The sequence below is a fragment of the Octopus bimaculoides genome, chromosome 28, assembly GCF_046866305.1.
Source record: "Octopus bimaculoides isolate indiv1 chromosome 28, ASM4686630v1, whole genome shotgun sequence".
In the NCBI taxonomy this organism is placed as follows: domain Eukaryota; kingdom Metazoa; phylum Mollusca; class Cephalopoda; order Octopoda; family Octopodidae; genus Octopus; species Octopus bimaculoides.
In genome coordinates this window covers 16,862,390-16,923,337 of record NC_142955.1, presented here as the reverse complement: position 1 = coordinate 16,923,337, position 60,948 = coordinate 16,862,390, and the positions used below count along the sequence as shown (strand labels likewise).

The following is a 60,948-nucleotide window of genomic DNA, read 5'->3' as shown; positions in this document are numbered from 1 at the left end:
CATAATAATATTTATGGCAAAATATGCCTTCATTTCATTTAAGCTTGTGGGAAACCACAAACTATCTTTTTTTTACACTTTGTTTACTTTCAACGTAACGGTTTGTTTCTGCCGTAACCAATTCAAATAGGTACATCGGAAAAAGGTAAAAAGAAATAGTCCAAAGCTTTGTTCTCCTGGGAAAGACTGTGACTTGGTCCAGTTTCTTCAGAAAAACCACTGAAAGAAACAGTTTTTAATTTTTCACTCCATTCAGGTGCCAATTCATTTTTTTTTTATCGCTGTCGTCAGAGTTCTTGGATTCACTGCTTTCATTTTTGGAAAATGAAACATCAGATTCATTATCAAATACCACATGCTTCTTTTTTTTTTTTTTTTTTCAGTTACAGAGTTAGATTTATCAAGGTCTTCAGTGGAAATTCTGACTTGCTGCTTGACAGAATGAAATTCGTATCCATTTTTTATCAGAATTACAAATTTTCAAAACACAACAGGAAGAAATTTGGAAAAAAAAATCTCCCAAAATTCACAGAATTAAAATAACACGATCGTTGTACAAAATTGTAGCTCAATTGTTTACACAAGTTAATCACGTGTTTTCATATGAACCAAAAGCAACGACAATTTGAATTAAAAAAAAAAAAAAAACAATGGAATAAATAAAGCGTAAAACAAGCTTAAAAAAGTTGGTCTAAATGATTTATTTGCAGTAAAACAGACATTGTCAGCATTTTTATGAATTAAATAATGTTGAATGAAAAAAATTATTGTGTCAGTAGTCAGTCATAATTAGGAATTATGATTAATTTAGACACAAAGAAGAAGAAAGGAAAACCTTGATATAGACGGAAGACAAGTGAAGTAAAGAAATGACTGCTGCATTTGGGTGGGTGTGTATATGTATGTATTTATGTGTAGGTGGGCGTGTAAATATGTATATGTAAGTATGCATGAATATTTACATCCATATATATATAGAGAGAGTGATGTATAAAACATATATACACACAGATCTATGAGAAGTGGTAAAGACAAATGATATCAGTCTGGTGTGCGTGTGCTTGATTGTGGGTGTGTATGTATGTATCTATGTATCTGTCTCTCTATCCATTCTTCTCCCTATCTATTTCTCTCTATTTGCCTGTCTATATAGCTTTATCTCTCTGCATCTGCCTGTCTCTCTTTCGCTCTGTATATACATACAGGAGAGTATTATTGTTTATAAGAAAATAATAATAATGTGTTTTGAATGGTACAACAATGGGATCTTTTTTAAAACGGGGGCCACATTTTTCATTAACGAAGCACTTTGAAACTTGGAACACTGGTTGAATGTGTCATATAAAACATCTTTTTCTCTTAGTCTTCTTAAAAAAAAAAAGAAATCCATAAGTTTTTCCATGTTAAAGTTGTTGTATTTCTGTAATTTCAACCAATCACTGACGTCCATTCAGCCGATATACATTAAGTGCCGACTACATAAACAAACGATTCTGAAACAATTCTATTGGGGTTAGGGTTAGGGTAAAACAGCAAATTTAAAAAGAAAAAAGCAAATAAAACGAAGAAAAAAAAAAAGAAAATGAAAAAAGCAAATAAAACGAAGCTATGGCTTAATCAGCCAAAGGAGTAAATGTAAACAACTGAATACTTGTCAGTGATTGGTTGAAATTATCGAAATAAGACAATTTTTTACATGAAATAAATTCGAATACAAAAATATTTTTCTGTTCTATAACACAAAATAGATAAGTATACGAAGTTTGAAAGTCTTTCCGTACCAAAAACACTACGTAAAACATTAATGAAAAATGTGGCCCCCATTTTAAAATAGATCCCAACAATGCACCATGATAATAACAATGGAGTATAATAACCGTTTATAATTTAATCATCCATAGTATTTCGGAATATAAAAATTCCTTCAACAGATATCCCTAGGGATTGATTGAGTCACAGTTACAATCGATTTTCCAACGGTTGGAATAAAGCCGTTGGAAAAGCGATTGTAGCAGTGACTTGATCAATTCCTAGGGATATCAGAAGGAATTTTTATATTCCGAAATATTATATCAGTTATTATAGTGCATTGTTGTACCATTCAAAACATCATCATTATTATCATTATATACATACATATACATATATATATATATATATATATGTATGTATCTGTTTCTCTCACTATCCATTCTTCTCCTATCTATGTATCTCTCTCTCTCTCTCTCTCTCTCTATATATATATATATATATATATACACACACACACACGTCTTGTGTTTCTCTTTCTCTCCCTATTTTTCTGTCTTAATCTACAACAACCACCCCGACTCTGTACTAGCGTCTGGGGTTTGGTTGTTTATGGAAGTGCAATGTAAACAAGGCCAAATCGATGGAGTGTTTCAGCCTCCCATTCTACCACTGAGACCTCAAGACACATACACATGCAAGCAATCCAACACATATACCCACTTAATTCAGTTGTGGAAAGAGACATCTGTCCTATTTGTGCAGATGTGAGCTATGGACACATAAACGGTGCAGCAATATCAAAGGAAGGTTAACTGGCAAGGTAGTTTTTGTGTGTGGCAGATGCACTGGGGCAATAAACACTGAAGATGTACAGAAAACATTCCATCACATGCCAGGGGAAGAAACTAGGAGTAGTTAATAGCTTCTGCTACCTAGGCGACGAAGTCTGTTGTGGGGGTGGTTACGCTGAGAGTGTAGCGACTAGAATAAGAATGGACTGGGCAGAGTTCAGGGAGCTCCTACGTTTGCTGGCAACTAAGGGCCTCTTGCTCAGAGTGAAAGGTATGTGTAGGCTTGAAAGAAATGAAGCTAGTATGATCCACTGGATGCGTAATGTCTGTGCATACACGACTGAGTGTAAGCTTCCTGAGAGAAAAGTTTGGGCATAATAAACATCAGATGTGGTGTGGAAGAGGTAGACCCAGGAAGACATGAGATGAGGTGGTGAAGCATGGTCTTCAAACATTGGGCCTCACAGGGGCAATGACAGGAGACGGGTACTGGTTCCCATGCCAGTGGCAAATAAAAAGCACCATCCGAACATGATCATTGCCAGACCCTCCATACTGGCTCCCATGCCAGTGGCACGTAAAAGCACCCACTACACTCTCAGAGTGGTTGGCATTAGGAAGGGCATCCGGCTGTAGAAACTCTGCCAGATGAGATTGGGTCCTGGTGCAGCTGCTGGCTCTCCAGACGTCAGTGAAACCTTCCGACCCATGCCAGCATGGAAAATAGACATTAATCAATGATGATGATGATAGATAGACGGATGATGTATGAGTGTGTGGTGCAATGTGACCATATGACATTGAGTCTCGGGGAAGCGAGGACAAGGAACCGAGACTTTTGGTGATTTTCTGTGCTTGAGAAGATATGTCAAGCTAAGTGAGGTTGTGGTCATGGCCAGTGCCAGGGACACGGGAAAGGCACCTGTGCCAGTGAAATGTGCAAAGCACCCATACTGGTGACATGTGCTGGAAGCATGTACATGCACTACACTCTGAGGAGTGGTTCATGTTAGGAAGGACATCCAGCCTGACTTGCTCCCCATGCCATTGACACACAGAAAACACCATCCGAACGTGGTCAATGCCAGTGGCACCTAAAAACCACCACCAACCCCCTGAATGTGGTCTATGCTAGTGCCACGTAACTGGCTCCTGTGCTGGTGGCATGTAAAAATCACCCACTACACACTCGGAGTGGTTGGCATCAAGAAGGGCATACAGCTGTAGTAACCTTGCCAGATCAGGTATGAGCCTGGTACAGCCTCGTGGCTTGCCAGTCCTTAGTCAAACTGTCCGACCCATTCCAGCATGGGAAACGGACGTTAAACGATGATCGTGATGGTTGCTATTATTATTATTATTATTATTGTGATCAACTGGCAGAATCATATATTTGTATTATTCTGTGCTTTTTATTTATGTATTCTTTATATGTTAAAAGCCATGGTAACATACATCATCAAATGCTTAGAAGCACGGCATTATGTAAAGTTGTTGACTCAAATTTCTTGTTCTCTAATCAATATTTTTTATCTGTCTCAATCTCATTATTTTCCTGAAACTTTAATATTTTCACAAAGCTAAATGTTTTCCTTATATTTCATTACAGGTTCACTTTGGAAATCCAAAGAGGAAATAATTTAAGAAAACTTATCCTTCAGAAAAGAGCTTTAAGGGACTCAACTACAAAAAGGGACGGAGGAGTTGAGAATCAAAAGTGTAGATATGAGAGCGATGACAGTTCAGGGAAAGAAATGTCAGAGAAACGAGCTCAGTCAACAACAGAACAGAAAAGACAAAGAATTCCATGAAAAGAGGGGAAATAATGGGAGGACAAACTCCTATTTTATACAAGATTCAATACATATGAAAAGAAAATTAATTTGTTGATAAATTCTCGGAAATACATACTTTTTAAAAATGTATTGGCATTGATGAAGATATGCTTCTACAAGATTTTACAAAGAGAATACAAATTTTAATGAAAGACATTAACCAGAAGATTTCGGCCTCTTTGGTCACTTGTCACCAGAGAAGCAAAGATTGATGAATCTAAAGAGTTTGATAAAAGCACAGTAATATCCTATATAATATCACCACCTCATTCCATGTCTTTACGCATCCAGTGGATCATACTAGCTTCATTTCTTTCAAGCCTACACATACCTTTCACTCTGAGCAAGAGGCCCTTAGTTGCCAGCAAACGTAGGAGCTCCCTGAACTCTGCCCAGTCCATTCTTATTCTAGTCGCTACACTCTCAGTGTAACCACCCCCACAACAGACTTGGTCGCAGAAGCTATTAACTACATCTAGTTTCTTCCCCTGGCATGTGATGGAATGTTTTCTGTACATCTTCAGTGTTTATTGCCCCAGTGCATCTGCCACACACAAAAACTACTTTCATAGTTAACCTTCCTTTGATATTGCTGCACCTTGTCATAAAGGAGAGAATGATAGCATATTCCTGCCATTGTATGACAATATATTGTGTAACAAGAGACGGTGACAGAAATATGATGTACATTGTCTATCTTCTGTCACCAGTTTCACCAGAATCGGTCAAAACATGGTTCTAGCAGTCCTCCCCTTCCAAAACATCATTCTATTAATTAGTTCCACAGTTTCAAGATTAAAAGGATACAGTTGAGATTACATATGGTAGGTTACTTGGAAGATTCTACACATATAGGTATAGAAATGTTTGGTAAGACTGTTTACCAAATTACTTGGGAAGATAAAACAGTTAGGTATCAATTCATTAGCAAAGAAACACCAACAGGTATTGCAGTAGGTTTTCAGAATAGACTTTCGGTTAAGACATGTTTCTAGCAAGCCTCCCCTTCTGAAAAATCATTCTATTATTTAGTCCCACAAGTATCAAGATTATCATTGAGGCACCAAATATAACAATAAAATTTCGGCTTCTTTGGTTACTTGTCACCAGAGAAACAAAGATCGAAGAATCTGCAGAATATTTTAACAAAATCACAGTAATATTCAATATTGTAGTAATAAAGGAGGAAATGATAGCATATTCCTGCCATTGTATGACAATATGTTGTGTAACAAGAGACGGTGTCAGAAATATGATGTTCATTGTCTATCTTCTGTCACCGATTGCACCAGAATCGGTTAAGACTTGTTTCTAGCAAGCCTCCCCTTCCAAAAAATCATTCTATTAATTAGTTCCACAGTTTCAAGATTAAAAGGATACAGTTGAGATTACATATGGTAGGTTACTTGGAAGATTCTACACGTATAGGTATAGAAATGTTTGGTAAGACTGTTTACCAAATTACTTGGGAAGATAATACAGTTAGGTATCAATTCATTAGCAAAGAAACACCAACAGGTATTGCTGTAGGTTTTCAGAATAGACTTTCGGTTAAGACATGTTTCTAGTAAGCCTCCTCTTCTGAAAAATCTTTCTATTAATTAGTTCCACAGTTTCAAGATTAAAAGGATACAGTTGAGATTACATATGGTAGGTTATTTGGAAGATTCTACACGTATAGGTATAGAAATGTTTGGTAAGACTGTTTACCAAATTACTTGGGAAGATAATACAGTTAGGTATCAATTCATTAGCAAAGAAACACCAACAGGTATTGCTGTAGGTTTTCAGAATAGACTTTCGGTTAAGACATGTTTCTAGTAAGCCTCCTCTTCTGAAAAATCTTTCTATTAATTAGTTCCACAGTTTCAAGATTAAAAGGATACAGTTGAGATTACATATGGTAGGTTATTTGGAAGATTCTACACGTATAGGTATAGAAATGTTTGGTAAGATTGTTTACCAAATTACTTGGGAAGATAATACAGTTAGGTATCAATTCATTAGCAAAGAAACACCAACAGGTATTGCTGTAGGTTTTCAGAATAGACTTTCGGTTAAGACATGTTTCTAGCAAGCCTCCCCTGCTGAAAAATCATTCTATTAATTAGTCCCACAAGTTTCAAGATTACCATTGAGGCACCAAATATAACAATAAAATTTCGGCTTCTTTGGTTACTTGTCACCAGAGAAACAAAGATCGAAGAATCTACAGAAGATTTTAACAAAATCACAGTAATATTCAATATTGTAGTAATAAAGGAGGGAATGATAGCATATTCCTGCCATTGTATGACAATATATTGTGTAGCAAGAGACAGTGTCAGAAATATGATGTTCATTGTCTATCTTCTGTCACCGATTGCACCAGAATCGGTTAAGACTTGTTTCTAGCAAGCCTCCCCTTCCAAAAAATCATTCTATTAATTAGTTCCACGGTTTCAAGATTAAAAGGATACAGTTGAGATTACATATAGTTGGTTACTTGGAAGATTCTACACGTATAGGTATAGAAATGTTTGGTAAGACTGTTTACCAAATTAATTGGGAAGATAATACAGTTGGGTATCAATTCATTAGCAAAGAAACACCAACAGGTATTGCTGTAGGTTTTCAGAATAGACTTTCGGTTAAGACATGGTTCTAGCAAGCCTCCCCTTCTGAAAAATCATTCTATTATTTAGTCCCACAGTTTCAAGATTAAAAGGATACAGTTGGAATTACATATGGTATGTTACTTGGAAGGTTCTACACGTATAGGTATAGAAATGTTTGGTAAGACTGTTTACCAAATTAATTGGGAGAATAATAGTTAGGTATCAATTCATTAGCAAAGAAACACCAACAGGTATTGCTGTAGGTTTTCAGAATAGACTTTCGGTTAAGACATGTTTCTAGCAAGCCTCCCCTTCTGAAAAATCATTCTATTATTTAGTCCCACAAGTTTCAAGATTACCATTGAGGCACCAAATATAACAATAAAATTTCGGCTTCTTTGGTTACTTGTCACCAGAGAAACAAAGATCAAAGAATCTGCAGAATATTTTAACAAAATCACAGTAATATTCAATATTGTAGTAATAAAGGAGGGAATGATAGCATATTCCTGCCATTGTATGACAATATATTGTGTAGCAAGAGACAGTGTCAGAAATATGATGTTCATTGTCTATCTTCTGTCACCGATTTCACCAGAATCAGTTAAGATTCTATTAATTAGTTCCACAGTTTCAAGATTAAAAGGATACAATTGGGATTACATATGGCAGGTTACTTGGAAGATTCTACACGTATAGGTATAGAAATGTTTGGTAAGACTGTTTACCAAATTAATTGGGAGGATAATACAGTTAGGTATCAATTCATTACCAAACAAACACCAACAGGTATTGCTGTAGGTTTTCAGAATAGACTTTCGGTTAAGACATGGTTCTAGCAAGTCTCCCCATCCAAAAAATCATTCTATGAATTAGTTCCACAGTTTCAAGATTAAAAGGATACAGTTGAGATTACATATGGTAGGTTACTTGGAAGATTCTACACATATAGGTATAGAAATGTTTAGTAAGACTGTTTACCAAATTACTTGGGAAGATAAAACAGTTAGGTATCAATTCATTAGCAAAGAAACACCAACAGGTATTGCAGTAGGTTTTCAGAATAGACTTTCGGTTAAGACATGTTTCTAGCAAGCCTCCCCTTCTGAAAAATCATTCTATTATTTAGTCCCACAAGTTTCAAGATTATCATTGAGGCACCAAATATAACAATAAAATTTCGGCTTCTTTGGTTACTTGTCACCAGAGAAACAAAGATCGAAGAATCTGCAGAATATTTTAACAAAATCACAGTAATATTCAATATTGTAGTAATAAAGGAGGAAATGATAGCATATTCCTGCCATTGTATGACAATATGTTGTGTAACAAGAGACGGTGTCAGAAATATGATGTTCATTGTCTATCTTCTGTCACCGATTGCACCAGAATCGGTTAAGACTTGTTTCTAGCAAGCCTCCCCTTCCAAAAAATCATTCTATTAATTAGTTCCACAGTTTCAAGATTAAAAGGATACAGTTGAGATTACATATGGTAGGTTACTTGGAAGATTCTACACGTATAGGTATAGAAATGTTTGGTAAGACTGTTTACCAAATTACTTGGGAAGATAATACAGTTAGGTATCAATTCATTAGCAAAGAAACACCAACAGGTATTGCTGTAGGTTTTCAGAATAGACTTTCGGTTAAGACATGGTTCTAGCAAGCCTCCCCTTCTGAAAAATCATTCTATTATTTAGTCCCACAGTTTCAAGATTAAAAGTTATTGCAGGTAGAGAGCCATTCTTTGCACCACCCAAGTAAAATCTCTCTGGACCAAAGCTATTCCTTTGTCCTCCAGAGACATATTATTCATAGGGTTTCAGCTAAAGGTGGTATGACAAAGAGGGACATTGGCTCTATTTCTGTTGGTAAAGGTACCATTTATTGTGGCAAACCTCATGCCATTGGAATAAATAAAGACTTTTGGCCCAAACTGTCATATAACCACCAGCTACATACCCCCAATTTGAAAGACTATATTTATATTGACGATTACTACAACATTAGAAATATTCTACATATGTCCACATGTTCTATATTAATAATTTACTAGAACAAGAAAGCTTTGTTTTTCATTGATACTGGAGAAATAATTAGCCAAGAGTTTTCTTGTTTTTGTTGTAAAATAAACACAAACAAATTCCTAGTATTTTATTGTGAAAGGCAAGAATTTCAGTATATCACCTGTCCCAAACTAAAAAAAGGCCCTTTAATACAGGTCTAAAATGATTACATGAAAATGTCATTAGCTGTGACCACCATTTAAAACAAAAACGAGGTCTGTATCCCATTGATAAAGGAAGATAAAGTTGACATTATATTGGGTTGTCCGGAAAGTTTGTGCCGATTTATAGCAGCTTACCTTTCGACTTATTTTAGAACATAGTTGAGTCCATAAAATAGGATTTGACGACACCTTCATTTAGAGCACAGTTTAAGCTACTAGAACAAGAAAGCTTTGTTTTTCATTGATACTGGAGAAATAATTAGCCAAGAGTTTTCTTGTTTTTGTTGTAAAATAAACACAAACAAATTCCTAGTATTTTATTGTGAAAGGCAAGAATTTCAGTATATCACCTGTCCCAAACTAAAAAAAGGCCCTTTAATACAGGTCTAAAATGATTACATGAAAATGTCATTAGCTGTGACCACCATTTAAAACAAAAACGAGGTCTGTATCCCATTGATAAAGGAAGATAAAGTTGACATTATATTGGGTTGTCCGGAAAGTTTGTGCCGATTTATAGCAGCTTACCTATCGACTTATTTTAGAACATAGTTGAGTCCATAAAATAGGATTTGACGACACCTTCATTTAGAGCACAGTTTAAGCTATCTTTTCGTGGTAGAAGGTTTATGCTCCTATAACCTGTGTTGATTCTGTAACCCTTTAGAATGGAAGATAAGAAAATTCATTTTTAGCACTTGATGCTTTTCTTTTTCTGTAAAGGGAAAAATGTCTCACAAGCAACCAAAGAAATATGCGCAGTTTACGGTGATGTTTCTTTATCCAAAAGAGCTGTATGGGAGTGGTTTGCAAGGTTCCAAGCTGGAGATTGTAGCCTTATTGATAAAGAGCGATCAGGCAGGCCATCCACTACAGATGATGACCAAATCAAGTCATTAATTGAGAATAACCCACATTGCACAACCCGAGAATTGGCAGAAAGCCTCAACCTATCAAAATCTGTCGTTCATAAGCACCTGGTAAAGCTTGGGTACACAAATCGCTACGATGTTTGGGTACCACATGAGTTGAGTGAGAAGAACCTTTGGATCGCATTTCCATCTCTGATTCGCTTTATAAACGGAATGAAAACGCACCTTTTTTTAAAGCAAATTGTGACAGGGGATGAGAAATGGATTATCTACCGAAATGTTCAGAGAAAGCAATTTTGGAATAAGCGACATGAGCCACCCCAAAAGCAGATCTTCACCCTAAAAAAGTCTTGCTTTGTGTCTGGCGGGATTGGAAAAGAATTCTGTACTATGAGCTTCTCCCAAGTAACCAGACAATTAATTCTGAGAAATACTGCACACAACTAGACGAGTTAAAAGCAGCAATTCAAGAGAAATGTCCAGAATTGGCCAACAGGAAGGGTGTTGTTTTCCAACATGATAATGCAAGACCGCAAGTTTCTTTAGGAACCAGACAAAAATTGCTGTTGTTTACACATGGAAAGTCCTTATATTAGAAAAGTTGTCATTGGCGAAGGGACAGTTGGTGGTGTCCGACATCAACCATGGTTACTTGTTATGCATTCCTAATGAAGGAGACATTGTGTCTAGATTATCTCTGCCGTCTACAGCTACGGATATGTCACATTATCCCTACAAAAACAATTAAGGGTCATTAGAAACCTATCAAAGACAGTTAAAAGTATGTCATTAAGCCAGCCTTATGTACGGGTGTGTAAGATGGGTAACAGTCAAATAGTTTGTTATTGTGATAAACCATCACATTTAGATATTTTAGCCATTAAATATTACAATCAAGTTGAAATAATTCATAGAATTAATATCCCTTTTGTAGTGAAATTATTATCAATAGACAAGAAAACACAAAAGCTACTAATTGTTACTAGGGGAAAAGCTTTCCAGTACAACACTAGAATAGGTTGTGGTGGTCATGGCAGTCATCATATGGTCCCCAGTGTTTTAGTGTCCCCCCAATCTCTACAGTGGTACTATTGACCAAACGTTTGTGTATCCTAAACGATCATAATTTGTTGGTTAATGATCATGTTACAAATAATCAACTTAATTATTATATCGACCTGGTAGATGTGTTTTCCAGAAACATTTCTGTCAGTGAAATGTTGTCTTCTTTATATCTACAGGATCTGACAGTTTCCGATAAAGGCAGACGTATTCCTCTCCCTCAACATTTGGGAGACAAAAGACCAGCAGAGATTAATCGTTTGGTTATAACTGAAAATAATCTGATTGCAGGATGCGACAAGGAGAATAGAAACATTAAGATATTCAGATTGGATGGTCAACTTTTGGATTATATCAAAGTGAATGTTTATGGATGTATTAAAATGTGTCGATGTCAGTCAAACACATTGGTCATTACGACTGGGGATTCCTCTGGTAATAAATCCCAATTGCTGACATTAAAAGTGGAATTTCCATTGTCGTTGGTAATTTACCAGACGAGAAATGAATATGAATGTGTGGCTTCTTCATCAAACAATCAAATGGTTTTTAGTAAATGGGGAGGTAGAAGTCATTTGTATTTTGTTGACATTGATGAAATACATTCGAGTGTGAATGAAATAAAACAATAGACATACCTGAAACATTATTAACGAGAGACAAATATGGAACTAATTATGATGACATCAAGGATATTAAGGTTACTGCTGACAATGTCATCATTGTCTTCAACAAAAGATTCATCATTTTCTTCAACAGTGACTTAATATTTACATTCAGTCACACACTACATGGAGTATTCTTCTGGTGATGATGACAAGATGGCAATTGATGACAGTTTTTTGTACTTTATGGTGAGTGGGAGAAATATTTCAGTACATTTGAATATAAACACATTGTGTTTCACCCAGACTGGAGAATAGAACAGAGTATTTTTAACTAAAAGAATTTATAAAGATGGAGTACATTTCTACAGTATAAACTGTAAAGGACCAAGGTTTGTTGGAAGCCCCAGGTGGGGACAGAATGAATTGTATGTTGAAGGGTTGTTTATGGTGAATCGAGAAAAGTTCCCGGTTGCTCGTTTACAAACAAACGAATGTCCTGTTCAAGTAAAAGATTTTGATATTTCTGATGAAGGAAAGACAGTTGTGTGTGAAAAAGCCAATAATGGAAATGTTAAAATATTTGATGAAGACGGGGAGCTGCTATGTCACAGAAATGTGACAAGTTTAGTTGGTGGTGTGTGTTTTACACAAGGAAAACACATAATGGCCACGGTTCCTAAAAGAAAAGAAATATTTCAACTGAATGGAAAAGATTTGCAGAAATCTCAAGCTTGGACAAGTCTCATCCCTTATGGTGTAATATGGAGAAAAGTGGGGGGTATTTACTGGTGTCAACATATTGAATTGATTGAATGTCATTGCATAAAGATTGATGGGCACCAAGTGAACATTCTGGAATCTGTGTTGTTATTAAATCTTGATTCTAGCCTTTGTTTCCCTTCCATTACATCTGAGATGAACAAGGACACATTCAGTAATGAATTAATTAATAAATTGAAATACACTGGAGGAGATGGAGGAAGAAGAGTTAAGAGAATATGAGTGTGTTGATGCTTCGAGAAAGTGTCACATTAATTAGAACAACAACAGGGGACATACTTCGACATAAACAACAACAACCACCACCACTGGACATTTGTCGGCGGACAGATGAATGTTTCATTATCACTTTTGGTAGAGAAATGATGGTCTTCAACAGGGATCTCTGTTGTTTAAAAACCATCAGAACTGAAAATACTACAAGATTTATAAATATGACAATCAACTTGTGTGTGGTGGTCATTATATTAGAGACCTAACTCAAGAAGAGAGAGACAAGAAATACGAAAGAATATGGCGCAACAAGGATTGCTACATTTGCAAAGACCTCGACAACTTTGTCTCTTACATGGATGTGGCTGATTTCGAAGATGGGAAATGTAAAGATGAAGTGTGTCGTGGAGAAAAGGAAGGTTTGAAGGTGATGTGGGAGTCACATCTTTTGGTGATGTTGCTTTGATGTGGGAGAAGGAGAAGCTGGTTGCAAGGAGGCAAGATTTGTGTGTTGTGGAATGGTTCAGGGAAAAGTCTTTGGTGAGGAGGATAAGAATGGAAGAAAGAATAATGTATTTTGGTCTGGATTATTATTTTGCAAGACCTCATCTAACCACAATTGGTGAATGTGTTTATATAACAGATATAGAAAACAGTATTTATGAAATATCTGGATATATTGAAAAGGAAACATCTGAAGATATTATAATCCGGGGATTAAAAGATAATCCAAAATATTCACTCCTTCAGAGTCAGGATAATGAAATCTGTGAAGTTCTTGGTTTGGATGTTTCAGAAAATTCTTTGATGGTTTTTGGAATTATTCTTGGACGTTACATTCTTTCATTATGACAAATAAATATTTTCAGAGATATTAAACTTGAGTCTTGTTATTATTATTATTATTATTATTATTATTATTGTAAATGGAGTCGCCTAGGAATTGAACCTGCATCACATACATTGCATTCTGCACACTGACAATCATTATTGTAATATTCCTCAACACGCTGTCTTTGTGAGTGTATATATATATATATATATATATATACAGACAAACACATTTACATATGTATGTATAGAAATGAGGCTATACACAAATATGAAATCACTTTTGAATATATAAACATATATCCATAAAGGTGCTCCAGCATGGCTGCTTTCAAATGACTGAAACAAGTAAAAGAATATGTAACAGTTCTGGGATAATTTAGCACTTATAATAAAATGTGTATATATATATATATATATATATATATATATATATATATATATAGTTTTAGGGAAAAGAACCAGGGTTCATGAACTCATCGATGAAAATACATACACACGTATGTATTCATATATGTATGCTTGAGTATATATATAAGTATGTAAGAATATGTTTGTGCTTCTTTAAATCACTATTTCGAGAGAATGATTTACCACAGATATCACAGTGATATGGTTTTTCTCCAGTATGAATATATTTGTGTGTAGTTAATGTAGTGGTTTCAAAGAATGATTCAGCAGATACCACAGTGATATTGTCTCTCTCCCGCATGGGTATGTTTATGTGCAGTTAAGACACTATTAATTGAAAATGATTTACCACAGACATCACAATGATACGGTTTCTCTCCTGTATGAATACGTTTGTGTTTAGTTATGGCATTACTTTGAAAGAATGATTTACCACAGATATCACAATGATATGGTTTCTCTCCTGTATGAATACGTTTGTGTTTAGTTATGGCATTACTTTGAAAGAATGATTTACCACAGATATCACAATGATATGGTTTCTCTCCTGTATGAATACGTTTGTGTTTAGTTATGGCATTACTTTGAAAGAATGATTTACCACAGATATCACAATGATATGGTTTCTCACCAGTATGAATACGCTTGTGTCTAGATAAGTGACTACTTGTAAAGAATGCTTTACCACAGATACCACACTGATGTGGTTTCTTTCCTGTATGAGTACGTTTGTGCATAATTAGGTTAATTTCTTTAAAAGACAGACTTTGCACAAACATCAGTCTTTTATCCTATTGAGAAGAAATCAATTATATAATTTTCTTACTCTCTTCCAATACTTCTCTTAAATCTCAGTTTATACATTTTTCTTCCTTTTGTTCTTGTACTTTATATCTTACAAACACTTTTACTGCTGTATTTCTGTCCAGTGTTACCTTTCTTTAGCAACACTAACATAAATTTATCCAACTTTAATCAGTTCACAGGCACCTCTTCTTGATACTCCAGTTGGTGATGTTCACAAATTTTGCTAATAATATTATTTCAGAGTAAATGTTTCACAGGGATTCTACACAGATTTGTAGAAACAATCTGATACATCTGTTTCATATAATATTTTCCTTCAGTCTTTAAAACAGGAGAGATATTGGGGGTTTGCCATCCGTTACTTCAATGTCATCTGATGTTCTGAAATTATAGAGAAACAACAGTGTAAGATACAGAGACTATCTAAAATATACAGATTAGTTTCTATTAAGATAATCTGTAGAAATAAACATTTACCTCAACAACTGAGCTGTATATCTCACAGCTACATAAAGAAGTGCTAATCTCTAAAAGTAGATGGAACATGTAGAAGTGGGACACCCAGAAAGACATGGCATGAAGTGCTGAAGAACCATTCAAGTGAAATGAGAAAGAATGAGATTTCTGATAACTTGCTCAACTCAAGATCTGCACTCCATTACAGAAGTATTAAGACGGTGAGCTGGCAGAAACATTAGCACGCCGGGCGAAATGCTTAGCGGTATTTCGTCTGCCGTTACATTCTGAGTTCAAATTCCGCCAAGGTCGACTTTGCAGTTCATCCTTTCGGGGTCGATAAATTAAGTACCAGTTACGTACTGGGATTGATGTAATCGACTTAATCCCTTTGTCTGTCCTTGTTTGCCCCCTCTATGTTTAGCCCCTTGTGGGCAATAAAAAGAAAAGAAAAGAAAAAAAAGTATTAAGACATGTCCCTGTGGTGCTGAAAAACACTTGTGGCCATTCCTCATAAAAGCAGCTGCACAGTGCCATATAAAGCACCCTGTGCACTCTGTGAAGTGGTTGGCACTAGGAAGGGCATACAGCAGAAACCACACCAAATCAGACTAGGGTCTACTGCAGCTCCCCAAGTTGCCAGCCCTGGTCAAACCATCCAACTAATTCCAGCATGGACAATAGACATTAAAAGATGATGAACTTAACATTTTAATTTCTTAAAATTTACAGCATAGAATCTCGTGTGAAGCTTACATATTTATAAACTACACTGACGTCTTCACAACGGGTAACAGCTTTCAAATAAAACTACAGCGTAGTGGACACTAACATTAGTATTTGTCCAGAAATAGAAGTTGACATTGTTGTTTAATGCACAGTTACATCCATGTTGCAGCCCAGTGCTCGAAAACTGGTCAACAGGATCTGCACAAGATTTTCATAATTTTATGGTTTCCTGTTTCTCAGGAAATCAGATACAACTCCAACAAAAGCATTCAATGCCAGGTGGCCCATCAAACACTCCAACCTTACTTTTCTCAGAAGACAGAGTTGGAAACTTTCTGCTTTAGTATTTGAAGCAGTCACTGGCTCAGTGTTTCAACACGTATTTTGCACACTATATAGGACGCCAAAGCTTTGTCTTGTCATCCGGTTTCATGCTGAAGTAATTAAGGAAGTACAGTAAGCTTTCTTCACAAAATCTGTGATTTTGTTTCACTGCCTAATCCAGAAATAAGCAGAAGACCTCGGGACTGTTTTTACATTTTCTTCTCTCACAACTGGCCATATTTCTGAAATACAAAACATGCTCAAGCCAGTTGTCAGCTGGGAAAGCATTTTCAGAATCGTCAACAGTTATAAAGTAAGCAAATGCAGATTTGTAATGGCAAGGCTCCATAAAGAGCATACATACCATGAAGTTCTTTTTACAGTTTTTTGACCATGCTTAATGAAAAGTGACCTTGACCCATGTAACCTTACAATCAAAACATTAAGGGCACATTCAAAATACCAATTTTCATAAGAGACAGTTAAAAGTTCAATAAAACACATCTCATCTAGTTTGCAATGATAGTCACACAAAATTAAGCAAAACATGGGCATATCTGCAGATAAATTGCGTAAAGATAAGACACATGGTGTCAAGGACCACAAAAATATGTTGTTTCTTAACATCTAATTGTATAAAGGACATTCCTGTCATTGAAGTTGGTTAGGCTGAAAATACTGAAAGTTGCTCCACTTTGATACCCTATATTTACTAAGGATACTGAAAACCTAACTTTTGTTTTCCCTTTTGTAGTTGCATTAATTTTAACCCTTTTGTTACTGTATTTATTTTAAGATGCTCTGTGTTTCTTTCAATTACTTTAAATATAACAAAGAATTTAGTAAACTAACTTAGTTATCATTCAGCTCGTGTTAGGAACATAAACTGTGACTAAGGTTTGGTGGAAGATTTTAATTCAAAACTTATGAAAACAAGACATTTGTATTCAGAGCCAGAGATGGTTTCAGCCGGGTTGGTAACGAAAGGGTTAAACGACATGGAAAAACTATGTTTCCAACGTTATGTCAAGCTCCATATGTGGGTTCACATTTGATGAAGTCAAAGCCACCCTTAGAAATGGTGACAATGCCAGAAATGTTGAGAAATGCACACCCCTGTTTATGAAAAATCTTGACATGATAGAGCAAAATGGATTTCATTTTTGAAATCAGCAACCCCGAATTAGTAAGAAAGATCTTTCCAACATCATACAACAAAAACCCTGTTCCCTAGCGTAATGGGTCTAAGTGTGTATGTGAGAGAGAGTGAATACGTGAAAATTGAAAAACACGCTACTATGCACACACATAGACGTGTTTTTATTTATATTTATGTACACACAATGAGGTGCCATGATTTGGTTTCCATTTCCTTCACCCATTTCAAAATGAATGCCAGGTTCATTTGTTGGCACTCTGTCGCTTACGACGTCGAGGGTTCCAGTTGATCCGATCAACGGAACAGCCTGCTCGTGAAATTAACGTGCAAGTGGCTGAGCACTCCACAGACACGTGTACCCTTAACGTAGTTCTCGGGGGATATTCAGCGTGACACAGTGTGTGACAAGGCTGACCCCTTTGAATTACAGGCACAACAGAAACAGGAAGTAAGAGTGAGAGAAAGTTGTGGTGAAAGAGTACAGCAGGGTTCACCACCATCCCCTGCCGGAGCCTCGTGGAGCTTTTAGGTGTTTTCGCTCAATAAACACTTACAACGCCCGGTCTGGGAATCGAAACCGCGAGTCCGCTGCCCTAACCAGTGGGCCATTGCGCCTCCACGGTCAGGTTCAACAGGTCATGAAAATAAATAAAGTTGAGGTGTATAAATTATCCATAAACCCCATTCAATTATACTTTTATTTTTTGTCAACGAATTTCTACAAAATCCTTATCTACATCATCTGAAAAGTATTTCTATAAATTTCTATTTAAAATTATATATTTTGTAAAAAATTTTGAGGAAACAAATTGCTAGTAGGATGGGCATACATTGGTCGATATTCGAAGGGCATTCCTTTGTTACAAGCTGCAAACTTCTCAAAAGTCACATGTTCTTGTTTTGAAATGAGAGCAGGAAATTGAAAGATGTATGTACATGTATATGAAAAGGGCGTGGTGTGTGTGTGTGTGAGAGAGAGAGAGAGAGAGAGAGAGTGAAGTTGTGTGCTGTCATGTGTGTATTTTTTTTTTTTACATTAAAGCACTTGACCCGGTGACAAAAAAAAAAAAAAACAGCCTAATAGGTGTAAAACAACTTGCTGGGAACGAATATGAAGAAAAAAATGCGGGCTCGTGAACGGGGGGGGGGGAAACTCGGAACATTCACATCGTCAGTCCATGGCCTCTAAACTATAGTGTTTGACCCGAGCTCAAATACAAATAATAATTAGTGTAATAAGGTGTAAAACTTGCTGTGAATATATATATATATGTGTGTGTGTGTGTGTATGTATATATGTATAAATTGAAACAGTAAGGTAAAAAATTGGGTATTAATTAATATCAATTTAATACCATAGAACTAGTACATTGAAAGAATCAGATTATATATGTGTGTGGGTGTATGTATGTATGTGTATATATATATATATATATGTGTGTGTGTGTGTGTATTCTTGATGTTCTTTCAGACTAAGTTGTTTTACAACTTTTACAAAGAATCACGGTAAATTTTCAGATTAACACCCGCGCGATTTTCGCTAGGGTGTTATGGTTAGGGTTTTAGGATTAGAGTTAGGGTTAGGGACGGAATTCCCTAACCCTAACCCTAAAATCCTAACCGTAACACCCTAATGAAAATCGTGCGGGTGTTAATCTGAAAATTTACCAGTCACAAAGAATCGTGGCGCTAAAAACCGAACCGGTTACAGTATTAAAACCACTGAATATATTCATTGCTTAATACTTACGGATATGTTTCATAAAGGATAGACTTGTTATAAATGTGTGTATATGGTAGTTGAGAAATCAATTATAAGTACGGATTATTAGTATTATAAAGTTTGCGACAGCTGGATACTGAAAAATTCCCATTTACCCACAAGACACCACAGGAAGTAATTTAATATGCATGTGTTTCTTCAAACTATCCAAGGTCGCTGACTCTTCTTAAATCCCTTTCATTTTAATATGTTGCAGCTAATTTCTTCGAAGGTCAAATAAAAAAATTAAAAAATTTCGGGACTGGGGTTATACATTAGTTAGATCGTATAAAAATCCGATATAATGAAATCGAAATAAATTAAAAATGAAATACGCTTTTATTCTTTAACTTGTTTCAGTCATTTGACTGCGGCCATGCTGGAGCACCGCTTTTAGTCGAGCAAATCGACCCCAGGACTTATTCTTTGTAAGCCTAGTACTTATTCTATCGGTCGGTTATGCCGAACCGCTAAGTTACGGAGACGTAAACACACCAGCATCGGTCGTCAAGTGATGTTGGGCGGGACAAACACACATATATATATATACATATACATATAAACGACGGTCTTCTTTCAGTTTCCATCTACCAAATCCACTCACAAGGCTTTGGTCGACCCTGCAGCCTTCGTTTTTGGCATTGAAGTGTCTGTCCAAAGTTGATCTCGCCACCAAAACTGGGGATGCAGAGCCCACTCCCAGCACCTCTTCTAACGCCTTAACTAGAGACCCTTCTATTTTAGCCTGCTCTAGATATAACTGTTTGCTAAATCTAATAGACTCAAGTCGAATGGTTCTTTTGAGGTCAATCCACCACCGGTTATACAACATGGTACCGGTGAGTGCCCTCATGACTAACTCCTTAATCTGGTTACAGTATGTTTCGCAAGCCAATAGGGTCTTGTTCAACTTCCAGTAACCAGATCCCTGTCTTTGAACTTTATCTATATGTACCCTACACGTCACTAATTTGTGATCCTTTTAGGGTGTATAAGTAAACTGTGGACAGCTAAAGGAGGATCTGTCTCTAGTATTCACTATTATCCCGTCTATAAAAGATCTGACAGATCCGTTGTTATTACTCCAAGTCCACATTGGAACGCTCAGATCCTCGAGTCTGAATCGATCTGCCAGCCAAAATCGCTTCAGCAGCTCAATGAGGCGTGAGTTACTTCTCCTACAGGTTGAGCCAACATTATCTAGGTGCACAGTAAAGTCTCCTAACATTATTATCGTTTTTAATGTCACAAGAAAATCCTGCAAGCGTCGATAGAACTAATTCCATTAATCGGTTGCGCAAGGCGCGTAAATGCCGATCAGCCTGAAGGTCTTACCACTGAAAGTCAGATCCAGAACGACCGAATCTTCTTCTGGGTCTACAAAGATTGCACGTGTTTGCAGAGCCAAGCTTTTTCGTATCAAAACCACAACGCCACCCCCCTCCTCCTACCCGACATGATTTTCTCATAGTCTTTCAAGGGGTGTGAGAAGGCTTACAGCTTGGTCTCTGTAGCAACATAACATCAACTTTATGTGACCTGAGGTCGTCAAGGAAACAGGTTTGCTCCCACTTCGAAGTCAGGCCATGCACATTCAGACAGTCTACGCGTAGTGCAGCCATGTCAAAAATCAAGAACAGAAGGAAAATTTCCTACCTTAATCCAGAGGGATCGTTCTCAGTTCCAATGAAGCTTAGACCACCCCCTTCGTCTCTTCTACGGTGGGTTCCTTCGGCAGGGTATTTTTGCAATACTGTTTGGGTTTCTGGTGTTACTCGTCCGAAAAATGTTGCACTTTAAGTAGGGCTTGATTATCCTCATCATGGTGTTGTTAGTGTTTTTAATTACTACAGTGGTCCTCTCCTTTAAATCATGTGCGACTTCTATTTTTTCCAAGTCCAGTAATTTTTTCTTCTCATCCTTTTTCCTTTCCTCCGGGTTGTTTTTCTTCTTTTCCTTAGTTTTCGGAGCCGCCTCTTTACTTGGGGACTCCGTTACTTTTTTAGGCCTTTTACGCGACACCGTTTCGAAATTTGTTTCCTCTACTGCTGGTGTTGCTTCGGCCAGTTTGTTTTCAGGTTCTAGTTCGGTGGTCGCCCTCTGTGTAATAACTTCCGTGGCCGGGGGCGCCGCCTCCTATGTATTTGAAAATTGGTTATGAAACACATGTAGTCGTTTTATTATCATTATCTTATGATATTTACTTTGTATTATATCATACTCATTTATTGTGCTTTTAATTATTAATTTTTCTATATGTGACAGTGAATTTTCATCGATGAGTTCATGAACCTTGATTCTTTTCCCTAAAACTATATATATAATATTTTATACTGTGAAACTTAATTTAATTTTAATTTCTAATAAATGTAATTTAATTGAGTTTTTACCTGTAAATTAGGATTTTTATCCCTAATATTATTATTATTATGTTAGATATATATATGTTACATATATGTATGTGTGTGTGTGTTCTTGATATTCGTTCAGAGAAGTTGTTTTACATCTATTACACTATTTTTCTTTTGTTCCTTGGCTCCGGTGAGGCGTCTCGGAACATTCACCATGTGAATGTTCCGAGTCCTCTATACACCCCACCGTTTGCAAGCGTGCATTTTTTTTTTTTTCTGAGCTCGGGTCAAACACTTTGGTTTGACCGATAAAAATAGGCTTTTAGTCTTTGTACCTGACCGTTCTTCTGAAACTCTTCTACCACTTATTAAAAAATTTATCAAACCAGGGATGACTATATATTCTGATTGTTGGAGTGCGTACGACAATGGGATTACTGAAATAGATGTGACACCAAAATACACCCTGGAAGAACGTAAAACGATGTTTTAAGATTAAGTTGGGGAAGATTCAACATAAAAAATTATTTACTTCGTTTACATGTTTTGCGCATTCGCGCTAGATAGTCATTCTAGGATCGACTAGTCATGACTAGCTAGTGCAGATGCGCGCAGCGGGACCACTCTTCTTGAATAGTACTCAGCACACATACATTCACAGTGAATTTGGCGTTGTTCTGTTTACTTTCAGCACAAAAAAACAAACAGGTTTGCTGACAAAATTTTTTGTTTATTTGTGCATACAGTACATAATTCCAGAATTTTGTTTTTCTCGCACACGCTATTATTTCTAAAAACACTTTTGTCGTTTTCTTTTCTTTTTTCTGCGCTGACAGAAAATGAGTTTATCCAATTTTCCTTCTTTCACTGGTGACGTCACGCTTTGGTTCGCACAGTTGGAGGCGTAGTTTGGAGGTACATGCTGTGCCTTCCCAGCAGCAGCTAAATCTTCTCCTGTGTAGCACTAAATCCACAGAGTCTAAGTTTATGCAACTAATGCAGGACTAGGAGACAGGACACCGTCTCAGTTTTCACAATATCTCCCCGAGTAATTCCAAAATACTCATTTTTAACTGTGGCAAACCATTCATTTACTGGCTTTTGAAGAAGGTACCATATGAGTGAGCTTGTCAGATGCTTCCTCCATGTTGAGAGATGATATGTACAGTGGTTTACTTCTGAAATTGCCAAACTATAAACAGAGTACTAATAGTACTTCTCTACTAAATGAAACCAAACTGCATCTCATCAAGGCTAAGTCTCTTTCTAATTAACTGGACTGACTCTTTCAATGACTTTCATAGCCTGGTCCAATAATCTGAAATCTCTGCATTTACTTCTAAGACATCTCCTTTACCCTCGAAACATTTTCATTATGATGCTGCTACACATATCACTGGCACATTTTTCCTGGACCTTATTAATTATATGGTGACAAGGCTGTATCTTAATATGCTACATATCTGAAGCATTTTAGATGTAATTCCTGAGAACCAAGGGGCTTTCAGTCTTCATATTCTTAAATGTCACAAACAAGACTCCCTAGACCCTCTCTCATGTTCAGTTCTGGAAGGCTCTCTCAGTCATGTTCCACATTTAGTGGCCTTTCAAACAGAAAGAAATTTTTGAAACACTTTAGTGATATTTTCCATAGCACAAAACACAGGAATATTAAAAATATATACCAAACAAGAAACTACCCTTTTCCTTTCTCTCCAGTATGAATATGTTTGTGTTTAGTTAAGTCATTACATTTAGAGAATGTTTTACCACAGATATTACAACGATATGGCCCCTCTCCTGTATGAACATGTTTGTGGCTAGATAAGTGACACCTCTTAGAGAAAGATTTACCACAGATATCACAATCATATGGTTTCTCTCCTGTATGAATGTGTTTATGTATAGTTAAGGCAGGGCTATGAGAGAATGATTTACCACAGACATCACAATGATATGGTTTCTCTCCTGTATGAATACGTTTGTGCACGTTAACATAACCACTATCCGAGAATGATTTGCCACAGATATCGCACTGATATGTTTTCCCTCCTGTATGAATATATTTGTGTCTAGATACGTGACCACTGTAAGAGAATGATTTACCACAGATATCACAGTGATATGGTTTTTCTCCTGTATGAGTACGTTTGTGCACATGAACATAACCACTATCAGAGAATGATTTACCACAGATATTGCACTGATATATTTTCTGTCCTGTATGAATACGTTTGTGTCTAGATAAGCTACAATTTTGAGAGAATGATTTACCACAGATATCACAAGGATATGGTTTCTCTCCTGTATGAATACGTTTGTGTCTACATAACTGACTACTGTTAGAGAATGATTTACCACAGATATCACAATGATATGGTTTCTCTCCTGTGTGAATATATTTGTGTACAGTTAAGTTACTATTTTGAGAGAATGATTTACCACAGATATCACAAGGATATGGTTTCTCTCCTGTATGAATACGTTTGTGTCTAGTTAATGTACTACTTACAGAGAACGATATATCACAAATATCACAATGATATGGCTTCTCTCCCATATGAATACGTTTATGCATAATTAGGTTATATTCTTTAAAAGAAGGACTTTCTACAGATATCAGTAATATGACCCTATCTCTTTTATCATGTGTTGAGAGGAAATTAATTCCATAATTTTCTCACTCTCTTCTATTACTTTCTCTCTCAAATCCCAGTTTATATATTTTTCTTCCTTTTGTTCTTGTACTTTATATCTTACAAACACTTTTACTGCTCTATTTCTATCCAGTGTTACCCTTTTTTAGCAACACTTGCATAAATTTATCTAACTTTAATTAGTACATGGGCACCTCTTCTTGACACTCCAGTGACTGATGTTCACAAATTTTGTGAATAATATTATTTCAGAGCAAATGTTTCACAGGAATTCTACCAGAGATTCATAGAAAGAATCTAATACATCGTTTTCATATAAAAATTTCCCTCAGCTTTTAAAACATGGTAGATATTGAGGTCTCTTCTGTTATGTCAGCATCATTTGATGTTCTGAAATTATAGAGAAACAACAGTGTAAGATGTAGAGGCTACTGAAGAAATACAGATTCATTTCTATTGAGATAATCTGTAGAAATAAACATTTATCTTAACAACTGAGCTGGATGCCGACAGCTCCATAAAGAATGGCCAATCTTTAAATGTAGATTGAAGATGTGGAAGTGGAACATCCAGGAAGACAGGGTATAAAGTTCTGAAGAACCTTTCAGGTGAGATGATAAAGGGACAAAATTCCTGGCGACTTGCTCTACTCAAGATCTGCAGTCCATAACAAGAGTGTTAAGACATATCCCTCTGGAGGCAAAAAGCACTTGTGGCCATTCCCCGTAGAAGCAGCCATAGTTACAATTTATGTTCCTAACACCAGCTTAATGATAAATAAGTTATTTAACTAAATTCTTTGTTATATTTAAAATTAATTGAAAGGAACACAGAGCATCTCCAAATAAATACGGTAACAAAAAGGGTTAAAGGAAATAATTATATTTATTCTGATAAAAACTCTAATTTGGTACAGATTGATCCAGCACTTGACCATGCATAGAAGAAACACACACACACAGTGAATTTTATAGATATAGATGAAAACAATGACCTTTGCAGGAAAACGGAAGTTATTGATGCACGAAATGAGATGCGTGAATAGTTATTCAAGATCTCTTAATTTGTTTTGTTACAGATGTTGATCAAGATATGATGGAAATAAATCATCATTTTTGGAAATTTTGATATACTACTGTAATTACCTCGGGTTTCTATGGCAAAATACACTTTTTTAAGGACAATTTACTGTCATAGGATATAGATTTTTCATTTAGAAACAGATTTTTTACAGGAATAAAAAATTAAAACAAAACTATAAAAGATCAAACTCCCTCCCCACCCATCTTCTACTGCTTAATCCCACCTAACCATTTTCTTTCTTTCTTTGCTTCATTGGTGAAGTAGTTCCATTTTATTATCTCTGCTGATGACCTTGCTCTCATAGCTGAATCACTACCAGAACTAGAGAAGAAATTTCTGAAATTGAAGGGCCTTAGTCAATGTTGCAAAATCCAGAGTCCTAGTAAGTAGGAAGGCAAACAAATCACAAACTCCTTCAGGTGGATGGCCCTGCTCAATCTGTAGAAAACATTGAAACTCCATTAGATGTACCCAGGGTAAGGTACGCATGGTAATCTTCCAGTTTCAGGAGGTAAAAAAAGTAAATAAAATACAAGGGAAATAACTTAACGTCTTACTAGTATTATCCGTGCTACTCTGAAATGTTTTTTTTTTTTAGCTGTTTATAAATAAAATCACACGTGATTGAAGTTACCTGTTTATATATAAATCACACACGAGATTGAATATCATTGTACCGGCTGCACAACAACTTATGGTAATCTTCCAGTATAGGGAAATAACGGTCAAACTAAAGCGTTTGACCCGAGCTCAAAAAAAAAAAAATAAATAAGTGTAAAACTTGCTGTCAACGAATATGAAGAATGCGCGCTCGCGAACGGATGGGGTGGGGGAGAGTACGGATAATACTAGTAAGACGTTAAGTCATTTCCCTTGTATTCTTATTTACTTTTTTTACCTCCCGAAACTGGAAGATTACCAGTCCGCATTTCTAAAAAAAAAAAAATTTCCGGAAAATATTTTTAAATGAGGAAATGGGGGGGGGGGCGAAATATTGAAAATTTTTTTTCAGAATCGGAATCTCCATAGCCTAAAACGTGGGATTCCGTAAAAAAAAAAAAATAAGGGGTGGGGGGAAGGTTCAGATTACATATAGTCCATCTGGACCGAGGTTAGTTTTCGAAAGTTGAAAAAATATTTGAAGGATTCCCCACAAGAGCCTCATGGAGTGATACAGAAATTTTCAAGGCTTAACGGTTTTATGATAAATACATAGAGAGAGAGAGAGAGATAGGCAGACAGACAGAAGGATGGATGGAGCGATAGACAGACAAATAGATGGATCATTCCACTCGGCACATGGGAGGGGTGTATCGTTATTCCTAATATCCCACAACAGTTGCGGAGTCCATTCTTTTCCAACGAATAACATTGCTTTCACTATTCGACGTGGCAAAAACCGAACGTCTACGGAATTAAAAAACATTAAATGATTTCATAGTAGAATACTTACGGAAATGTTTCGTAAAGGATAGTGTTGTTATATATGTGTGTATCTGGTAGTTGAGAAAGACATTATAAGAATTATAAATGTATTTATAAGATTAAGAGTAATTAACGCAGAGGACATTTAACCGGATATCAACCCGAAGTGGGAAGTTCGCTCAGTGCGCATGCGTGGTTCCTCTTTGTGGTCGCTTAGTGTAATTATCTCTCTTTATGTATCTGTAAAACTGCTGTTGATGTCTGTTTATCCGTGCAGAGGGAGAACTTTATAATTACAACCGATTTTCAGATTTTTTACTGTCTTTTTAAGATGGCATATTTTGCGTATGAAAAAAACAAACAAACTAGATTCGTACTGGAATAAAAGAAGTTTCGACTTACACAAGAGCATGCAGAAATATGATTTATTGTCAAATTTGCTTCTATATGAAACAAAAAACTCACCAATCAAAAAGTGTAAATTTATTTATACATTAAAAGATATATAACAGTTGTTGATAACAGCTTCCCAACACTATGTCTACATTGTTGAGATAACTTACATCTGTGATATTTTAATATAAATAATGTCTTATAGATTTTGAAATTATTTTGCAAGAAAATTCATCTTACACCAATATTGTTATATTTGTGAGGAGTCATAATTAATATTGGTTATTAACGCACTCACCAGTTGTTTGTGTATATTTCACACCAGTGTACAGCCGTCTCAATTATATCATGAAAAATATTTTTTGAACATAGGCTTCGGAAATTACAACCCCTGAATTTTACCAACATTTTGTAGAATATTCATAATGTTGTATTTAGAGTATTATTGGAAATGAGAAAAGTTCATTTTCATTAAAAAAAAAATTATTGAGAAACAATTAAAAAACCTCTTCTCAGAGATGACTGACAATATTACAGAACAATTCTTGTGTTAGCAATAAATATAGAAACTGTATAAAGACATTGTAGGATTTCATCTAACAGTAATGGGATATGTTTTTGTGTGTGTCCCCATGTGTATGTGAGATTGTCCATGTGGTCACCTGAAAGGGAATTATGCAGTTTACAAACATTCTCTTGTTCTCAATTCTACTTTGGTTCTACTCCTAATTTCAAGAAGAAATATGTTGCACAACACCATTTTCTAAGACTTCCTTTAGCAACTGTTTCACTTGCTGAACATCTCTTCCATTTGAAGCCTCAAATCATTCCCTATGCCTTCGAATGGTCCATATTGAGATTTTCAAATTCTTATGAAGGTGCTTTAAAGAAATGTCAGTCATGTAACATATGAAGTTTTAGAAATTGTTAAGGCTGACCAACATTCTTTACTTAATTCCAACAGATTATGGTAAACTGTCGTCCTTCAAACTCCTTTCTTTTCTCCAAATATACCAAGTGTAAAGATAAAAATTAAAATATATCTTTCACTCTTTTATTATTAGTTAGCTACAAACCACTTAGAACTATAATTACTACAGCAAAATGAATTTCATTTTAGGTTCAAGGAAGCTTTAACTGAGCATGCGTATTTGATATCAAGTTCACATATATATTCAAGTATAAGATGTATTTGAGGCCCTATTTCGTAATCTTATAAAACTGCTCACATCTGACAAAAACCAAATACATCTAAATAAAATCTTGTTCTTTTAAGATTGTTCTATGAATCCATCTTCACTCCCAAATTACAGGCTTTGTACCCATCTCAGAAAGGATCATTTTTATGTCTGGCTGACTAATATAATATTTGAAAGTCACCAAATCATCTCCTCACTCCAAGCCTTTCATGTCATGTGAAATATATACAAATACATATAAATACACACACATATATATAAACAGCAGTGACATATTGTTTATAAGCATATATCCACACACGGTATATACATACACAGAAATAAACACACAACACTCAGATATATTATATATGTATAGTTTTATGCACAATGTATATATATTCTTTTTTGCTGTCACAGATTTTGAACCTTCAAAATTAACTGAAAATGTTCAAAGTTCGTATTTCGATGTACTTTTTCACACAAAATCTAAGTCTGAGATTTACTTATTCTGGAAAAACTTCGTAAAACGGGATTTGTATATGATTTGTGATAAAATGCAAGTAAACATAAGACAAAGTTTTACCCAAATTGAGAGCAATGCATGAGAGATAATACATATATAGAGAGAGTGGTAGCTAGCAAAGACAGATAGACTGATGGTGATAGTGGGAGAGTAGATGTAAATGTTAAGTTACTTCTCATAGCAAATTGTATTTCTTTTTATTATTTATGGACGATTTTCTCTTTGGGATGCAGATTTCGAAAGTGAAATTCGTTTTTTCTTGAAAACGTAAACGTTTCAGAGCTTTTCAGGTCTAAACACACCATAGACTGAAAAACAAAAGGAGCTAACAAGAGTAAGCTGTCAGAAATAATTCATATAAAAGATACATTTATATGATGCCTTTCAGAAATTTTACACATCTGCGATTTGGCAAATATATACATTGGTACATTTGGTATTCAGGCTAAATTTCATATGACAATGATATGGTTACTCTCCCGTATGAATATATTTGTGTCTAGATAAGTGACTACTGTCAGAGAATGATTTACCACAGATATCACAATGATATGGTTTCTCTCCTGTATGAATACGTTTGTGTCCAGTTAAGTGAATACTTTGCGAGAATGATTTACCACAGATATCACAGCGATACGGTTTTTCTGCTGTATGAATAGATTTGTGTCTACTTAATGCACCATTTTGAGAGAATGATTTACCACAGATACCACAGTGATATGGTTTCTCTCCTGTATGAATACGTTTATGTGCAGTTAAGATACTATTGAGAGAGAAAGATTGACCACAGACATCACAATGATATGGTTTCTCTCCTGTATGAATACGTTTATGTGAAGTAACTTGAGTGCTTCTGGAGAATGATTTACCACAGATATCACAGTGATATGGCTTCTCTCCTGTATGGATATCTTTGTGAGCAGTTAAGTTACTATTTTGAGAGAATGATTTACCACAGATATCACAATGATATGGCTTCTCTCCTGTATGAATAGATTTGTGTCTAATTAATGTACTACTTTCAGAGAATGATTTGCCACACATATCACAGTGATATGGTTTCTCTCCTGTATGAATACGCTTATGTGCAGTTAAAATACTGTTAAGAGAGAATGATTGACCACAGACATCACAAGGATATGGTTTCTCTCCTGTATGAACACGTTTGTGTGTAGTAACATGAATGCTTCTTGAGAATGATTTACCACAGATATCACAATGATATGGCTTCTCTCCTGTATGGATATGTACGTGTTTTGTTAAGTTACTATTTTGAGAGAATGATTTACCACATATATCACAGTGGTATGGTTTCTGTCCCGTATGAATATGATTGTGTCTAGATAAGTTACTATTTTGAGAGAATGATTTACCACAGATATCACAATGATATGGCTTCTCTCCTGTATGAGTACGTTTGTGCATAATTAGGTTACTTTCTTTAAAAGAGAGACTTTGTACAGATATCACAGTCAAATGATCTCATCTCTTTTATCTTTTTATATGTTCAGAAGAAATCAATTCTACAATTTTCTCACTCTCTACCATTACTTTGCCTCTCAAATCCCAGTTTATATATTGTTTTCCTTTTGTTTTTATACTTTATTTCTGACAAATACTTCTGCTGATGTATTCCTGTCCAGTGTTACCTTTCTTTAGCAAAACTTACATAAATTTATCCAACTTCAATCAGCACACAGGCTCCTCTTCTTGACACTCCAGTCAGTGATGTTCAGAAATTTGGCTAATAATATTATTCCAGAGTAAATGTTTCACAGAAATTCTTCCACAGATTTGTAAAAAAACAATCTGATACATCTGTTTTGTATAATATTTTCGTTTAGTCTTTAAAACATGGTAAATATTGAGAATGTTTCTTCTGTTATGTCAATGTCATCTGATGTTCTGAAATTATAGAGGAACAACAGTGTAAGATGTAGAGGCTACTTAAAACATACAGATTTATTTCTGTTGAGATAATCTGTAGAAATAAACATATTTCGTTTGTCACTGTATTTATGACATCACTCATGCATTTGTACTGTTTTAGGGTTAGGGTTTTAGGTTTAGGGATAGGGTTTTAGGGCTGGGTTAGGATTGGGGTTTTAGGGCTGGGTTAGGATTGGGGTTTTAGGGCTGGGTTAGGATTGGGGTTTTCGGGTTACGGTTAAGGTTTTAGGGTTGGGGGTTAGGGTCAGAGTTGGGATTTTAGGGTTAGAGTTACGAAAAAATGAAGAAATTGGAGGGGGGGGGGGACAAAAATGTCTTTCCAAAAATAGCTGAAAAAGAGGAAAAAACAAACAAACTAAAAGCAGTAGAAATGCACGAACGATTGTGGTGATGCCATGAAGTAAACATGCTTCAGATACACTCGTTTATTCATACAAACGTAACTGAGATGAAATATGTTATAAATAACAGCGACAAACGAAAAATATACCGCCGGAAGTTGTTGTTGACAAACAACAGCAGTAATTTTATTGAGCTGAATACACGTCATTGATTGGTTGAAATTACCGAAATACGACAACTTTAACACGAAATAACTTTGAAAATATAAACTTTTCTTAACATCACTAAGAGTAAAAGATGTTTTATATGACACATTCTACCAGTGTCCGAAGTTTGAAAGTGTTAGTAACAAAAAATTAATTTCTCGATGTGCCATTCCAAGGGAAAAGATCCCCTAACCCTAAAAACAATTTTACAAAAATTTTTGGAAAGTTTTTTCAGAATCATAATCTCCGTATTTTTCCGCATATTCTGAAAAAAGGTAAAAACGAAATTTAGGAGGGAGGGGGGGGGGGGGGGGGAATTTAAAAATGCCGATTTTTGCCAATTTTTTTGCAGATTCGTATTCTCCATAGCCGAAAATAGGGGTTTATGTAGGAAAAAAAAAATTAAATTAAAAAAGGGATGTTTTGTGTTGAGTGGGGTACAAAAGGAAATCTTCCGGAATTTAAAGTTCAAAAGGTCAATGAAAATACAAACAAAAACCTTACGGAATTTACCGAATGAAGCGACAAATATGAGACCAAAATCGAAAGAGGCATACTCCGCACGCACAGGACTTGCTCCGAAAAACCACCGAGTGGGGGACACTTCTCAAAAATAACCTGCAATTGTTTCCTTCAAAATTCCTACATGCTCGAAATGTACATACATCAAGGTATATTTGTAGAAAATTTCACGAAAAAATATTCATTTTCCTGGAAGTTAAGAGGAATTTAAGTGGACTCTGTTGGAATTTCCGAAAATTGTCCCCCACCCCCTCCCAAAACACATTCACCGAAAATTCTTGTATATTCGGAATCTACATAATAAATAATATATGCATAGAAAATTTCATTAAAAAATATTCGTTTTTCTGAAAGTTATGACCTTCCAAAGTCGGTGGGGTACAACTCTGTATGCCAAAAAGTATTAGTTTCTGGACATTTTAGTGGTTGGAGAGAATTTGAGAATATTTCCCGAACTTAGAGAAAAAAAAAATAACTTGGCAAGGTACCTCCCGTAGCTAGAAATAGCAACCAAATTCTCCATAATCTCCATTCAATTGTACTTTTTTTTTATAACTAATTCCTACATGATCCTTCTCTACATAATTTGAAAGCAGTCCTGAGAAAATCAGGGACATTTTTCACCCATAGCTAGAAATAGCAGCCCAATCAAGGATACCTCTCATCCTTAGCTAGAAATAACAGCCAAATGTCGCACGAATCATAGACGTCTCTCTTCAATAGCTAGAAATAGCAGCCTAATCAAGGATATCTCTCATCCTTAGCTAGAAATAACAGCCAAATGTCGCATGAATCATAGATGTCTCTCTTCAATGGCTAGAAATAGCAGCCCAATCAAGGATATCTCTCATCCTTAGCTAGAAATAACAGCCAAATGTCGCACGAATCATAGACGTCTCTCTTCAATAGCTAGAAATAGCAGCCCAATCAAGGATATCTCTCATCCTTAGCTAGAAATAACAGCCAAATGTCGCATGAATCATAGATGTCTCTCTTCAATAGCTAGAAATAGCAGCCCAATCAAGGATATCTCTCATCCTTAGCTAGAAATAACAGCCAAATGTCGCACGAATCATAGACGTCTCTCTTCAATAGCTAGAAATAGCAGCCCAGTCAAGGATATCTCTCATCCTTAGCTAGAAATAACAGCCAAATGTCGCACGAATCATAGACGTCTCTCTTCAATAGCTAGAAATAGCAGCCTAATCAAGGATATCTCTCATCCTTAGCTAGAAATAACAGCCAAATGTCGCATGAATCATAGACGTCTCTCTTCAATAGCTAGAAATAGCAGTCCAATCAAGGATATCTCGCATCCTTAGCTAGAAATAACAGCCAAATGTCGCATGAATCATAGATGTCTCTCTTCAATAGCTAGAAATAGCAGCCCAATCAAGGATATCTCTCATCCTTAGCTAGAAATAACAGCCAAATGTCGCATGAATCATAGATGTCTCTCTTCAATAGCTAGAAATAGCAGTCCAATCAAGGATATCTCTCATCCTTAGCTAGAAATAACAGCCAAATGTCGCACGAATCATAGACGTCTCTCTTCAATAGCTAGAAATAGCAGCCCAATCAAGGATATCTCTCATCCTTAGCTAGAAATAACAGCCAAATGTCGCATGAATCATAGACGTCTCTCTTCAATAGCTAGAAATAGCAGCCCAATCAAGGATATCTCTCATCCTTAGCTAGAAATAACAGCCAAATGTCGCACGAATCATAGACGTCTCTCTTCAATAGCTAGAAATAGCAGCCCAATCAAGGATATCTCTCATCCTTAGCTAGAAATAACAGCCAAATGTCGCATGAATCATAGACGTCTCTCTTCAATAGCTAGAAATAGCAGCCCAATCAAGGATATCTCTCATCCTTAGCTAGAAATAACAGCCAAATGTCGCACGAATCATAGACGTCTCTCTTCAATAGCTAGAAATAGCAGCTCAATCCCGCACAAATCAAGGACATCTTTCATTCATAAAACAGAAATCGTACAAAGAATCGACGCGCCAAACACCGAACGTGTACAGGATTAAAAACATCGAATATTTTCATTGTTTAATACTTACGGATATGTTTCATAAACAATAATGTTGTTATATATGTATGGATCTGATAGTTGAGAAATACATTATAACTATTATAAATGTTAAAGACAGATTCGTGCATAGGAAATCTAATCGTTCAATACGCATGCGTATATTAGTTCCTGAGTCTAATTATTTCCCTTTACGTATGAATATATTGCTGTTGACGTGTGCGTGTGTGCGTGTTCTGTGCAGAGATAAAACTGGGTAATAACATTATTAGGAGAGGTTGAAAGAAATGGATAAGGTTATCCAAGTTGAACAGAGATGACAAAGGATAGTACAAAACCAGAGGAAAAAGAAAGGTGGGTGGGGGAAGCTTACAGATTATGGTTTTACTTCCTGATCTAGAATCCAGGATGAAATAACTTCACATAGATATGAGATGGTACCTGGAAGTCGTTTTCCATATGAAGGTCGTATCCTAATAAACCACATATTTTAAGCATTTTAGATGTAATTCCTAATGGCCAAGGGGCTTTCACAGTTTTCATACTCTTAACTGCCACTAATAAGAATGCCTGAACCCGTTCTTATGTTTTACTTCAGGAAAGCTCTCTCATATTCCTGCTCTACATTTAGTAGCCTTTCATATTCGCACTTCCATTCCTCTCTCTTCTCACAATCAATGAATGCAAGTCTGCAATTATCCATCTGCACACACATCCCACATTTCAATTTCTGCAAACTAGAATACTTCATAATTTTGATCCTCAATCTGTAGAATGTTAGCATACCTTTTTTCAGCTTTTGTCTTTGCTAAATGGCCCCTAACTTCTCTTCCAGCTATCAACTGTTCCTGTTCTTCCAAGACTGCCTTTTTGCTTTTATCCCTCAATATATTTCCATGTTCAGCCATCACATCACCCTTCACCTAGCAGACATTTTCCACAGATTTCTTCAGAAGCTCTCACTAGTTTGTTTTGTAAGAACTTCCAGTCATCGTTTATGTTATACATCTCCACATCTCCAACCATTTGGAGGGACCCTAAGCTTCCAGATTGATTGAAATCTCTCAGACCTTGTTCTCAGTCACAAGTCACTTATTGCTATCCTATGTTGGGAAGTCCATTTTTTTTTTTTACCAAGGAATGACTCAGCATTCACAAATGTCTGCCTATCCTGCTTTCTGGTGAGAATGTAGCCAATCTGGCTTGTGTGTCACAAAATCCATAGGTGATAAAGTGGCTGGTAGGTTTCCTCAAAATCTGAAGTTAGTATTCACAAAAACAGGTTGGGGTTTAGAATGACCAGAATATCTTCCAAAACGTTTTCTTCTATTTGATGAAAATCATCCTAATATGGACCCTTGAAAATTTATCTCTGCATCGTTTAATTTAAAGAAACTATTCTTCAGAAACAAACCATGAATCAGTCTGGTGTGGAGCATTAAACTATACTTATGCCCCATGTTTTTTCTTTGTGGTCTCATCTGTTTTGTACTTGGGGGTCATTGTTTATGTACATATTTGACAACTTTACAATATTCTTGTGCATGAAAAAGTCATAACATATGTTATTGTATAACATATTTAATGAGTGAAGCATTTAAAAAGTGATAAACAATAAATATACAGCAACTTAGGGATGTGATATTCAATAAAAAATAATGTGTAGGGTTGTCAGGAGGAAGAATTTTGGTACAGAGGTCCTTACATCATAGAAAGGAATTTGCATGAACAGTTGTGGAACAAAGAGATGTGAAAATTGCAATAACAAAACAAAAATATCTAAAATGTTTGAAAATACTTTAATCATATTTTCCATTGCATGGAACTCAAGAATATTAAAAATATAGCAAACAAGAAACTACCCTTTTCCTTTCTTCCCTGTATGAATATATTTGTGTTTTGATAAGTCACACTTTTGAGAGAATGATTTGCCACAGATATTACAATGATATGGTTTCTCTCCTGTATGAATATTTTTGTGTGCAGTTAAGTTACTATTGTCAGAGAATGATTTACCACAGATATCACAATCATATGGCTTCTCTCCTGTGTGAATACGTTTGTGTCTTGTTAGGTGACTGTTATGAGAGAATGATTTACCACAAATATCACAGTGATAGGGCATCTCTCCTGTATGAATACGATTGTGTGAAGATAAGGTACTACTTTGAGAGAATGATTTACCACAAATATCACACTGATATGGCTTCTCTCCTGTATGAGAACGTTTGTGCGCAGTAACATTAGTACTTCTAGAGAATGATTTACCACAGATATTACAATGATATGGTTTCTCTCCTGTATGAATATCTTTGTGTGCAGTTAAGTTACTATTGTCAGAGAATGATTTACCACAGATATCACAATCATATGGCTTCTCTCCTGTGTGAATATGTTTGTGTCTTGTTAGGTTACTGTTTTGAGAGAATGATTTGCCACAGATATCACAATGATATGGCTTCTCTCCTGTATGAGTATGTTTGTGTGCAGTAACATGAGTACTTCTAGAGAATGATTTACCACAGATATTACAATGATATGGTGCCTCTCCTGTATGACTACGTTTGTGCACAGTAAAGTGACCACTGCTAGAGAATGATTTACCACAGACATCACAATGATATGGTTTCTCTCCTGTATGAATATGTTTGTGTCTAGATAAGTAGCTACTGTAAGAGAATGATTTACCACAGATATCACAATGATATGGCTTCTCTCCTGTATGAGTACGTTTGTGCATAATTAGGTTACTTTCTTTAAAAGAACGACTTTGTACAGATATCACAGTCATATGATCTTATCTCTTTTACCATGTGTTCAGGGGAAATCAATTATACAATTTTCTCACATTACTTTTCTTCTCAAATCCCAGTTTATATATTTTTCTTCCTTTTGTTCTTGTACTTTATATCTTACAAACACGTTTACTGCTGTACTTCTGTTCAGTGTTACTTTTCTTTGGCAACACTTACATAAATTTATCCATCTGCAATGAGCAAACAGGGTCCTCTTCTTTGACACTCCAGTCAGGGATGTTCATAAATATGGCTAATAATATTATTTCAGAGCAAATGTTTCACAGGAATTCTAACACAGATTTGTAGAAATAATGCAATACATCTGTTTTGTATACTATTTTTCTTCAGTCTTTAAAACATGGTAGATACTGAAGATGTTTCTTCTGTTACATCAATGTCATCTGATGTTCTGAAATTATAGAGAAACAACAGTATAAGATGTGGAGGCTATTTAAAAAATACAAATTCATTTCTGTAGAAAGAGACATTTACCTTAACAACTGAGCTGGATTCTGACAGCTCCAAAAAGAAGTCCTTAAAAGCAAATGGAGCATGTGGAAGTGCAACACCCAAAAAGACATGGGATGAAATACTGAAGAACATTTCAGGTGAGACAAAGAGGTCCAAGATACCTGGTGTCTTGTTGCACTCAAGAAGATCTGCACTCCATAACAGAAGTGTCATGACTCATCCCTCTGGTGGTGAAAAGCACTTGTGGCCATTCCTTATAAAAGCAGCCATGAAAAAGTTCTATCACGTTAAAGTGTCCATGTGTTGCCATGTAAAAGTGCCACATAAAAGCACCCTGCACACTGTCAAGTGGCTGACACTAGGAAGGGCATCCAGTAGAAACCAAGACAAATCGGACTGGAGTCTGCTGCAGCTCCCCAGCTTGACAGCTCTGCTCAAGCCATCCAACCATGCCAACATAGACAACTGAAATTAAAAGATGATGAACTTAACAGTTCAATTTCTTAAAATTTACATCACAGAATCTTGTGTGAAGCTGACATATTTGTAATCTAAACTGACACCTTCACATTGTGTAACAGTTTAAAAATAAAACAACAGAATAGTGGACACTAGCAAGCATTAGTCTTTCTCCAGAAATAGAACTTGACATTGTTGTTTAGTCCAGGTCAGCTCTGACTGATTATAGACATACCATCCATGAACATCTTGTCTGTTTCTATGACTACATCATCCAATACAGCCTTTAATATTTATGACTGGAAGTTGAAATTGAAGGAAAATGTGTGGTTACATGATCACATGGATAGCTGTAAGACCTACAATCGTCAGAACAAATGAAACAAGTATAATAAATGATGAAAAGTCAACCGAATTAGAAAAAAAAAACTAAAAAAACTTTAATTTAATCCATGTGATATCAAGTTCAATCTCACAAAGCAGCACTTTGAGCAAGTTTCTTCTTTAATAGCACCAGTGCATCTAAAGCCATCTGAATGGGTTTCATAGACAGAAACTGAAAGAAGTCTGTCCTGTGTGTGTCTGTGTGTCTACACATCACATAACACGTGAATGCACATCTACATGAAAAATATGTGAAGATATTGGGGAAGTATTACCTTGCCTGGAAACTGGTGACAGTTAATAACAGGAAGGCCATCTGGCAGAAAAACTCGGCCTGACTCATGAAAAAACGTAAAAGTGTCTTTTAATTAGCAGCTAATTTTTTGGCAGATCATCATCATCATCACTATTGTTTTAACATCCAAATTTTTATACTTGCACAAGTTAAATACTTTTTCTGTACAATTCACTTAAAACAATGGGGAAAGACTTTGGCACTGTCATGGTATTAGCTGTCAGAAGTGAAAGTAGAAAAATCTGACAAGGAACGTTACTGCTGGTTTGAGTTGATTCTTTGGCTACTGACAGCTAATACCATGACTGGCCGGAGCGAGCTATCTGTCTGTCTGTCTATCTATCTATCACTCGAAAGTTATTGGAACAAATTTGACACCTATATCCATGCGTTTGAAAACACACAGAGTATAAGGGTACTACTAAAGCAGAGTGGTCCCGAACGCGCAGTCGCGCGTCCGCGCTAGCTAGTCGTGAGTGGTCGATCCTATTATTTTTAAATTTGCGTTTTCTAATTTGATAAATTCTACGGACACAAACAGAGGTGAACGAATGATAGATAGATAGATAGAAAGATAGATATAGAGAGAGATAGATAGTGAGATAGAGAGACAGGCGGACAGACAGATAGCTCCGGCTAGTCAGTAGCCAAAGAATCAACTCAAACCAGCAGTAACGTTCCTTGTCAGTTCTACTTTCAGTTCTGACAGCTAATACCATGACAGTGCATTGTTAAAGGAACAAATGAAATCCATGGAAACTCACTCTTTGCCCTTACAACAGTGAATCACCATTAGAATTCTTTTCGGGAAACGGGTTTGCGGCAAATTAGGTCAGGGCACTTGATTCCACACAAAAAATTAGATTTCTTTCTTAGTGAAAACGGTGCAGGTGTACTTCCCGATGGAGGTGGGAGTGGGGTGACATTTCCAAGGGTTCTACCCTACCCCACACCGTTTACCAAACAAAAAACAAAACAAAAGGAGGTCACTGTAATTCATTCCACGGAAAAAAAAAGGAATTCCGATGATTCCAGGATACGGGGGGGGCGGTTTTCCCCCCACCCTTATTTCCGAACAAAACCAAGGGGTTTGCGGCACATTAGAGGGACAGGGTACTTGATTCTACGCAAAAAACAGATACGTTTTCAAAATTTTTTTATTTAATATTATCCATTTTGCAGAAAGTGATGAGGAAACAAATTACTACTTGGCTTGGGATACATCGGTAGTTAATCAATAAATTAAAATAAAATATTGGTTTCTGAACATTTCAGTTGTTAGTGTGTTTTTGAAAACATTTTTCAGCTAGAAAGAGCAGCTGCATCTCGCACAAAATTATAGACATGTCCTCTATAGCTACAAATAGCAGCCAAACCACAAACAGATCATAGACATATTTCCTCCATAGCTAGAAATAACAGCTAAATCTCGTAGAAATCATAGAAATATAATGTTTATAAAACATAAAAGGGAAACAAATCATCGACGCGCCAAAAACCGAAAGTCTAGAGAATTAATAGCACTGAATATCTTCATTGTTTAATACTTACGGAAATGCTTCATAAAGGATAGTGTTGTTATATATATGTGTATCTGGTAGTTAAGAAATGCATTATAAATATGTTTTATAAGTATTAAAAATGTATAATCAGCTGATTAAGAGAAATTGACGCACAGGACATTTAACCGAGTGTCAACGTGAAGTGGGAAGTATCTTCAATGCGTATGCATATCTCTTCCTTCTTTAACAGCTAAGGCTAATTATCTCCCTTTATGTATTAATATATAGATGGTATGTATGTGTTTGCTGTGGAGGCGCAATGGCCCAGTGGTTAGGGCGGCGGACTCGCGGTCATAGGATCGCGGTTTCGATTCCCAGACCGGGCGTTGTGAGTGTTTATTGAGCACCTAAAGCTCCAGCGGATGTAAATAAATAAAAAAGATTAACGAACCCGGATGACAGTTTTAGTCAAAACGAAAGATCGCTAAATTTTCTAAAACCTAAATATTTTCAAACAAGAATTAATGTGATGTAAAAAAGATTTGACTGTTGTTTCTAGCATATCCCATGACCGGTAAGGTTTAGGGTTGAAAAGAATTTTAATAGCATAAATGAGTTTATGCTTAAAAACATCAATACTTGTTAGAGTGAGAAAGACGCTTGGAAGGTGGTCATGGGAGATGCTAGAAACAACAGCCAAATCCCCCTTCAAATACACACGTTTCAAATTTTTTATGTCCTAAAAAAGGTTCTCCTACAGTTTTTAAGTGCGTAATGCCCACTAAATCAACCAAAATCGGTGAGGGTGGGAAATTTATTTAGGGCACCATGAAAATAAAATTGGGGATTTGGCGGACACCACTTTTTTTCTTAACGAAACACTTTCAAACTTGGGACACTGGTAGAATGTGTCATATAAAACATCTTTTACTCTTAGAGTTGTTGAGAAAAGTTTAGATTTTCACCAAGTTTGGTGAAAATACTCATAACCCTAAAGCTAAGACCAGTACAAACGCACGAACGATGTCATAAATAACAGCACCGCCGATAGTTGTTGTTGACAAACAACGGCACTAATTTTATTCAAGGGAAAAGATCAGCAGTAATTGTTTTCACCTCAATAGACGTCAATGATTGGTTGAAATTACCGAAATACGACAACTCTTAACATGAAATAACTTCGAATATAAAATTTTTCTCTGTTCTATAAGACAAAATATACAAGTATACGAAGTTTGAAACATAAATAAAAAGTGGTGTCCATCAATTCAGAAAGATCCAGAACTTCCCTCATACAAACACGCTCTCTCTGTCTCTTTCGCTTTCACGCCGACTTCGAAAGATCCCCACCACCCACCAATTCCATATGTAAAAAATTTACGGAAATTGACGATCATCTTCACAAGTGTAAATAAACACACGTGGTTTGTATCTAGCAGTCGTCTGTTCTTGTAACAAAAGATCGCCGAATCTTTCTCCTCTGTGTATATAATTTTACGGTGACTAGGGTAAAAATGTGATGAATAAACATAGGTTTAGGGCTACAGTTAGTTTTAAGTGGCGTGCACTCGCCTTACCTTCGCCCATTTTGTGATGTGATATACGACAGAAATTATTATAACACTCAATGAAATTTTGGACTAAGAACACATTCGAGACCTTTTTATTTTCCTTCTTTTAAGAATAGACTTTGATATTCATATTCCAAACACATGCAAGTTCAATTCTGTAAAAATCTGTACACAAATTCAAATCTTTTCAATTTCTGCTTAAATTAAACATTACCCTGTAGCGGTTAAATGTGTATCATGGAAAACAGATGCAAAAGGAATGTGTATGCCTTTGAAATAAACGAGTGAATCGATTCATAATTAAAAGTAATTTATTCCCTGGACTTAATTTGTTGTTGGTACACATAATTCTTCACTCCATACGAAATGTTGACAACTGCTACGAGTTGCCACAAATAGAAACAGGGTACATCTGTAGAAGTGATATATCACAAATGAATATATGTTTGCGTGTGTGTGTACATAGTTCAACTGAGGCAGTAATCTACCGTGGAACTTCGAACATTGCTCTAGTCTCTGAGAAAAGCTGTCGTGGCGTAGACGTTCCTCGTTTGGCTGCTAGGGCCTTCTCGCCTTTTGTCTTGTTGGCCACTAAATTTATAAGAATCGTGGCAGCTAGAAGGACAGACATACTGCAGCAGAGTTCGTACCTGAATAGGTCAACTCCTGTCCATTTGGACTTCGCCTGACATGGCTTTAGGTCGAAGGTCAAAGGGAGATCATCAATCACTTTTTGACAGGACAAAGAAAGCCTGTTGATTGTGGTGATTTGAACGACCGAGAATTCTTAGAATCGGTTTCGAATCTAGGCTTGTAGAAGGAAGAGTTAATTTTGAAAACCCAAAGTAAAAAATTATAATCCAAAGTGCTAACACGAAACCCTAACATTAGATGCTAACCCTCAGCTCTTAGCTTAAAACTTAAGATCCTAATTTTGTCCCTAAAATCTAAACTACAATACTGACCCTAATATGAAATCCTAAATCCAACCCCCAACGCCAGCCCTAATTTTTATGTGGAATCTTCATCTCCCATGATTGAAACATACTTTTATAAAAAAAATATCCAGAACATTAAAATAGTTACCATACATAACTTTAAAATGAACCAGGACAAAAAAGTGAACAGTAATTGCAATTTTGAAAAACCTTTTATTTGAATAATCGTAATGTCTGGTATTTAAAACATAGAAAGTGAAGAAGTATAAAGCTAGTAAATTATGTGGTGTAATTTATATGAAACTTCATTCATTTAAGAATGAAATGTTGCAAACTTGTACCATTGTATCAATGTGGAGCATTTTATTTCCCGTCAGAGTGTAAGTATCTTGAGAGAAAAGCTGAACATCAGAAGCATCAGTTGTGGTGTGCAAGAGAGACGATTGCGCTGGTATGGACATGTGGTGAGAATAACTGCGTGAAAAAGTGCCACACCCTAACAGTTGAGGGAACCCGTGGAAGAGGTAGACCCAGGAAGACCTGGGCTGAGGTGGTGAGGCAAGACCTTCGTACATTGGGCCTCACTGAGGCGATGACTACTGACCGAGACCTTTGGAGGTGTGCTGTGCGTGAGAAGACTCAGCAAGCCAAGTAAGATCTTTGCCAGTGCCCCTGGACTGGCTCTTGTGCGGGTGGCACATAAGATGCACCATTTTGAGCGTGGCCGTTGCCAGTACCGCCTGACTGGCCTTCGTAGGATTTTCGAGCGAGATCATTGCCAGTGCCCCTGGACTGGCTCTTGTGCGGGTGGCACATAAGACACCATTTTGAGCGTGGCCATTGCCAGTATCGCCTGACTGGCCTTCGTGCGGGTGACATGTAAAAGCACCTACTACACTCTCTGAGTGGTTGGCGTTAGGAAGGGCATCCAGCTGTAGAAACTCTGCCAAATTTAGATTGGAGCCTGGTGTTGCCATCCGGTTTCACCAGTCTTCAGTCAAATCGTCCAACCCATGCTAGCATGGAAAGCGGACGTTAAACGATGATGATGATGATGAATAAGTGAGGATCTTCTCTTCGTTATGAGTTTGTGATGTGACACGCGATGTGATTCCAGGTTGTTAAGGAACTCGCAGATATAATTTAGTTTCTATTGCATGCAAATTTAGAGTCTCCCTATACATACACAATATCAAAGCCATGCAATAGCTTATTCACCACATTTTTACCCTGGTCACCATAAAATTTAATATACACAGAGAGAAGTTTGGTGGGAGAAAGAGGATTGAATATGTAAAAGAAGAGCATGTATATTTTTATATTTAATTTTACTACTTCATAAGTGAATAATATCAAACATCTACTTTATATAAATATGCAGATTAATTAGTTTGACAATCACACACATTGACATGCAGTTGGTAAGCAAGCTGTTTACCACACTTCAACCGCTGCACCTATGTAGAAAATTCTGCAAAGAAACAAAGTGTTTAGTTAACTCCTTGTTACTGTTTTACTCTTCTTCAAATAGCATCACCAACAGGACATGTGCTGCATTTTATTATATATGTAAGATAATCTTATATAAGATATTACCGTCATGGAGAGAATTATGACACCGATACAATTACTCACTTGTAAGAAAACATTACATGTGTAATCAATTGTCTTTTCGGGGGAATAATTTATCACAGTGATACAACTTCTCCCCTGTTTGAATATACTTATATATAGTTCGGTTGTCATTTTGAGAGAATGATTTATTATAGATTTCCCTCCTCTAGGAATGGATTTGTGTTTAATTGATTGTTTAAAGTGAATGACTTCCAACAGATGTTACAATGATATGGCTGCTCTTCTGTATCAATGCATTTGTGTGTATTTAAGTTACCTTTCAGAGAAAATGATTTACCAAAGACATCACAGTGATAAGGTTTCTCTCCTTTAACCCTTTAGTGTTCACATTATTCTGCCATAATTAATGCTTTTTTTATCCACATTGTTTTGAACTAATCATGCATTAACTTGTAGCTCTGAGGTTTTGATGAGGTAGCTGTTAATCTTTAAAATGTTATTGTAGGGTTGGTGTGAAAGACTAGATCTGGTCAGTTTGAACATAGAATAGGCAGAATACTTTTGGCTGGATATGGCCGGTTTAAATGCTAAAGGGTTAATAATATGTTTGTGCGTCACTAAGTGGTCATTTCAAGAGAATGATTTACCACAGATGTCACTTAGGACTTCTCTCCTGTATGAATGCATTTGTGTTGAGCTAAGTGACCACTTTGAGAGAATGATTTATCACAGATATCACAGTGATACGGTTTCTCTCCTGTATGAACAAGTTTGTGTCCAGTTAAGTGATCACTTCGAGAGAATGATTTACCACAGATATTGCAGTGATATGGTTTCTCTCCTGTGTGTGTGTGTTTGTGTCTGGTTAACTGATGGCTTAGAGAGAATGATATACCACAGATATCACACCGACATGGCTTCTCTCCTGTATGAACAAGTTTGTGCCTAGTTAAAGAAGAATTTCGAGAGAATGATTTACCACAGACATTGCAGCAATATAGCTTCTCACCTGTGTGATTGTATTTGTGTTGAGCTGCGCTACTTCCTTCAGAGAATGACTTATCACAGTGATATGGCTTCTCTCCTGTATGAATGCGTTTGTGCTTAGTTAAATGACCATTTCGAGTGAATGATTTACCACAGATGTTACAGCAATATGGTTTTTCTTTTTTATGTATATGTTTGTGTGCAGTTAAGTTACGCGTTGTAGGAAATGAGTTACCACAGATGTCACAGTGATATGGCTTCTCTCCTGTATGAATGCGTACATGGTCAGTTAACCTGTAGCTTGTTGAGAATGATTTACCACAGACAGTACAGCGACAAGACTTCTCTCCTGTATGAACAGGTATGTGTCTAGCCAAGGCATCATTTAGAGAGAATGATTTACCACAGATATCACAGCGATATGGTTTCTCTCCTGTATGAGTGTATTTGTGTCTGGTTAAATGATTGCTTAGAGAGAATGATTTGCCACAGATATCACAATGATATGGCTTCTCTCCTGTATGAACAAGTTTGTGTCTAGTTAAGGACTCATTTCGAGAGAATGATTTACCACAGACATTGCAGTGATATAGCTTCTCTCCTGCGTAAGCACGTTTGTGTCTAGCTACATTACTTTCTTCGGATAATTTTTCACTACAGATATCACTGTAATGGGACTCCTCTCCTGTATGGATGTACACATGTGTATTTAGAGTATCTTTTGAAGGGAATGATTTGCCACAGATATTGCAGTGATATGGCTTCTCACCTGTGTGAATGTATTTGTATTTAGTAATGCTATTTGCACCAGAGAATGATTTACTACAGATACCACAATGATATGGCTTCTCTCCTGTATGAATGCACTGATGTTTAGTTAAATCATCACTTTGAGAGAATGATTTACCACAGATGTTACAGCTATATGGTTTTTCTTTTGTGTGTATACTTTTGTGAACAGTGAGTTTACTTTTTCGAGAGAATGGCATCTTACATATATCACAACAATATGACATTTTCTCTTCATCATTTGGCATTTTATCAAGAGAATCATTATTTTCAAACTCTGATTTACATTTAATATTCCCTTCACACAATTCATTTTCCATTATTTTCCTTCTTTTACCACAATATTCAGATGTTTTTCTTATGCTGAACCAAATTTTTTTTACTCTTAACAAATATTTATTCTCTTATATTTCCATTAATTTTGTCTCGGTCAATATCTGCAGATACCTCATATTCCTTTGGAATCCAAGTTTAATTGCAATACCATCATCTTCAACATATTCCAGATAGAGAAGTAGAGACATTTTACTAATGCTCTCATTCAGAAGAAATATTCCACAGTAATTCCATCAAGTGTTCACATATTCCGAGACTTTTTTCTTTAATCTTTCTCAAGATTGTAAATGTTGATTCTGAGCAATGAAGTACAAAGTCTTCTTTACTGCCAATGTCTTCTGGTTATCTGAAATATAACAGAAACTGCGTCAACTGGAGAGGTTACATAGAAATTTCAGATTCAACAGTAGGGATTTAACAATATTACTGCAATGATAAATTGAAATTTCCTTCACAATCTCATATTTTAATCAAACTGGAAGTAAAATTTAAGTATAACCAATGAAAGAAATGTCTTGGAGTTCTGTTTATACACTGCTGGAAGGTTGGACAATGTATCATCATCATCATCATCGTCGTTTAACGTCCGCTTTCCATGCTAGCATGGGTTGGACGATTTGACTGAGGACTGATGAAACCGGATGGCAACACCAGGCTCCAATCTAATTTGGCAAAGTTTCTACAGCTGGATGCCCTTCCTAACGCCAACCACTCAGAGAGTGTAGTGGGTGCTTTTACGTGTCACCTGCACGAAGGCCAGTCAGGCGGTACTAGCAACGGCCGGATTTTATACTAAGCACTATTATTAAGTATTGCATGACTTCTGAAAATTCTATTTCTAAGAGCAGCAAAATTTTCTGCTCTAATAAGGTGTACAAACGTTGTTGTTGTTTTATAGCTATTGAAAATTAGTTGGTTGGAGAATAAGCCAGTTAGCATTAATGTTTAAAGGTTCATTTTATGTGTTATGTATTCTTTTGTTCTTTGTGGGATAATAAACAACTCACTGAAGGCATTGTTATGTTTCTACATGTTTACTTTATTTCACATACTCCTTTACTTGTTTCAGTCTTTTGACTGTGGCCATGCTGGAGCACCGCCTTTTAGTCGAGCAAATCGACCCCAGGACTTATTCTTTAGAAGCCTAGTACTTATTCTATCGATCTCTTTTGCCGAACCGCTAAGTTACGGGGACATAAACACACCAGCATCGGTTGTCAAGCGATGTTGGGGGGACAAACACACACATACAAACATATATATATATATACATATATACGACGGGCTTCTTTCAGTTTCCGTCTACCAAATCCACTCACAAGGCTTTGGTCGACCCGAGGCTATAGTAGAAGACACTTGCCTAAGATGCCGCGCAGTGGGACTGAACCCGGGACCATGTGGTTGGTAAGCTAGCTACTTACCACACAGCCACTCCTACAAACAGTGTCTATAGCGGAGTGATACACACTGTGCGTATCTGCCTTAAACACAGTTCATACTGCTTAGTAGATGCGCTTAACAAAATAGTACTACTAGTGAAGATGTATTCATATATACGTATACCTACGCACGCACATAGATGTGAACATATAACATTATGTGATTGGGGCTGGGAATAACATAAAAGTGTCAGCTACAAAACGAAGCATCTGTAATGGCTAAGAGCAAAGCGAGCCCACTGCTCCAAGAGATAAGAGGTTTGTCCTGTAGGAGTCACACATTAATAAGAAAGAGACTAAAAAGTCCGTCTTGAGTATATATATCTCCCTGGCAGAAATGTTAAGTCGTAGGATCGACTAGTCACGACTCGCTAGCGCGGATGCGCGAGTTCGCGCACCGGGACCAAAACAAAATATTCGTTAGTTTCCGTAAGTACTGCGTTTCATGTGTGTATGTAAAATCCGCAAATTTCCAACATAGTTGACGTTTGGCCTCCTCAAGAGGCATGGTATAATTTGTTATAAAAATATCAGATCCAATTAGATGTTTTTTCATCTTTGCACTTTTGTTATTTAGTCTTATTAAGGGTTAAACAATTCTTTTAGTTGAGGGAAACAACCAGAAGTACGGATATTTCTCATAAAACTGGGGGGTGGGGCGGATAACCTAATTTTTTAACGGTACTACTAAAGAAGAGTGGTCCCTAACTCGCACCCGCGCTAGCTAGTCGTGAGTAGTCGATCCTACAAGTGCGCGTATGCAAATTGAGGACCACTCTTCTTTAGTAGTACCCCTTTATTCACCCCTTAGCTTGGTCTGAGGTCAGTGATTAAAAAGGTTTAAATAACAAACTACATCAACGTGCACAATGAATGAATGTATGTTTTTATGTATGTACTTATATATGGAAGAGGTACTACTAAAGCAGCACGGTCGCGCGTCCGCGCTAGCTAGTTGTGAGTGGTCGATCCTAGCCCTGACCCTGTCACTAACTCTAACCCTAACCCTGTCCCTAACCCGCGTGTGCAAATGAATACGTGTTTAGGGTTAGGGATAGGGTTGGGGTTAGGATCGACCACTCAAGACTGGCTGGCGCGGACACTCGGCTGCGTGTTCGGGACCGTGCTGCTTTAGTAGTACCGAATAAAGGTAAATTTATAGTTTCCGATAGCACCCTAAAAAAAAAAATTTTTTTTAAACGCAGGAAAATACTTTAGTACCGAAATTGAGTCTGGTGTGAAACTGTAATTTTACTGTAATAACAGCCGACATCAAGTCTTGTGAATTGGTGTTGTTCCACCAAATCTCTGTAATATCCATTATACGAGACACAAGGATGTCCATAAATTATATTTACAATTCACACACTTCCGAACTTGAAATTGTAAAGATAAATTATTCTTCCCCACAACGTTTTCAAGATAGACAGTTCATAGCGAGCATGCTGGAGGCGAGATTGGTTAAAAACAAACGAAATACCATAATTATTACCAATTTTATTTAGTGTTATTAGCAGTCATTATACAAACTGCCTTTTATAAGTATGCAGATATACATAACATGCAACAGCCCACCCTGGGTATTCAGAAATATCAGATTAACATTTCAGTTTAGAAGTATTATCTCCTGAAAATAAAAGACGGAAACACGAGAAAGTAAATCTATTTCCCAATATTGTAATGTGCTTTCACTGTAACTACGAAGGTTTTCACATCAGCCCTTTTTGTAAAATTATTGTCCACTCACCTCTTTCACGTGTAAACAACGCATCATTTATATTGCGTTTCTAAGAAATCATCCAGTTTCAAGTTTGAACTTTGCCGAGGTTCTTTATCAACTTCGAAGTCAATTCTGGGCTCTGCTTCACTTTTTTCAGCCGTAAATTCGTATCTTCAAATTCTCATCTAGGATGAAATTCATCTGCCGCAGCAGACACCGCACACCGTCCGTGTCTGCCGTCGCTTCCGTTCCCCCTTTTTTTTTTTTCCAACAGAAACCAACGCTTTCGGCTACGGAGATTCCGAATCTGTAAAACAAATTGGCATTTCAAAGTTTGAATTCCCCGCCACGCCCTATCATTTCTACATATCCATTTTTTTCGTCGATTTATAGAAATTATAATGCCGGAGGAAAAAATGTTGGCTATCCAAAAGATATTATTAAACACTTTCGATCAATGCACATGCGTAGGGTTTTCCAACCCACGCATTAAATAGGCCTTCAAGCAGTCTCTCCACATACTAGAAATAACAACCAAATCTCCGACAAACTCTGCATACTTTGTAGGCATCTCTACAAGTGCGTGCCCCCTCGATGGAGCGCTGAAAAGTTCCTGGCTTGATGGGTATCACGAAGGGCCTCGTTGGCGGCCCAACCTGATGAGTTCTTTTACAGGACTTAGAAAAACTGAAGGACTGCTGCAATAAATAGGTGAATATGTTGAATAAAGTCATAATTAACTGACCCTCCTGTATTTTCTTTTAACCAAAGTCACAAACTTTGTGCACACATTCACACATATATTTATATACATCAACACATGTGCATACATATACATATATGTAGGAATGTGTGCGTGTGCGTACATGTTTGTTTACCTTTCTAGGATTGAAGAAATCTGTAAAATATGTTATTCTTTACTTGGCAAAGGAAATAAAAATATTCTGAAAACAAAACAGTTCAGTATTTGATTTCTTATGTATATATTTATAGGATCGCGGTTTCGATTCCCAGACCGGGCGTTGTGAGTGTTTAAAGCTCCACAAGGTTCCTGCAGGGGATGGTGGCGAACCCTGCTGTACTCTTCCACCACAACTTTCTCTCACGTTTTCTTCCTGTTTCTGTAATTCAAAGGGTAAGCCTTATCACGCTGAATATCCCCGAGAACTACGTTAAGGGTACACGTGTCTGTGGAGTGCTCAGCCACTTGCACGTTAATTTCACGAGCAGGCTGTTCCGTTGATCGGATCAACTGGAACCCTTGACGTCATAAACGACGGAGTGCCAACAACAACATATGTAACCTTAAATACAAATGTCTTATAGAGCCGTAAATGTACAGAGGACAGACAATGTAATCTAGTATATGAGAGCAACTATCAACTTTGTATTTTATATCAGAGGTCCACAACCACCAGGCCACAACTGGTTCATGGATTATTTGCTACTGGGCTGCAGAGAAATAATTATTTCTTTGTAGCCCAGTTAATTATAATTAACTTGTTTCAAATTATATAGTAATTAAATTGAATATTGGACTTGAATTTTAAAAGATTTCTTTAAATATTCAATATTCATCTACTTAATACCATCTATCATAACAGTAAGTACATTTTGCAAATACTATACATTTTTATTTATTTGTAATAGAGATCGTTGCCAGTGCCCCTGGACTGGCTCCTGTGCAGGTGGCACGTAAAATACACCATTTCGAGCGTGGCTGTTGCCAGTACCGCCTGACTGGCCTTCGTGCGGGTGAGACGTAAAAGGACCCACTACACTCTCTGAGTGGTTGGCGTTAGGAAGGGCATCCAGCTGTAGAAACTCTGCCAAATCAGATTGGCGGCTAGTGTAGCCATCTGGTTCATCAGTCAAATCGTCCAACCCATGCTAGCATGGAAAGCAGATGCTAAACGATGATGATGATGATGATGATGATGAGAATAAGTGCATTTAAATAGCTTGTGTATCGTCATTGAATAGAACAGAATGTGAATCAAGTTTTTTGCATCAGAAAACTCCAGCAGCCTTGTTCGCTTTTCATTTCTAGAACTAAAGCTGTAACCTTCATGTACACCCTGGTCTCCATCCCATAACAGCCCAACATAACTGTAGCAAAAACCAACTCACCCACTTGCTTCGAGCATTTCGTGTTGTATGAAATAATGAGATCCCTTAAAAAAGTGGGAAAACATAAGTTCAGGAAGGAGATCCAGCAATAAAACAAAGCCACAATAATATATACATTTAACCCAGCCTTCCAGCATGCCAACCCAGTCAAGCCATCCAACCCATGCCAGCATGGACAACAGATGTTAAATGATGACGATGAAGCATGGAAGAACAGACGCATAAAAAACAAACATTAACACACACACAATATAATATATTATATTTTCCAGCATATTCCAAAGTAATTGATGTTTACGTTCTCCGAATATATTCTCTCCTTATACTAAGATAGGTTTCAACAGAGTTTCAAATCAAAATACTTGCAAAAGAAACTCAAAGCCTGAAAGAAATTACTTTTATTACGAACATCAGAGGTAAGTTATTACACCAACAGAGAGACAGTTGTAGTGTGATAAAACAGAGTTGGAAGGCTGTTACGAAACACCACTGTATCTCCTTTTCAATGGAAAGACATACACAGTGGTTATAGATGTGTTGATTTTTTTATTTTACATCAGAGGAATTTTTAGAGTAAAACGTTATCCCAACATACAGTAAGACACAAGTAAAGGGTTTGGCATCAACAAATGTCAAACAGCTGTAAAAGACAGCCCAAGAAAATGGGAGACACATTGAGTGAATTGGTTACTGGCATGGCTAAAAGGCACAAGGTTACCCTTACATTAAATGGTGCTTAAAATGGTTGCCCTTGTTGCTATGTTTTGACATTGATGCAGTTGTACTTATATATGGGTAGATACGTGTTTATTTAACTTACGACTTTCAGAAAAAGATTTACCACAGATATCACAGTGATATGGTTTCTCCCCTGTATGAATACGTTTGTGCACAATTAAGTCACTACTTCGAGAGAATGATTTACCACAGATATCACAGACATACGGCTTTTCACCTGTATGGATACGTTTGTGAGAAGTTAAGGTTCTAGTTGTAGAGAATGATCTACTACAAATATCACAATGATATGGTTTTTCACCTGTGTGAATACGTTTGTGACAAGTTAAGTTATAACTTTGAGAGAATGATTTACCACAGATATCACAATGAAACGGCTTCTCTCCAGAATGAACACGTTTGTGCTTCGTAAAGTCACTACTTCCAGAGAATGATTTATCACAGATATCACAATGAAATGGCTTCTCCCCTGTATGACAACGAATGTGTCTAGTTAACGTACTAAATTTGTAAAATGATTTACCACAGATATCACAGAGATATTGCTTGTCACCTGTATGAAAACTTTTGTGCTCAACTAAGTAACTACTTACAGAGAATGATTTATCACAGATATCACAATGATATGGCTTCACTCCAGTATGAACAAATTTGTGTCTAGTTAAGTCACTATTTGCAGAGAATGATTTACCACAGACATCACAGTGAAATGGCTTCTCAGCAGCATGAATATGTTTGTGTCTGGTTAACTGACTACTTACAAAGAACGATTTACTGCAGATATCACAATGATATGCCTTCTCTCCTGTATGAGTACGCGTGTGTTTATTTAAGTTACTACTTGCAGAGAATGATTTACCACAGATATCACAACAATAAGGCTTCTCTCCTGAATGAATACGTTTGTGAGTAGTCAAGTGATAATTTCGAGAGAATGAGTTACCACAGATATCACAATGATGTGGTTTCTCCCCAGTATGAATACGTTTGTGTGAATTTAACACAGTACTTTGAGAGAAGGATTTACCACAGATGTCACAGTGATATGGCTTCTCCCCAGTATGAATACGAATGTGCTTATTTAAGTCAATATTTTGAGAGAAGGATTTGCCACAGATATGACAGTGATATGGCTTCTCTCCTGTATGAATACGTATGTGCATTGTTAAGTTATTACTAACAGAGAATGATTTACCACAGATATCACAACGATATGGCTTCTCACCAGTATGAAGACGTCTGTGTCTACTTAAGCTACTTCCCAGAGAGAAAGACTTTTCACAGATTTCACATTTATATGACCCTCCTCGTCTCTTTTTCATCACATCTCCTGGTAAAATCAAGTCAAGTTTTTCACTCTTTTCCATTATTCTACTTCTCAAATCACAAAATCTATTTTTCTTGTTTTTGTTCTTATATTTTATTCCTTACAAATCTTTTTCAGTCCAGTTTTACCTTTGTCCAATAATTCTTTTGTAAATTTATCCAAGTTCAATCGGCATAGAAACTCCAGTCAGTGATGTATGAAAATTTTGTTAATAATCTCAGTTCAGAGAAAATATTTCACAGAAATCTACAAGATTTATAGAAACAGTGTTGTAAGTCAGTTTTGTATCTTATTTTCTTTTAGTCTTAAAAGATGATAAATATTGAGGATGTATCTTGAGTCATCTGATTTTCTGAAATAGTAAAGAAACAACAGTCTAAGATAAAGAGGCTGCCTCAAAAATACAGATTGAACAGTGGAAAATTTACAGCATTTCTATAGAGATAAACTTTAGAAATAAACATTTACCTGAAAAACCAAACTTTTAAATTTATTAAAATTTACACCACAGAATGTTGTGTGTGGCTGACAGCTACATCTTCATATTGTGTTACCAGTCATTTGACTGTGGCCATGCTGGAGCACCGCCTTTAGTCGAGTACATCGAACCCCCCCCCCCCCCCCCCCCAGGACTTATCCTTTGTAAGCCTAGTACTTATTCCATTGGTGTCTTTTGCCGAACCGCTGAGTTAAGGAGGATGTAAACACATCGGCATTGGTTGTCAAGCGATGTTGGAGGGACAAACAGAAACATACACATATAAATATATGACTTGGCCATGTAACATCTTAGCTCGTAAGTTACCTCATCATTTTGCATTTGTCTTGCTTTTATATGTTGATTCCCTGAAGAGGAATATATGTGGAATTCCAGCAGCTCTTACTTCTTTGTAGAAGAGCTCTCATATATTTTGAAACATGTGTAGGAATTAAAGGAACTTTTATTTATATGCATTTTGGTCCATTTATTGTTATTATTCATATCTTCTCAAAATGTATCACTTTAACTTGGTATCTCTACCTATAAAACGGCTGTGATATCTTGGTTTTTTAGTGTAATTTTGCTACCTCTGGTAACTATTAACATATTTACATTGTCAAAGGTCTTTTTAAAACTGAGATAATATTAATATATACATAAACTTGTGTATATATATATATATATATATATATATACATATATACGACAGGCTTCTTTCAGTTTCTATCTACCAAATCCACTCACAAGGCTTTGGTCAGCCCGAGGCTATAGTAGAAGACACTTGCCCAAGGTGTCACGCAATGGGACTGAACCCACAACCATGTAGTTGGTAAGCTAGCTACTTACCACACAACCACTCCTGTTTTTTTATGAATCTAATACTGTTTGTTATTTTTCACATTTTGAGATTAGTTTATGATCTTGAATGGGCATAACTACTGATGCATACCCTCCCCGAATTTGTTGCCTCGTAACTTCCTGAAAAATAGATACTTTTTAATGAAACTTTCAACAAATAATCACTTAAATCCTGTAGATTACATGTATGTAAAGATTTGTTGGAAAAAATTCTTCCGAGGGGTTGGGGAGAGGAGTTTTTGAAAATTCACACAGCCTGACATTGCAGAAAAAAACAAATTTTTTAAATTTATGATTTTTTTTTTTTGTTTCCACCACTCCAGTTCAGACTGAATTTGGCAAATTTTCTTTCTTTTTTTTTTTCTCACTATGCACTTAAAAACATGGGAGAAACCTTTAAGGTTAAAAAAAAAAAAAAAAAAGATCTTTTCAGACAAAAAATTATGTAATTTGAGATTTGACTGTTGTTTCTAGCACATCGCAAAACCACCTTTCTTGTTTTGTTTTGTTTTGTTTTTTTTTCACTCAAATATTTATTGATGTTTTTCAATATTTTCCCCCATAAACACATTTATGCTGTGAAAAAAAAAAAAGTTTGAAAATTTATGATTTTATTTTTAACTCCACCGATTGTTCCTGTTTATATATTGGAGAGGCTGAGAAAATTACGGCTAGGATTTATCCCGAGAGATTCTAATAAGAGGTATGTAAAAGATGGTTTATTTTGATAGCATAATTTTCTGTTAGAGAATGTTTTTTCTTACACACACATACACGGCCTCGCTCGGTTGGGGTGCAAGTTAAAATTTAAATTACCATTTTTTTTTCTTTGCTTACATCCCAGCAATGGACTTTGTGTTACTTTGGCATTATCATTCCATGAAATGTGTTTATGGCAAGAAAAATATTGAGAAACCTCTATAGATGCGAGAGTGAGAAAGAAACGAAGAGGGAGGTCTTGAGCTGTGCTAGAAACAACAGCCAGATCTCCCTTAAATCATACATTTTCCTCTGAAATTATTAGCAATTTTTTTTAAAACTAAAAATATCTTTCTCATGGGTTTTAAGTCAGTAGTGAAAAAAAAAAAAATTAGCCAAAATCGGTTCGGACAGGGGTGGGTGGTGGCCGTTGACAGGAATGAAAAACAAATCAAAAATTTTTCATTTTTTTCATGAAAAGATGCCTCCCACCATCCTGAAGACTGTGTTGAAAAAAAAAAAAACTTGGAAAAAATCCTCGTCAAAACGGAGAAATTCCAACTTACGTAAGCCGTCTGATCCGAAACTCCCCCACCCCCGACTCCCAAAAAATATTGTCGGCAAATTTCTTTGTACTCGTTATCTGCGTTTGAAAGGTGTTTGTGTAAAATTTCATTAAAAATTACCCATCTGATGTCATGAGGGGGAAAATGTTGGGTCGTGTCAATTTTCCGAAACTCCCCTCTCCCAACCCCTCAGAAAATTTGACACTTCTTGAGAAACGCACTTCTCCAATTAACCCTAACGATATTGGAGAGGTGCGTTTCTGAAGAAGCTCCGAAAATTTTTTTTCCAACAAATCTTTACATACATTTAATCTACAGAATCTACGCGATTATTTGTTGAAGATTTCGTTAAAAAGTATCCATTCTTCTGTAAGTTATGAGACAACAAAGTTGCAGGGGTCGGTAATATATCTGTAGTTATATCCTTGAATGTTGCAAACATTTTAACGCTATTGACGTGTCACGAAGTTGCAAACGTTGCAATTTCCCATTCTAGCCAAATCATAGAGGAGTTGCAACGAAACAGTGCAGGGGTACTTTGAAATTGGGTTCCGCGAGGTAATCAGGAATCGATTCCTGATTACCGAGAGGAAACGATTGAGAGTGTAGAAGGTAGCTTCCACTGCCAGAAATAGCAACCAAATCCTGCACAAATCACAGACATCTCGGTGCTAATGCAGATTCATTCATAAAAATAGAAGAGGCACACAGCATCGACACGTCCAAAACTGAACAGTATTAAAAAGAGTAAATATTTTTCATTGCTTAATACTTACGGAAATGTTTTATGAAGGTTACAGGCGTGTGTGACAGTTGAGAAATGTCTTATAAGCGTGTATCGTAAGTTTTAAAAACTGAATTAAAAGTTAATTAAGACGAACCCAAGTACCTGACAATCTTTTAAGATGGAAACGGAACTTTGTCTAGTGCGCATGCGTGTTTCTTCTACATGCCCTACTTACGGCAGCCAGCTCGCGTTGCGGCCTTTCTTTCGATATCGGTGCGCTTTAACTTACGTCGACAATTCGAAAATCCACGTGAGATGCGAAACAAAAAGAAAAAAGAAATTAATAAAGTTCATTACTTTTTGTCTGTTTTAATATAATATATGGCTTCACATGTATTTTAATAATATGTGGTTTCACATGTATATTCGAGGGGAGGGGCGGGATTTGTACTGTTTTTTGCTTCTAAGTATGTTTTCTGAGACGGATATAAAAATCGACTGAAGTTGAGGCTAACTTTTTCATTTGTTTTCTTTAAAAAAAAAAAAAAAGACGTAAAGCTGGAAATTACGTAACTCGAAACAACGTAAGCTGAGATATGTCCATGTATTGCTATATATGTACGTAACTCAATAACATCTATGGGTTATCTATCTACCTACCTGTCTGTCTGTCTATCTATCTATCTATCTATCTGTCTGTCTACCGTTATATATAAGCCATAACGCTAAATTCTTTATGGACGGGAAACCTAAGGTAATCCCATAAACTGGCCTTCCCCATTTTTAGTATATATATATATATATATATATATATATATATATATTCACTCAACTGTAGAAATGAGTTGTGACGTCACTGGTGCCAAGCCATATCAGCCTTTGCCTTTCCCTTGGAACACATCAGTGGCGTGGAGAGGGGAGGTTGGTATGCATGGACACCTGCTGGTCTTCCATAAACAACCTTACCTGGACTTGTGCCTGGAAAGGTAACTTTCTAGGTGCAATCCCATGGTCAGTCATGACCGAAGAGGGTCACATACACACATTCCTTTCTTCTTTTACTTGTTTCAGTCATTTGACTGCGGCCATGCTGGAGCACCGCCTAGTTGAACAAATCGATTATTCTTTGTAAGCCGAGTACTTATTCTATCGGTCACTTTTGCCGAGCCGCTAAGTTACAGAGACGTAAACACACCAGCATTGTCAAGCAATAGTTGGAGAACAAATACAGTCACACAAAAACACACACACAAACAGAGTGTCCATCTACCAAATCTACTCACAAGGCTTTGGTCAGCCCGAGGCTATAGTAGAAGACACTGCCCAAGGTTATACACAGTGGGAGTGAACCCGGAACCATGTGGTTGATAGCAAGCTACTCACCACACAGCCATTCCTGTGCCTATATATATATATATATATATATAGAGAGAGAGAGAGAGATAGAGATAGAGAGAGAGACCAATAAGAAAATGGAGGGGATCAATAGCTGGTATTCATCAACTTTTAGACATTATATTATGTCAATTTATTTATTTACTAAAAGGACAATTATAACAATATACATACATGTATAACATATTATGCTTTACATATATAATATATAAAATATAAAAATATCAGTAATTATTAAAATATATAACATATAGCAAAAGAAATTGGGATAATATCTTACAGCTAATTCTGCCAAGAGGCAAAAATACCTCATTCTACTTTTATCCCTCCAGTGGACTGAAGTAATTAGTAGATGAAATTGATATATATATGTGTGTGTGTGTGTGTGTGTGTGTGTGTGTGTGTATAATTGAATAAGACATAGTCAACAAGAAGTACGGTTGGATAGTTATTTTTTAATCACTACACACGTTTCCACATAACATAGTTCTTCATATATGCAGGAATTCGATTAAGTACCGGTTTACCTGTTACTTTCACATGCGACAAATGCCCAAATCTAGACTTGGAAGTATATCATATTACTACCGGCTATTTGGTGATTCTAAGAGTGAACAAGTTCTATGTTGTACTCTGCTACATTCCAAACTGAATATACATAATTTTTCTTTTTGAAGGAAATATTTCTCTCAGCATACCAAGAAGTATATATATATATATATATATATATATATATATATATCATCATCATCATCGTTTAACGTCCGCTTTCCATGCTAGCATGGGTTGGACGATTTGACTGAGGACTGGTGAAACCGGATGGCAACACCAGGCTCCAGTCTGATTTGGCAGAGTTTCTACAGCTGGATGCCCTTCCTAACGCCAACCACTCAGAGAGTGTAGTGGGTGCTTTTACGTGTCACCCGCACGAAAACGGCCACGCTCGAAATGGTGTCTTTTATGTGCCACCCGCACAAGCCAGTCCAGGGGCACTGGCAACGATCTCGCTCGAAAATCCTACAGGAGCCAGTCAGGCGGTACTGGCAACGGCCACGCTCAAAATGGTGCATCTCATGTGCCACCCGCACAAGAACCAGTCCAGGGGCACTGGCAACGATCTTACTTGGCTTGCCGGGTCTTCTCACGCACAGCCCATTTCCAAAGGTCTCGGTCCGTAGTCATCGCCTCGGTGAGGCCCAATGTACGAAGGTCTTGCCTCACCACCTCAGCCCAGGTCTTCCTGGGCCTACCTCTTCCACGGGTTCCCTCAACTGTTAGGGTGTGGCACTTTTTCACGCAGCTATCCTCCTCCATTCTCACCACATGTCCATACCAGCGCAATCGTCTCTCTTGCACGCCACAACTGATGCTTCTAATGTTCAGCTTTTCTCTCAAGATACTTACACTCTGACGGGTATTCACATTGACATTACACATCCAACGGAGCATACTGGCTTCATTCCTTGCGAGCTTACGTATGTCCTCAGCAGTTACAGCCCATGTTTCACTGCCATGTAGCATGGTTGTTCGTACGCATGCGTCAATGCTAGTGCAAACAGAACAAATAGAACTCAAAATATGAGTAGATGTATATTTTTATTAATATCTAACAGAAGTAACAGAGTGACTCAAATTATGAGAGTTTCGTGTATTGGCACTTAAAGTCCCAAATATGATAATATTGGATTCGACACAGTTTCAGATCAAAACCTGGAAGAAATTACTTTTATTAAGAATATCACAGAGGTAAGTTATCTCACCAATGTAGATAGAGTTGTAGTGATATTATAAACTGTAGTGTTAGGAGGCATTACCACACACTGTTGTGTTGCCTTTCCTGTTTGAATACATTGACTGTTATCGATGGGTGTTTTGCAGGTCATTTTTCATATCGGAATTTTAGTAGTGAACCATGTCCCTGCATGTTGTGAGAGGTAACTAAAAGGGTTGGCATCAGAAAAAGTTGAACAGATGTAAAAGACAGCCTGAAAAAGGCAGCTACTATGAATAGCTTAGTTCTTGGTAAGGCTAAAACCAACAAAGCTATCATAACTTAAAATATTGGCTGTTATTGTTATGAATTTTCATATTGATACAATTACACTTCAATATGAATAGATACATGTTTAGTTAACTGACAGCCTCCAGAAAATGATTTATCACAGATGTTACAGTGATGTGACTTGTTTCGTGTTTGAATACATGTGTTTAATTGAGTCACTAATTTGAGAGAATGGTTCATTGCATACATCAGAGATATGGCTTCTCTCCTGTATGAATACGTTTGTGTCTAGTTAACTTACAACTTTCAGAGAATGATTTATCACAGATGTCACAGTGATATGGCTTTTCTCCTGTATGAATACGTTTGTGTTTAGTTAAGTCACTACTCACAGAGAATGATTTATCACAGATCTCACAGTGATATGGCTTTTCTCCAGTATGAATACGTTGGTGACATTTTAGGTTACTACTTTGAGAGAAAGATTTGCCACAGATATCACAGTGATATGGCTTCTCTCCTGTATGAATATGTTTGTGTTTTATTAAGCTATTACTCTGAGAGAATGTTTTACCACAGACATCACAGTGAAATGGTTTTTCTCCTGAATGTATACGTTTGTGTTTAGTAAAGTCACTACTTCTGCAGAATGATTTATCACAAATACTACAAAGAAATGGCTTCTCTCCTGTATGAGTACGGTTGTGTCTAGTTAACTCACTACTTACAGAAAATGATTTACCACAGACGTCACAGAGATATTGCTTCTCCCCTGTATGAATATTTTTGTGTTCAGTCAAGTGACTACTTAAAGAGAATGATTTACCACAGATGTCACAGTGAAATGGCTTCTCTCCTGTATGAAT

At 36.5% G+C, this 60,948-nt stretch overlaps 5 protein-coding genes across 8 annotated transcripts in view; all 5 read right to left on the bottom strand.

Moving 5' to 3' along the window:
- Positions 1-677: 677 nt before the first annotated feature.
- LOC128251078 (uncharacterized) lies at positions 678-20,868 on the bottom strand. Its single transcript, XM_052977425.2, has 2 exons — positions 19,210-20,868; positions 678-15,172 (listed from the first exon to the last, which is right to left on the bottom strand). The coding sequence occupies exon 2, from the start codon at positions 14,761-14,763 to the stop codon at positions 14,248-14,250; it is 516 nt and encodes a 171-aa protein (XP_052833385.2). The 5' UTR covers positions 14,764-15,172; positions 19,210-20,868; the 3' UTR covers positions 678-14,247.
- Positions 20,869-22,281: 1,413 nt separating this feature from the next.
- Positions 22,282-26,905, bottom strand: LOC128251077 (uncharacterized). 2 transcript variants are annotated; one of them, XM_089344563.1, is made up of 2 exons: positions 26,766-26,905; positions 22,282-24,619 (listed from the first exon to the last, which is right to left on the bottom strand). In XM_089344563.1, exon 2 carries the CDS (start codon positions 24,148-24,150, stop codon positions 23,269-23,271), a length of 882 nt encoding a protein of 293 aa, XP_089200689.1. In that variant the 5' UTR covers positions 24,151-24,619; positions 26,766-26,905; the 3' UTR covers positions 22,282-23,268. The 2 variants fall into 2 exon arrangements, with proteins under 2 accessions (XP_089200689.1, XP_089200690.1); XM_089344564.1 differs by lacking the exon at positions 26,766-26,905 and adding an exon at positions 25,947-26,737.
- Positions 26,906-27,205: 300 nt separating this feature from the next.
- LOC106877433 (uncharacterized) lies at positions 27,206-40,064 on the bottom strand. Of its 2 annotated transcripts, XM_089344547.1 has the most exons (3): positions 39,854-40,064; positions 35,786-37,102; positions 27,206-30,249 (listed from the first exon to the last, which is right to left on the bottom strand). In XM_089344547.1, the coding sequence occupies exons 2-3, from the start codon at positions 36,684-36,686 to the stop codon at positions 29,306-29,308; spliced, it is 1,845 nt and encodes a 614-aa protein (XP_089200673.1). In that variant the 5' UTR covers positions 36,687-37,102; positions 39,854-40,064; the 3' UTR covers positions 27,206-29,305. The 2 variants fall into 2 exon arrangements, with proteins under 2 accessions (XP_089200673.1, XP_089200672.1); XM_089344546.1 differs by lacking the exons at positions 35,786-37,102; positions 39,854-40,064 and adding an exon at positions 33,927-34,048 and having other exon boundaries at positions 27,206-30,739.
- Positions 40,065-42,506: 2,442 nt separating this feature from the next.
- LOC106883531 (uncharacterized) lies at positions 42,507-49,723 on the bottom strand. 2 transcript variants are annotated; one of them, XM_052977410.2, is made up of 2 exons: positions 49,187-49,723; positions 42,507-46,346 (listed from the first exon to the last, which is right to left on the bottom strand). In XM_052977410.2, exon 2 carries the CDS (start codon positions 45,982-45,984, stop codon positions 44,548-44,550), a length of 1,437 nt encoding a protein of 478 aa, XP_052833370.1. In that variant the 5' UTR covers positions 45,985-46,346; positions 49,187-49,723; the 3' UTR covers positions 42,507-44,547. The 2 variants fall into 2 exon arrangements, with proteins under 2 accessions (XP_052833370.1, XP_052833371.1); XM_052977411.2 differs by lacking the exon at positions 49,187-49,723 and adding an exon at positions 47,568-47,901.
- Positions 49,724-51,671: 1,948 nt separating this feature from the next.
- LOC128251082 (uncharacterized) overlaps positions 51,672-60,948 on the bottom strand; it is an 11,521-nt gene continuing 2,244 nt past the window's right edge. The window contains exons 2-4 of the mRNA XM_089344628.1: positions 60,339-60,948; positions 60,185-60,258; positions 51,672-53,340 (exon numbers count right to left, since the gene is read on the bottom strand). The exon at positions 60,339-60,948 is cut by the window's right edge and continues 820 nt beyond it. Of these exons, the coding sequence (XP_089200754.1) occupies positions 52,075-53,340; positions 60,185-60,258; positions 60,339-60,948 (1,950 nt within the window). The 3' untranslated portion in view covers positions 51,672-52,074. The remainder of the gene's footprint in view (positions 53,341-60,184; positions 60,259-60,338) is intronic.

Excerpts from the sequence above, each read along its gene's own strand:
- LOC128251078 (XM_052977425.2), bottom strand. The coding sequence starts at position 14,763 with ATGTTTGTGCAAAGTCTGTCTTTTAAAGAAATTAACCTAATTATGCAC.
- LOC128251077 (XM_089344563.1), bottom strand. The coding sequence starts at position 24,150 with ATGCATAAACGTATTCATATGGGAGAGAAGCCATATCATTGTGATATT.
- LOC106877433 (XM_089344547.1), bottom strand. The coding sequence starts at position 36,686 with ATGACTGTGATATCTGTACAAAGTCGTTCTTTTAAAGAAAGTAACCTA. Across the intron at positions 30,250-35,785 it reads TGACTTATCAAAACACAAAT|GTACTCATACAGGAGAGAAG; the intron begins ATATTCATACAG and ends TTATGCACAAAC.
- LOC106883531 (XM_052977410.2), bottom strand. The coding sequence starts at position 45,984 with ATGGAAAATGAATTGTGTGAAGGGAATATTAAATGTAAATCAGAGTTT.